Here is a 66,594-nt window from a genome sequence, read left to right on the forward strand (position 1 = left end):
CTATGTATGCACCAAAACAAATAGAATTTGAGAAGCACAGACTGCGCATGATGCCTAATTAGCCCAATGAGTCTAAGTGCCCACCTGAAGGAGGGGCAAGGAATTATAAAAGGACACGAGCCAAAGCCCTGGGTGGTGCCCCTCTGGAACTGGATCCCTAGGCTGGCTGGACCAATGCTGGAACCAGGACTGGTGAAATCTTTCTTTTTTGTCTTTCTTTCTCTCCTTTTCTCTTTCATTCTTTATCCCTGCGTATAAGGCAAGGCTTGTCAGGCCATGTTTAAGGCTTATTGAGGCATGTTACAAGATTTGCTGCTAGTAGGTGTATGTTGTAAGGTTTGAGATTTGTCTGTGTATGTTATGAAATTTGTCGCTTGTTGCAGAGGTTGCAAGGCTTATTGACAAAGTTTCATGCCAATATCTGTTGTGATTGAATAAAAAATGAGTTTTGTGAATTGAAGAATCCCTTGTGTCGTTTCACCTTAATCCTGATGTGGGAATTGGTGAATCTGAGTCACTGTCCCGAGAAACTGGGACATGACACACAGGACACCGTGGATGGTAATAGTTTACATGTGTTCAGCAATAGTTCACATGTGTTCAAGAATTCTAGAAAGGATTGGTCAATTTCATCAAAAATACACTGAGGGCTATTAAACTGAAAAAAAATCACAGCCGTCTGAGGAAGAGTCTGGCTCACAGATCGTGAATACTGGAAGAGTATTCAGGCCTGTTATGCTCTTTTGGACTGCTACTGTTGACTGCTCCAGAGACATGATGCTAGGATAGATGGAGCTTCAATCTGATACAGCATTACTAATCTTGAGTCAGTAAACTCACTTCAGGTGCAGCTTACAGAGAACAGGCTACATGAATTTACCTCTTTGTGAGCACCTCCTGCAGTTCTTTTTAAAGGAAACAGCCTCATCAGAACATTTATTTTAATAGAAATGATTAAAGACAATTTGAGCTACTAAAATTCTGTACTACTACAAAATACAAGAAAAAACAACTATGAAACAAACTCTGTGATGAGGCTATGGACTCCCTTCAAATGTCAGCTTTTAGTAGTCTTCTGACCTACATACACGAGACATTTTAAATAAGTTTCTCTTATTTATGAAATTTTGCTTCACTTTTCACATTGTACTCTGCTATGTCACACAGTGAAATCGGAGTGGGTTTGAATGACTTGACAGGAACACACTTGGTTTGAACAGGTGCTTTTGACTCCTAATACTTCTGAAGTTTAATTGCTTCTAGTATGGTAGAGGCAGAATCCCTGGAAGAAAATGGCAGCACACACACATGGGTTTGCACAGTGAGGCAAAATGAGTGTAATTTTCTACTCAAAGTAAAGCAAAATTATTTTCCAGAATATGTCCATTTAGGTAAATACCAAAGATACCATCCAGAATGTTGAAAGTCGTTAATAAACCCAAAGTTTTGTATATAATATAGTGTCTGAATATCTATATATAATATCTGAAAGGGTCTAAAAACAAGGCATTTTACAAGCTTTGAAAAGTTGAACATGTTTTCTTCAAAGATAGATTTATATATATTTGTTTGTATGTGTAATTAAATGTCTTTTTAACTTGAAGTAAAGATGCAGGTAGTTCTGCTTTTTCATTGCATCTATGAATATAACCTACTTTTTGACAGTCCTTTTTGTGCTATAGGTAGCACGATATATTTGGTACAGAGAACAAAAGATATGTAGCAAATTGTCAATGGCTATTTACTTTCACTTGAAAGAAAGTCTTACTCCAACTGACATTTATATTATCAGTGACAAAATAGGAATTTTATTAACAAAATCCCTAAAATTTGTTCGTACAAAATAATGAATCATGCAAACCCATTACATAGCAGTCTCAAGCCTTTCTCCAATAGGATTTGGGATTTGCACATGTGTCCACCAGAGAATAAAAGTCCATGAAAATTCTAATCGAACTGAATCAAACTTTGCATGTTGCAAAGTTTATGCCTGCCAAATTTTAAAATATTTATAAAACAATTATAAAATATCATACTAATTCGTAAAATTTATAAGAAATCATTCCGGTAAGTAGCTTGAGTTCTATTCTATTAGAATTAATTATAGCAGAAATCTTTACTATTTTGCACACAGAAAAATGTCACGCAAGACTTTTTTCTTCATCCAGGCTACCTGCAATAGTAGAACCTAGTCTTAAGCTTTCCAAACAATGTAGATACTCACTCTGCAACAAACAAAAATAAAAATTAAAAAGGAAAGACAGCCATTGAGAAAGAAGAGAAAAACCCAAGAAAGTCAGTCCCAAGGTTCCACCAGTGAAATGGAAATAAAATGAGTTGCTGTTATATATGGTTTTAGAGTACATACAATGTCCATGAAGAAACTGCCGTTCTCTGCCATCTTCCTCTGTTTGAAAAGTCACCTGCAGCATTCAACTGCAAAATGCAGGCAGATTTTAAAAGCCTTAGTATTGTAAACTCTGGCAGGCAGACATGACTTACTACTAAATGTCTTCAAAATCAATTACATAACACCTTCAGTGAAAAGTAGGAAAAGTGTACTAGGTAGCTTTTTCTAAAATAAAAACAAACCTCCTCTCACCCCAAAACTGACAGCTTCCATCTTTTCTAGCCCAGAGATAAGATGGAGGTTGCTGATCCAGAAAGAGGCAATTTCCCAATTCAGATTTTTTAGTTAGGGCAGAAAGGGAAGGTACCTATGGAAGGCACAAACCTTTCTTCCCCCCGCTTTCCCAGAACTCTAGCTAACTAGTTACCAGACTGTTTTTCAGAACAATATGAAGGGCAGCCAACACAGAGGGAGTAAGCTGTGGTCTTATTCTGCAACCCAAGTTCCAAACTGCCAAACTGTGCGTAGCAAATAGAGAAGGAGAAAAATCAACAGGATGAGGAACAAAAGCTTAGGCTTCATCTTGATGAAAATCAGTCTAAGACTGCTCCTAAATATAGATCTGTAAGCTTTTATCCCCCTTTGAAGTCATAGATATTAAAAAGGCAAATAATATTCATGAATTCTTCTGAGATCTTCCCTTCTAGTTTCTAAAAAAAACCCCCAAAAAACGGCAGACATACAAAAGTTTTAACCTAAGACTGGATCTTCCAAGCAACTAACAGAGATTATGATTTCATATTTTAAACCCCCGCTTCTAAAATCATCACCTTTCATAAAATATGAGCTGCTAGGTAGGCACCCTTTCTTTATGTGTTAAGTCTCAAAAGATACCAAAAACTCAGCTGGTTCTATGAACACTGCAGCAGGCACCTGTGAACTCAGCTGATAATCCAAGGGTTTTATGAGATCAAAAGATGAACCTAAGCCAACATATATTGAATACACTGCATAAAAAAGGAAGATTTATATAATATGTGTATTATTCCCACTCAAAGCACTAATAAGGCCTCCTTTAATATTGTGAGATGTTTTAGCACTATCCTTCCAGATAGACCATTTAAAAGCTAAAGAAAAAAATACAGATCTAGGAAGCATGACTGGTGAAAAAAATGGGTAACTTGTTATAGCTAGACAGAAGATTAAAGAGTGACCTTGTTACAGTTATCAGATATGTAAAAATGCATACAAGGCTATAAAAGAGAGAATAATGAACTGTTCCAACAGATCTATGGCTTTATGACAAAACATGGTGGTCCTGACCAGCAACCAGTGTGACTTAGACTGGTGCCTGGGAAACCCATTTCTAGCCTTACCACATCACTGGAGATTTTAGGCAATATAACAAAAGATTTATTAAGAATGGATGAAGTATGGGTTATCCCACCCTGTACTAGGATGATCAACAAGATGGCCTTCCTTCCAACTCCTATCAAATCATGTGAAATGTAAACCACAAAGAAAAGCAGAAGATATTAAATATTTTCATTCTACTATATTCCAAAAGCTGAGATGCATTAAGTAGGAAGACGTATATATATGTATTGTGACACGGTGTAACAGATATACATATTTTTAAACTACTGGCAAGACAAAGCAGTACAGCAACTTGATTTATTATATGCAGATTCTTCTGCATTGTTGCTAAACAGTACACTGGTCCAAAGTTACTAAAATACTTAAAAAACTATACATTATGTAAACAAAACATAAATAAGACAGCATAATTCTTTGTACATATAGTTTAGTACAGATTGTTAGGAATTCATCAATATGTACAATTCGATACCATAGATTGCATTTTTACAATGCATAAATATTTTTTATTTTACAGAAACAAATCAAAAATAAATTTGACAAATAAAAAGGAGATATATACTGTCATAAACACACTGGCAAACAGTCCATACTCTAAGATGGAACATGTGCAAAAGGCTAGATTTCTCCAAACTAAAATGTTTAATGAATTCATTGGTAATTTCTAACCTTTTTACTAAAGAATTCTCTGAAAACCTCTGACGAACTAAATAATTTTTTCTTCCTCCTAAGCCCCACAGGTAAACAGGAAAGAACTGCAATCTTAAGTAGTTTTGAGTAAATCAACTGTTTCAAACAACGTAAGAAATTATTCAATAGTTACAACTTCTAAAGTCAGAAGAATGCCCCAAAATTTCAAAGTGGCTCAGTTGTGGTAAATTCAGGATGCAGCTTTGTCAGGTTTGTCAAGGCAAGATGACTGAGATGCAGGGAAGACAGTGGCAGGATTTTTGCTTGTGGACACAACAACAGGAGGCAGTGATGAAGACAGGGAAGAAACTTTTGATGCTGGAGTATTTATAGCATTCAGAATGGCTCCCTCTGGACTGACTAACAGTTTTTTCACAGAAGTGTCTAAGTGAAACACTGAAGTGTTGCTTGGTAAATGAGAGTTCAGAAGATGAACAGCAGAAACCACAGATGATGTAGTTACAACATTAACAGGAGATTTTATCACTGAAGACACAGATAGTGTTGCTGCAGACAGTGGAGTACATGAGCTAGCTGGAGCACTAAAGATCTGCTGTGTTGCATGTACGATGGGTAAAGCATCTGCAGAACCAAAAGAGTTCACAGTTTTTGTAGAGCTTTTCAAAGGATGTTTTGATAATTGCCAGTTTAATGAATTACTTGGTGCTAGCACGATTTTTGAGGTTATGGGATTAACAGTTGGTACACCTTGAGCCTCCTGACCATGGTTAATAATTGAAGGAGGAGTCTGTTTTGTATTACAAGAGAGAAGAAGAACATGGCTGCCAGCTCCAAGGCCTTGTGGCGGAACAACAAAACAAGTACCATTAATCATTATCTGAGTTCCAGGTGCCAAAGGCATACAGGTGTTAATGACTATTTTTTGTTGTATGCAAGGTTCATTCAACTGACCTCCTGCCTTGCTTGTTAAAGTTGGTGAAGCTGCAAACGTCTGAATGGTAGAAGCACAAGTGTAAGCATGACTTTGTTTCTCTGTACCAGGAGGCACCTGCTGGCCTCGTAGGGAAGAAGAACTGGGAAAACTAATGACTTTACCTGTACTTGGTGATGAAGGGGGCAACACACTCTGAGGTTTGTGAATACCTGCATTACTTGGCATAGCAGCTGAAACTGCTGGTGATTGAAACTGAAGCAGTGCAGGCAACTGGCTTTTTGGTACTGGAGGAGGAGCTGGAACTGCTGACAACTGAGGAACTGTATGTAACACTTTTTTGGGGGTGGCTGAAGATCCAGAGAAGCTAATGACTGGAAACTGCAAAGCAGACGCTAAGTTTTGAGGCGATACTGTCGGTTGTGTTGTTGAAATCAGCACAGATGAAGCAAGATGTCCTGTTTTTACGGTTGATATTCCCACAGTATTTCCAATATTTGATGTCCACAGTCGATTACTCAGAATTGGCCTTATTCTTGAGGGATCATTTCCACTAATCAAGACAGTGGGCTGTGTCCCAGAAGTCGTCCCACTTGATGTTACTGAAACAGATTCTACACATGCATTTGCTGTTGTTACTGTAAAGGCATTTTCAACTTTTGTTGTAAGACATACAGAGTCGTTAACTGACATGGCACTTTGACTCACAAAACATGGAACAGGAACCAAAGTACTACTACCTGTCAAAGATAGTGCCAAGCCCATGCTCTTTTTGTCTTCTTTAGAAATGGCAGGGTGTGATATATTAACTGGTGGAGCCTGTTGTGCATTGCCTTTAGTATTTACAATTGTCTGACCTATATTTAGTCCAATTTTCACATCCTTTACTTGAGCAATAGTTGGTGATGAATTTATTCTTATTGGTGCTCCTACTGTAGATGGGATCAGAACCAACTGTGGTTGCTCTGTGGCACTAACAAAGGTTTTGCTCATGGAAGACGGAAGTTTATGTTTCAATGACTCTGCAACTAGATTGGTGGTTGATGGGCCATTGGCAATTTGTGTGTTAATGAAAACCAACTTCTGAGCATTAACACCAGTGGATGATGGAGAGGGTATAATACTGACTCCTGGTGTCCCACAGGGTGATAAAATAGGTGGACTTGTGACTAATGTAAGTTTCTGGACTGGAGTACCACTGATTAAATCTCCATTTGTTGCTGAATTAGACTCAGATCGTATAACAGGATTTGTTTTAGTTTTAATATCACCTTGTTGCTGCACAGAAGAATTTGGGGTTATGACAGTGTTATTTTGTCCAATGCCAGTCACACTAACAGGACTGTTTGGAGTTCCTGACATCAAATTGCTAGCTAATGAAATGGAAGATAAAGGAGGAGAGGACACATAGCAGGAGTTCTCTATTACTTGACCCAAAATGCCCCCAACAGCAGGCTGCTGTAACGTGAATTTGATATTTTTCTCCATTGCCTGTGTAAAATCAGTTGGGAAACCTGGAATGTTAACAGAAGAAGCTGTTGAGGGGGCAAATCCAGAAAGAGACAATTGTCCAATGTGTGGGAAACCAGACGTGCCTGTTGCTACAGATGGAAGAGTAGAGCATGATAATGCTGTGGTTTTTGGCACAAGAAAGGCCTGAAGTTGAGGTGCATAAGTGAGAACTGAACCAGAAGATAAACTACTAGGTGAAATCTGGTCTGGGTTTGTTCGCACTTTAACAATTCCTGTGTTTCCACCTCGTGTTGTGACCAGAATAGATTGTGATTCTCTTACACACACTGTCTTCAGCTCTTGCCTAGTTTCAAAGGAGTCAGTTGTCTGCTGCGATGCAAGGCTATGACAGGCAGAAACAGTGTTTGTAGACCCACTTAATGCTGTTGCTGATATCAAAGACTGGCTAGCTGTGGAAAGAGTAGGTAGAGTCAAAGACACAGGCAATGTGGCAGTTGAAATTGTAGTCTTGATTCTGTCAGTTTCAGTTTGGCTCACCTGAAATGTTGATGAGGATAAGTTACCTGCTGAAGTTACAGCAGGCAATGGTTGTGTAGTGTTCATGGGACCAGTCACTTGAGACAAGTGAGTAATATTCTTGTTAAAAATTGTACTAGGTGACTGAGTGGTAGCATTTACAGAGCCTGTTACCAGAACAGGTGTTAAAGAAACACTGACATTTGATACTTCTGGTAAAGTTGTACAGTGCAGCTCAGATGATTTTTGTTGTAGTGACTGAATGTCCTTGGATGCAATTTTTCCTTCCTTCTGCTGAATAAGAAAATTCTTAGGTAAAATAACAACTTGTTGCATGACTTTTTCTCCAGTTTTAGGGTCAATCACAGGTTGTATTTGAATTTTCACAGAGCTGTTGTGAAGGTCTATTGGTACACATTGGCCATTTGGCATTTTGTATACCATTTGTAAAGGAGTCTTTGAACTGGTCTGGCAGGGCAATGCTGGTTTTATCAGTGATGATTCCAAAAGTGATAAAACCGGCTTTTCAGAAGTAGATACAGTTATGCCAGGAGGAGGTGACAGTTGATTTGTTAAGGTCACTTTGTTACCAGTATTCTTGGCAAGCAAGGCCTGGATTGGTTTGGTCCCTTTCAGGAAGTTTGATACCGATGTTGGAGGAGCTGTCAAGGAAAATGATTCAAGAGTTGACCCTTCAAATTGTTTCAGCACAGTCAAACAGCTATCTGGCTGCAGGCTACTTTCTGAACTGTGGACTACAGCCTCATTAGTGCTCAGTTTAGCTTTCTTCCTTGGTGAAAGCTCATTAGTGCTTTGATCCAGACAACTATTTTGCTTGGACTGTCGTTTAACACATTTGGGCAGTGTCTTCTGTATTTCTTTTGAGGTTGATTCTTTTTTCAGAATTCTGTTTTTTCCTGCAGGTAAATTCATCTCTAATAGTTTCATTTCATCTGCAAGGATATTAAAACAGAAACTGTCTTTTACACGTTTGCAATTGATACCTCTATATAACAATTTTACAGTGTCTAGCTAAAGGCAAAATGCTAGTTTGCAAGTGTAAAGATACATGGAAGGAGAGTATCTGCTTCTTTAAGGGCATCTGGTCAAGGACCTTTTACAATGCAAAAAGAGGGTAATAAGGAAAGGAGGAAGTCATAAACAAGAACATACAGAGACACAAACCTGACCAGCATGGGAGACAGTGAGGAAAACCAAACCTGGTCATTCGCACTAATTGATGAAGGAATGTGAGGGTGTGAGAATGTTTATTCCAGAAAGGTTATCTTGAGGGGAAAAAGGGAGAAGCTGGAAGAAAAATATACAGACAGATACCTAACAAATCAAACGTGGAGACAATGACAAGAAACAACCTCACCAATCACACCAATTGATGGGCTATCAAGAAACTGCAGGTGCCCCTTCCAGGAAGATCAACCTGGACTTTGCAACTGATATGACTGTAAACCAGGGGAGATCCTGGACACTGGGCTGCGAGGGGTGAGGGAATCAGTGGAGCTGTATAAACCCATGAAGGGATGTGCAGAAGAAGGGGAGACTGCAAGGACAGAGCAGGAGGTCACAGCCTGTGTGCCTGGTGCTGGCTGCTGGGGGGTGAGTGTCTGTATCTTCCCCAAATCCAGTGTGCATGGGAGCAGTGTGTGTGTATGCACTGGCAAACTTCAAGCTGGACTAGCCAGTGAGCAGGGGAGCCTGGGGTCTGGGCTGGCATATCAGGCTGACTTGTGAGTGTGGAGTGCCTCTGGGACAAGGGTGTGAGTGCCACATGTTTCATACTGAGCACTGAGCTGGACCAGCCAGTGAGCAGGGAACACATGAAGTGGGTAAGAGGGCCCAGGATGCAGGCAGGGGTGACAGGTAGACAGAGAGGCTGTGCGTTGAGGTCCTGGCAAGGTTTTAGCAGTGTGGGGCTGCAGGGCCTGTGTGAGGAAAGGCCAGGAACTGCCCTGTGACAGACACAGCCGGTTTCAAAACAGATCCAGTGCAGGACGTGGCTGAGACCATCAGCCAAGCTAGTGATGCCTTATGGAAAATGCTGCACAAGAAGAGTGTGATAGAGAGGAGTGAGGAAAAAATGTTGGAGAAACAACCCTGTAGATACAAAGGTCAGTGAAGAAGGAGGGGAAGAGGTGCTCCAGGTACTGGAATGGATTGCATACTGGAATGCAACCTGTGAGGACCATGGTGAAGCAGGCTGACCCCCTCCCATGGAGGACCATGCTACCAGGGAGAAGTTATCTACACTGCAGCATGTTGAGGACCCCATTCCACAGCAGGTGAACATGCCCTGAAGGAAGCTGCAGCCCATGGAAAACTCACACTGGAGCAGGTTCCTACAGGAACTGTGGCTTACAGGGGACCCACACAGGAGCAGTCTTATCCTGAAGGACTCAAGCCTGTGGAGAGGAGCCACACTGGAGCAGTTTGTGAAGGACTGTATCACATGAGAGGGACTCCACACTGGAGCAGGGCAAAAGTGTAAGGAAGGAGCATCTGAGACCAAGTGTTATGAACTGACCTCAACTCCCAATCCCCATCCCCCTGTGCTACTTGACAGGGGAAGAGGTCGAAGAAATGGAAATGAAGTTGAGCCTGGGAAGAAGGTGAAGATGGGGCAGGGGGAGGTGTTTTAGTTTTTGTCTTTGTTTCTCACCATCCTACTCTATTTTTAGTTGGCAATAAATCAAATTAATTTTTCCCAAGTGAGTCTGTTTTGCCTGTGACAGTAACTGATGAGTGATCTCCCTGTCTGTATCTTGACCCATAAGCTTTCCCATCTTAATTTCTCTCCCTGTCCGGTTAACAAAGGGAATTGACAGAGTGGCAGGGTCAGCATGTGGCAGACAACCAATGTCAACCCACCCTAAACGTAAATTCTGAGCAGGCCTACTATGTCATCACAGAAATACTTAAGCACAAAAATGGCAAAAACTTGCATTAATCAGAATTTTCATCTTGTCATGCCTGCCCTCTTCTAGTCTACATGCGTTAGACATGCATAACAAACTATTTCAGTATCATCACAGTAGTAGTTAAAGTAAAAAGTAGAACAAACTCACATGGAAAAGTTAAGCTCCTGAATCAACTTGATTCAGCTCCTAAATCAAGTTCAAGCTATCAAATTCCAGTAAATGCTTACCATTGTCTGAGTGATCTTTTTTGGGAACTTCCACATGTTCTGCAGACTCTGAAGATTTACAGCATACCTCTGCAAAAGAGTCTTTGCCAGAATCAACTTCACTTTCATCATTACTCCACAATTCTCCAGCAAATTTATCATGGTCTGGATGTCTTTTAAAGTCATCATAGTCCTTCTTCAATCTAGACCTTGAAAATAACAAAACTAACTTTACTAAAGAACCACACTTTTTTTAACATATTTTTATTTGTGTTTGCTGCCACACAAGAAGTTGATGTAGAGTTAATTGCCTCTGCCCTTCAAAAAATTTCAGGGTAGCTCTGTCTGCAAGTCTCTAAAACCCAGAAAATGTGAAGTGACAGTAACATGCCTTCCCTCACCAAAACTGAATTCTATGTCAGTAAGTCCTGTAACAATAGGGAAAAAGTTTGAGTCAAATATCACCATCACTGTTTTACCGCATCCATCTTCTGTTTCTTTCTTCATCTTGCATTGTGACAGATTTACCTGTATGGACTTGAGTATTAACTGTAACAAGTCTATTCTTTCCTCTGAAGGCAACCCAACTAAAGAATTATGTAAATCTCGTTTTTCTTAAATGCATCATGCTTTTGGCCCAGCTATGGGACTGTAATGTAACTTTCTCCGAGTAAACTTTCTTATCTCTGAGCCATTAGAACAGCTGCCACTATCATTTCCATAGGCTCACACTCCACTAAAGAATGTGCATATGATGGAAATGCATAGCTGCTTTACTCATTTGAACACTGTCCAGAAACACATCCACTTACCTTGATACTCCTGAACTGCTGCATATTTCCATTGTCCCTTCTTCTAACCATTGTTTAGATGAGATCTAGGGGGTATTTTACTGTACACACACAGTGAACTACAGGATTCAGCTGGTGGTAACCAACACAATATTCAGGAAGATTATTTAGCAATTGAATAAATAGATTACAGCAATTAGCACCTTGTGTGGAACAGAATCTAATAGTCTGGATCTAATCCCTATGACACTAGGAGTAAGACTGTAAATTTACCCATTCTTGTGTGTTAAAGTAACAGTGACTGCAGCAATGACCTGATGCTCCCTGAGGGATGGAGAGGGAAGTCAAGCATGATGCCACATATGGTAGGGCATGAGCCTCACCAGCCAGGACACCTGAATGAGGGAGCAGGGCAGGCTTGGGTAACTGAGTTCAACTAAGAGCCCAGATTAATAGGCAAATTTCTGGTGCTGAGACAAGTCTGAGGTCAAGGTGGGAAGTCAGTTGACAAATTCAGTTCAGGATCAGGTCCAGTGATGGCTGCCAGGGTCAGGACCCAGTCAAGTGATTTCTGGGCAGGTCCACAGTGACAACACAGGTCCAAGGTCAGTCTGAGGGTCAGTCCAGGTTAGCAGGGCCCATGGCCAGGCACATGAACTGCTGTAGTTGAACTGGAAACTGGCATTCCTACGGCAGAGATTGAAGACTGCAGAATGACCTGAAATGGGGATCCTGGGCCCATGGGCAGGTGATGTGAATGGAGGCCCAGGTGATACCTAATAGTTTACTCACAGTTTTGACACTCTCACTGAGAAGACAACCATGAAGTCTGTATGAGGATGTGGATGATACTCCAACTCTGTCATTATGTTTTTGAGTTTGAAGTCTAGGTGTGAAAGAACACTAGGGAACCACTACTGTACTAAAGTTTCTGGATGGGAATTCCCTTTTTTCTTCTGAGGAACTTCTGCTGTAGGGCCAAGTGAACAAATGTGATCAGTGGATACAAATAACCTTTCCTTTTAAACCTTGCTGCTATTCAAATGCCATTCACCATCACACTCTGTCACAATTTTGAAAAAACTAGAAAGGGGAAGGAAAAAAAAAAAATAATTTTCATCATAAAGAGTGCTCCTACTAATTTAAAACAACAAAAAAGTAAGTAAGGAAGACTCTTATTTCATACTGAGGTCTTGCACTGAAGGAAGCTCTGCCCAGCCCTTGACAACCTAGAAGGCAAACACTGTCCTTCAATTAGTAGATGTTAGTAGCTGGCTGAGACACCTGATAGACACTGCAACTGCAGCTAGACTTGTGGTGGTGCTGCTGTTTACAGCAACATAAGCAATCTTTACTCAATTGCTTTTTCCCTTTCACATGACACCCTTCTTCATCACTGTCAGTGATGCTATACAGCTGCCTAGCAGATGCATAATGAACCAGAACAAGACATTGATCTAGCCTCCCCCAACCCATCTCTCTTTCCTCCCCATGATTCATAAAGATTGTTTTTCAGCTGGAGCTGTTCCCCGTATACTATGTGTCTGTCCAAACAGTTACATCATGGGAATAACTAGGCTAGCATTGCTGAATAAACTAGGAGAAATATGAGTTAATCTCAGAAATTATCCTCCACTTCAAGTGCATGCTTCTCTAGCTACCAGCACACGTACATCCAAGACCTCAGCTACCCAGCTCCTGACTAAAATTTACTGATATTAGGCACACCGCATATATAGTACTTCTATGCACTTTACATGACAGTTCTACTTCTGTATTCTATAACCACATTTAACAAACAAGAACTAATGCGGGACACCAAACTATTCCATAGCAGAATTTACATAAAAGATAAAACTGGAAACCCCACATACTGGAAACAGAAATGCTTTCTAACTGTATTAGCATCTGCCACATTTCCAAAAAGAGTCTGAATTGCTAGACAGGAAGAAATGAACAGCTAAGGAAAATGAACAGAAACTTGAATAGAAAGGAATAGAAAAAAAGCAAAACTTGTACTTCAGTCCACTATTTAAAGCAAAATATTCGACAACATCCTAAATTTCCAAATATGGATCTTAATTCACACATGATATCCATAAAATGAGCTACTAAGGAACCAACTCTTCGTTCTGTTTACTGTCTTTGCTGTTATGTTGTTGTTTTTTTAAACACAGTACCTTTTACACTTTTCAGAATTAGATCTGCACCACTTAGCTGGGTAATTTGCTTCCTTCACACTCAACATTTAAGCAGCTGCTTAACTTTACCTATCATCTGACACAGCATTCAAGCTTCTAATCATTACTCGCTTATTAAATGTCTAGGTGGCAGAACTAAGGCATGATTATAGCAACAGTTGTATGGCTAACAGACAACAATGGCACCAAGCTTCAAAACACAGTGATGATACAAAGGCAATATCCAATCTCTCCAGGATTTATAATCTGGGTAGCATCTTCATTGCTACTAATACTTGCCCTTACTAGACTTAAATCAGCCACCACTTCACTGGTATTTCTCTGACTCACCTCATTCCAGAAGCATTTCAAATTTACAGGGTTACAAAGACCTCAAAACAATGTTAAGAATGGCTTTGTGGAGAATTCATTAACAACCAATTTAGGTAGCTTTAGACAGTCAGCAGACTGACAAAGTATTTTAAGAAGCCCTGGTCTGGTTTTCCAGATACAGGTTTTCAGCACCTCTTAACCAAATAAACAGCAATATAAATCCTAGCTGAATTGTGATACAACTATTGATAGGCACACTTAAGGATTCTAGAGCATTTTAGAGGAAAAAAATATTAGCGGGTTAAACTCAACTTTTATTTAGAGACAGTAATCCTGGAACATAAAATAATTCTTCCAACTAAAGCATTGTCAGTGCCCCACTCCTCTCCTGAAAGTATTTTAATTGACTTGAGAAGCCAACTTATTTGTTAGTTTTTAAAAGGTAGATTTTGTTCTGTGTTCCATCCCATGCACTATTGTTAATAAAAGAGCAGCTAATTACCTGTTTCTTTGAAACGCTTTCATTAGCTTTGGTTCCCATGGTAACAGTTCATTAAGCAGTCGTATCAAGGTACCATGCAATTCCTTTACTGCTTGCTTCCGGTGGTACCATCTTCCCTGCAAACGTAAATACCATTTATTTATCATTGCATTAGACCTGAATCTTGTTATATTGTATTAGTACTACAGTAATCCTGGTACACTAATACAGTATATGAGGAAAATAACTGGCAGAAAATATTAGTAAGTTTCACAGTTACATCTACACTTAACCTACATTAAGACATGATACTTCTACTTTTTTTTTATACTACTGAAAGATAATGTCCTAGTTAAAAAAGCAATACTGCAAGGATGTTAATTTTTTACAGGTCAAACTTAAAACTGAAGTAGAATCCTATGAACACACCATATGTTTAAAATTACCTAAATTAGTAACCTGCATAGGTAGTAATCTGTTCAGGTCAGGGAGACCATGTACGTACAATTTTAATAGTTAGAGATAAAATTTCTATAGAAAATCTTACCATATTCTCACTTAACATAAGTGATACAATTTATATTATTATTATTATTTGCAAAAACAATTTACTATGATTTTCAGGGATAAAAAACGACACAGTTTTTGCATTACATTTTTCTATTTTATTCAGTTCTATATAAATGTTTTTTAAAAGATAAGTTTTGCAAATTGGTCATTTATGAAGTAACAGACTATGCAGCACGGACAAGTTTTCTGACATAAAAGCTTTAAGCTTTTAACTCAAATGTATAACTAAAAATGTTTTTCTTTTCCAAACTGTTATATGTAAACTTATGATCTCCCATGAAGAATTCATGTTTTAATAAATCTGGAGAGGCTAAATGAACATGAAAGATACTGGGAAATGACAATTAGCATGTATATACATATATGCAGCACAACCATGGTGGCCAGAATGATACAGAACACATCTCTTAACACTCTTAGACATACCTTAAGTATTTTTTCCCAAAACTTTATTCTCTAGTTTATTACATAAAAGACTGAAAAATGCATATATATGTAACAGCTACAAAAAGAGATGTGGTATACTCTAGTACTTCTGCCACTCTCTAATTCTGTGCATTTTATGTAAATGTGGATTTTCTCTCTTGACTTGTCAGAGAGAGTGTAAGACAGTAAAGATACTATGGTTCTGCAAGAAAAAGCAGCCAGGGAACGTATTTATTTCATACACATATTTAGCTTTTGATAGAGCTCATATCCTTCACAGCTTCCTGTGGTCCAGCACACCAAGAAATGTAGGGGAGTAAAAGACGGATAAAGCTTGACATGGCTGCTTTTCAGCAGTCTACAGTAGTAATTTTTCTATGGACTTTGGAATAATTCCTTTCTACACATTTCTCTCCAACGTACAGCAAGATCAGTCAGGCTGAATGCTTGTTTGAAGACCAGGTATGTATTTTTTACGGATAATCATTTACCTGTTACACAGCAACGTGAATAGCTGCTTCTTCATTCTTCAATTAGAATTACAAAAGCAAAGAATTTAAATCAGAAACTATGCCACATTACCACATAACGGTTAGTGTTGCACACACAGACAAGCCAAAAAACTGCATTCTAATTTCCTTCATTTGTGGCCAGTGATATTTGCATATGTAATGCACTGCAGCATAAAACCTGTCACTGAGCACTGCAACAGAAAACAGCCCTTTTGTATACTGTAGCCTACCAAGGCATTTGGTATCACCTCCTGATGTTAGCAGGCAACAGAATTGCTAAACATATGAAAGAATATTATGTGCACAGATTTATCTTTCTTGTAAGATATATAAAACATTTCAGTTTTGAAAGGATGAAGTTATATACTACACAGTATTGGTGGATTGTATCAAAATAAAAATCAAAATGGCAAAAATAAACAATGCCATTACTCTCAGGATATACAAATGCTGTACATGCATTTGATATAGCAAAGAATGGGATGTGTGAAAATGCAGTATTAGATACGAAAATTTACTACAGAGTAAAAACAACAATAAATTATTAATTTCTGAGACTCATTTATCTTTAAATAAGGCTAAGATCTCAGCTTAAATAGGAAAAAAGTGTATTTATGAGCCAGATAAATATCAACTGACCACTGAGTAAACTTTGAAGTGATAACTGTATCATGCATTGAATAGCCAGACACAAACAGAAGGGTTAGTCAAAAGCAGACTTCAAGACTTTACTGCCTTCATTAACACTTCAAAGTAGAACACATGCAAGTCACTTTTCTCCTTGCTTACAGAAATGAACAAAAAATAACCAATCCCCTGCTCCCCAAATTCTAGAGCTAGTTTTTAATAAAAAGAGCTAGTTTTTAAAAAAATAGTGTCCTCTGGATATAATCTCTGGAGAACTCCAAAATTGCTTCCAAATAATTTAAATGCAAACATTACAGCAACATAATTTTAAAAATGTAAATTAATTATTTCCCTGTATTCCAATTACTCATTTCTCTTACTGGTGTTGAGGAGCTGACAATAAACCTGTTAGTGGAAACATTCACAAATTTAAGCCATGAGAAGAATTTTCATTCCTCAGAAACAGTTAGGACAGAACAAATATGGGCCAAAAAAGACTGGGGGGAAAAAAAAAATCCTTATCTTTTCAATTATTGTGGTTCAGTTGGTTTTCTGTGCAAACACATAAGAATTCTGCAAAGTCCAGATGCTACACAAGTGATCTGCTATTTTTCCTTAAATACTAAAAAAGTGAAAAGGAAGGGATATAAAAAAGAGTCTATAACCATAAGACACATCACTACAAAATCTAGCATTACCTTTCCTATGCAATTTCATTCTCTAACAGTTTTGTATTTTTTCCAGGGGAAAAAAAAGGCAAATGAATAATTGATAAAGCTATGACTTAACTCCTTACTTCACCATCACACAGCTGCCTACCAACTTCTATAGATAATAAACTTGACTTTACAAACATCTGTGTTGCAAACTCTTCTCAGCAATACCAAATGATGTAATGCAGGAGAAGAGCTGCAAACTGAAGCTTAGGATGTTTAGGCTGAGCCTTAGAAGGTGTATTTTGATCAGAAACATATGGCATTAGAGCAGGTTACACAGAGAAGCTGTTGAATCTCCATTCTTTCTTTCTTGTCTTCAGGACTTGGCTAGTCAGGTCATGGATGCATGCACTGACAACAGACCTGCTTTGAGGTGGGGAGACCTTCAAATGTCCCTTTCAACCAATGACTGCAGGGTTCCTTACAACGACATAGACCTGATGCGTTAGGGTTTAACAAATAAATGGAATGCAACATCTAATGGCACAGAAGGAACTGACGACAGCAGAACAGCCATGACTGTTCCACTCAAAGTAATCAAAATATAGCTGTTCAGGAAATTCCACAAGGAGTGGTTTAGCAGAACGGCAGGGTTAGTACAAAGGAATAGCTACTACATCCCATAGTTCAGTCCTCTCATCAACAAGGGGTCTGTAGAAATGGAGATCTAAATGTACTGCCTTCCGTTGTTTATGAAATCCATCAGAATTTTATTAGTAGACATGAACTAAAATTACCCAGCTATATCAACCCAGGACAGTAATTTAGAGGTAAAAACAGTCTTTCTCCATCACTGAAGAGCTTTTCTTAATAGATGTGTAAAGAAACTGTTCCCCTTCAATTTACTTGAATTAATTCTAAGTTTCATAAGAGCCTGCATTCCTAACTGATTATTTAAATAGAAATATCCAGTACCTAACTTAGGCACGTACTGAGTTATGTTCACATATGGTAATTCACATTCCCAGCACCACTGCTTCTATACCTTGCATCTGACTTCTAGAATCATAGAATCGTTCAGATTAGTAAAGACCTTTAAGATCAAGTCCAACTGTTAAGCTAACACTGCCAAGTCCATCACTAAACCACGTCCCTAAGCGCCACATCTACACATCTTTTAAAAACCTCCAGGAATGGTGAGGCAACCACTTTCCTGGGCAGCCTGTTCCAATGCTTAACAACCCCTTCCATGAAGAAATTTTTCCTAATATCCAATCTAAACCTTCCCTGACATAACTTGAGGCCGTTTCCTTTTGTCTTATTGCTTGTTACCTGGGAGAAGAGACCAACACCCACCTCGCTACAACCTCCTTTCAGGTAGTTGTAGAGAGCAGTAAGGTCTCCCCTGAGCCCCCTTTTCTCCAGGCTAAACAACTCCAGTTTCCTCAGCCACTCCCCATAAGACCTGTTCTCTAGACCCTTCACCAGCTTTGTTGCTCTTCTCTGGACACACTCCACCACCTCAATGTCTGCCTTGCAGTGAGGGGCCCCAAACTGAACACAGGAATCGAGGTGCGGCCTCACCAGTGCCCAGTACAGGGGTAAGATCACTTCCCTGTCCCTGATGGCCACGCTATTGCTGATACAAGCCAGGATGCCACTGGCCTTCTTGGCCACCTGGGCACACTGCTGGCTCTTATTCAGCTGGCAGTTGACCAACACCCCCAGGTCCTTTTCCACTGGGCAGCTTTCCAGCCACTCTTCCCCAAGCCTGTAGAGTTGTGTGGGGTTGTTTTGACCCAAGTGCAGAACCCGGCATTTGGCCTTGTTGAAACTCATACAGTTGGCCTCGGTCCATCGCTCCAGCCTGTCCAGATCTCTCTGCAGAGCCTCCCTACCCTCAAGCACATCAACACTCCCACCCAACTTGGTGTTGTCTGCAAACTTTCTGAGGGTGCACTCGATCCCCTCATCCAAATCACTGATAAAGACATTAAACAGACCTTAGTTGCCATCTTGTTCCAGGTAGTAACAAACAAACAGTATTTTCTTCTGGAAACACAATGTAAGGTATTAGCAACAAAACAAAAGAGAAAAAAGGCCTAGACAGAGGACAAGTATAAAATGTGACTTTCAGCTTGTCAGGTAAATTTAAAAAATGCAACCAGAATAAAAATACATTTTAGATATGTGCTGAATGCTTCCATATAAACATGGAGAGACATCCAACACATTGTCAACTGAAAACTTACCTTTTAAGATAAGGTTTCTGACATCCAGAGCAGCCAGGAAATGCTCACTCCACTCTCCGTGATGCCCCAACATACTCTATTCTGGCATACTCATCATGGAACCCCAAAGCAGACTGGAGCCAGGATACGGATATATGAGGTAAGGACTGAACTTTATAGGGGAGTTTTTGTTTTGTTTTTAAATAAACACACACACAACCACAATATTATGCAGTTTTATAAGATTTTCTTTAATCTTTACTTTATATCCCAGGGACATAAGATAAAGAAAAGTAGAAATCTTATAAAACCATGCAATATTGTTGAAAGGGGTGGTGGTGGAGGGAGAAAACTTACCTTACCCTTAATAGGCCTGCTCCATTCTGCAGCGGGGTTCTGTGGTATGTGTGACATCACCAGTCTAGCGTTTTCTAGTGATGTCACACAGAGAGGGAGTTGGTGATCTGCAGCTGCTTTGGACATCAGATACCTAAAGAAAAGAGATCGATAACTTTTTCAATTCAGATATGGATTGATGTTGAAGTTCTTATTAACCAATTTATGGACCAAACACTAGAATTTCAGACACTTACTTCAACGGCAATTTCAACTGAATAAGAATGCATGATGAGATTATGTATTCATACTACACAAACTCATCTATAATTGAAAGTGTTTTCATTTTGAAAATGCTTAGAGTTATCTTCTACAATAAAAGTCAATGAAAGTTAGTATCTTATATTTTACCTTCAGCAACATCATTCTTAATATTAAAGATATCTGTCAACAACTTGAAGACTGGGACTGAATATAGTCAGGAAGAACGACCTGAGTGAATTTGTTTTATAATTTACTACATGACATCTCTTAGTTTCATCTTTGAGCATTTACTGGCAACTAATGAAAAGATTTATCAGTCCATCAGCCCTCAAACTTTTTTTTTTTTGAAAAAAGACTTCAGCTCACACTTGCATGACCTAGATATCTGATCACACCAAGTTATACCCTAAAATGGTATCTCATACTCTCTCACTAAACACTGCAAATGAAGTAAAAAAAAAAAAGCAACAAAATTCTTGCTACCGAGAGTGTCTTTATCTCATGATTTAGTTCACTATTATGAAATTACTTTTCATTCAGTCATTTAGCCACATCTTCTAATTTTCTTTAGGCAAAATTACTACACTATCATCACTGCTTTGATTAATCCACATTTATTTTAAAGATATAAAACACAAAAACACAGGAGAGAGTTTATCAGCATGATCTTACTATCATTTTGAATTTAACTCAGAACAGTAAAATTAGCCAGCACTGAACTGTCACATTTTACTCTTCATTAGAAGAACTTCAAGATATTAACTTACACTTCTGTAACTCTTGAAGAAACTGGATGTATGTAGTATCTTAAACTATTTACAAAAACCCTGTGTCTTAAGCTGCTATAGATTCTACTTAACTCCCCTTCATATAGCTGAATTTTGCACCTTCTTAACTCTGGGTATACAAGTATTTCTCTTCAGCTGAACATCTTAAAATCAGCTGTTTTGTTATAACTGTGTGCTGACAGGAATGCTTTGGATAATTTTTTCAAAATAATGTACTAACTGACCAAAATCCAAAGCACTGTGAAATGTTCTGAATATACAGTAGTATTTCTAAGACAAAAACGTTCCAGATTAAATGTATGAGTACATATCCATATCTTTGATGCAGAATCCACACTTTCACATTTGGAACTGTAGAAAGGTACATAATAAAAGAGGCTTAAGGAAAGCTTCTTAGGACACATTTATTGGAGGGTTAGCCACATAAGGAAAGGCATGGAAGATCATGGGAAGCCTAGACAAAATAGTTGTAAAAAAACCAGACAATATAGACAGAAAAAGAGATACTGGAGAAGCTAAGAAAAACTGAAGACTGGGTCAAAAATACTGAAAGCTAATGAGATAAGCAGAAGACAGAAATACCAGAGAAGGAAGAGTAATTACTGTGATGAAGATTTCAAAATCTGAAGCCTAAAATTGGCTTTATTCACTCATATTATACAACTAATAGCTGGTTGGATTTCCAAAAGCTCCATATGCTCAATCTCTCCTCAGAAGCACAGGAAACCGCATGAATGTAAATGTGTATATTTCAGACACAAAATTTAACATTTTGGGCTCCTATCAGTATTTTTAAAAGATGTAGGCAAGCCAGAGAGAAGCAATAACATACTATTTGGAAGTGACTAAAGTACAAATCAAGTTTTTGGGATAAAGAATGAAAAAAAGAGTATGTTAGATACATTAAAGATGAAGATGCATAGTAACACAGAACTTAATCTGAAATTAAAATAAAATGTTTCAGCTTCAAGCAGGTCTATTAAAATTCTGTTATCCTAAATATTTATTGGAATAAGGATCCCTTCATCTGCCATTTAAACCTTCAAATGTGTGTGCAAACACAGATTTCTCACACTATAATAGTACCATTTGCATGTATATTTATGTAAATATAGTAATACAGATGAAAACAAGTATAACTGAAAACTTTTTACATGTCAAAATCTCAAGCATGGTACATATTTCACTGCGGAGCTGGGGAAGAGACCAGGAGGAGGCAGGAATGAGGAGAAGAAAGTCCACCTCCCGCTAAAACATGAAGAAGATTTAACCCAGTAATAATTGTGTTTCCACAAGGCCAAAATGTGAAGACACAGTAAGCTTTTCCACTTCATTGTTTGTAAAGTTGATGTCTGATTCACTAAAATCTAGTGCCCTAATTAAAGTCCTAATCTATTTTTGATGGTTACATGAATTTCTGCTGACCATTCCTGGGAAATCCCTGTACAGTCTTGTCTAAACACAGTTTCCCTACCGAACATTTTCAAATGTATGGCAATACTTTCCATTTCTTTACCATACACAGAGGAAATATTTTATAAACTTCTATTTAGTAAAGCAGTCATTTTGCATTATTTTTGCCATATATTAGCTGTGAAGTGTAGCAAGTCAACAAAAAACCCAGAAAACAGTCTCTTCTCTTAGTTCAGATACTTCCATTTCCTATGAACAAATTTAACAGCAGCCTGTTCAGAATTTCAAAATAACCAGACACAGCAAATACTATGTTCCTGGCCCAATGTATTCCTTTGGATAACCTCAGTATCCTACAAATTAATTTAGTCAGAGGTTCTAAATATTTCTGACCTGAAACCATGCGTTTTTAAATCTGAATTTTCAGGTGCACTTTGAAATATGTATTTCTACAGGTGACACAGCCCTAGTGCTGCAGAAAACCTCAGTTTGCTTTCCGCCCTTGACTCACCTGTTTAAAAGATATATCCAGTCTCAAGATAGACAAAGACATTCACCTGTCTTGGGAAGTACAACTGTCTAATTGAAACTTTCAGGAACAACATTAGAAGATGGCAGAAACCAAAACCTTTAATAAGGAAGTTTTTCCTTTTTTACTAAGTCAAGAACATCAGTGTGTTACACACATTTGCAAAATAATAAAACTTTCAATGCATTTTCTCCAAACCCTAATTAGTTGTGAACTTGGCTGGTGTCCTTTGACTAAGTAATTCTCCTTCCCCTCACCTTTGTCTGACTTTTCTCTCCCTGTAGGGAGAGTTTGGTCTCCTTCTCAGGAAGGTACTGCCCTTTATTCATTTCAACCTTGTCAACTCAACTGTGGGAATCCTGGGCTCCAGCCTCCCTTCTCACTCCTCCAACAGCTATGCACTTACCAATCAGACTTGCAGGGAATGATTCAAATCCAATGGCACTAGCAAAATAAAGTCTTGCATTCCAGTAAACAAGGAATCTTCCATGTTTATGTTCTCTCCAAGACAATCTATGCTTTAACATAATCAGGACAGGGTCTAGAATTAACTGTCCTTGTGAAAACCCTCTTCATTTTACAATAAACATGCTTATTACAAAGACAGCTTGCAAAATGACATCTGCAAAAAAGCCCAGAGTTCGTTATCTGATACACGTATCTGCAATCCTGTCAGTTTCATACTACACGATGGCAAGAAGAGATTTAAAAAAAAAAAATCAAGTTCTGCTGTGATATGCAACAGTTAAATACATACAACTGATCTACAGAATACCTTAATTAACAGTTTCACACAAAAAACCAATTACTTCAGATCACAAGAGAAGCCGATTATCTGAAAGTCAGTGAAGAGATTTCCATTCACTCTGCAACTTCCACTGATTTTACCTGACACAGAAGACAACAGGGAAAAATGAGATCCAAAATGTCAGAAACTGATAGTTGTTATCTTGCATACTGATTAGGATAGAAGGTGCTACTTTGCCATCTCTTCTCATAAAATAAATTTCATATAGTAGACAGATCCTTTATGTTATGCTAAATATACTGGCAAAATGCTTCACCACCACGTATGTTTGTCATAATTATTTTCTCATCAATACTGCTGCAAGCAGATTTTTAAGTGGAATTAGGCTACTTTGCATGTCTTGATCAATTTGCTAGTTACAGAAAATTGGTAAGAGCTCACATTCAACTGAACTGTCATGCTCACATATACAATCTAAATTCTGAAACATGAGGTAAAAATGCAATAAAATCTCAATAGAGTTTTCAGCCAATATGTTCTACTTCAGATTTATAATTGTCTGCTGACTGCATGTAACTTCCCCCATGTCAGTATTAGCAACAAACCAAATATTTTTACTAGAATCAAATTCTTGTTACTGTGAATTTTTTCTATTAATTCCATTTTTGCTCTTATTTTTAGTCATCCTTTCAAAATGAAAGGATGTCACGTCATATGTCCTAAGGAACATATCAAAGCTAGGAGACATTCTAACTTAGATATTCCTTAGGGAGCCACCCTCCATCCTTTCACTAGACACTGCGCAGAGAATTAAGACTCAAGTCCTTCAAGTTCCCTTTCTGCACCTCCCACTTTCTGATTTCCAGTCAGGCACTCAAAGAAATAGTAAATCTGACTAACTTATTATCTCCTCTTCCTCTTGCAATGTAGTAGGTGGTAAGGAAAGGAACTGCTTGTTAGCTGAAGGGATAGACTTTTTAGAGCACCCCTGATTGTAATATCACATACAACTTCACCTGCCACAAAATGTCACTTTCCCTGTCAAAAGCAGTCCCACTTTCTTTTGCCCCCAGATGCTCATTCCTGTCCTTACAATGACCCCTCAAACTGTGGCATAACACAAGTACAGGTATTTGTGCAACTGCATGATAAATTGCTCTAGAAAACTGATCTGGGTTACACACACCTCAGCAGCAGTAAAAATACAGTTAGGTTTATCAAAGACTAACTCTCTCACCATGCAGCTGAACAGAGAATTTTGCCACACTGTCTCATGGGGTGGCACAGAAAATATAAGCTGCCAGAGACACAGACAGTAGGAACGATTTATTTGGCAGCAGTTTTGGCTTATGTCTGTTGAAAACATATGCGAAATTGAAGTCTCACTTCAGAACTGTGGCTAGAGTTCCAAGAGTGAAGCAGTCCAGGAAGAGGTAATACTGAGTTGAACTTCTGTTTAAAATTAAAGAACTGAGGTTAAATTTCATTTTTCTCTCTAAACATTTATGACAAACTGGCACTAAGGCAAATCTCGTAATTGTTAAAACAAATTCACCAGTAATCAAGAAAAAGTGCATGACTTTTAAAATGGAAAAGTATTACTCATAGCTAATTCAAAAGACAATACAGGTGTACAAAAGAGCACAGAACCAAACTGTTTTAATCAACTAAACAGTGAAAATCCTTTCTATCAGGTTTAGTACTTCATCATTGTAGAAGAAACTGGTAGCAATGCCTACACTTAAAACTACCCGTGGCCTTCCATTACATAACCCTGTTCGAATTTGCTTTTAAATTGCCAAACAAAACTTGTGTGGACTGAAAATCTCTCATGTCATTTGTTGGCTCGAGCTGATGTTCTGAAAAGTGTCAGATACAACTTGTCCAACTACAAAAAATGTGGGAAAACAGTAAGTTTACTCATGTTATAGAAGTCTTACAGCTCAGCTTTCATTACAGACTCCAGTACTTCCAAGTTCTGGAGAAGGAATTCCTTTTACATACTCTAGAATGGTCTCCTAGGAAACAAACGGAAGTTAGGACTAAGAAAAAGATTATACTTATAATATGTGTTAGTATTTAACATAAATTTAAAGGTTGCCTTGAGGGTTTCTCCCAGTAGTATGTGCTAACAACCACTAAAACTGGAATTACTGAGCAGGTTAGTCACAAAGAAGAAAGATTCCTATGGTTTCACCTAGGCCACTATTGCAAACAAAAATCAATAAAGTTACCATGAAGTAGTAAGAATACCACCATCTTTAGGTCAAAACAAGAAAGAAGTCCATGAACAGCATCAAAATAATACCATCATATTAAAATAAGCTTTCACATTGGGTCAAATTTCCATCATCAAATTAGAACAACGTTTTACTTAACAGACTAGGCACTTCAGAAAAGCAGAAACATACTTTATTCAGTATGCTTCTGAAACTGCTTCTGTCATTTGTGCCAGAGCTGAAGAATGAAAATCTTAATTTCCTCCAGTTTTTAAGGTATCTAACCTAATTACACATGGTGGTAGACATCAGAAATCAAATTCTAATGACTTTTCTTGCAAAGTGAAACCTCATTTCAGCAAGTCAAGTTTATGGACTATTCATCTGATTTAAGATCTTTCCATTTGTATTTTTTAAAAGTGAGTATGAAATTTGCCTGATAATTATTTTTCAAAAATCAATACTTCACATTACTGTTTCCTTATAATGACTTCTTCAGCAGTTAATCCTAGCCTTTTTTCTTTACATAAAGTTTCTAACACAAGTGTTTAGAGACCCAGAATCATGATCCAACAGATCTATATAAGCACACAGATTGTCCTTACCTCACAACTTCTGAATGCTGAATGAGTTGTATCTTAACTCCCCTGTACTTAAGTGTTTGTTTTAAGACGGTGCGACTAGAACTAAACATAGTATTCCTGCTGAAGTCATGCAACTTATTTACATAATGACATTATCAGATTTCAGTTCAAAGAGCAATTATGACATATTTAGCATTTGTCTACCCTTGAAGAAGTCTTGTGGTACGGTTTTACTAGTAGACCAAAAGTCTTACCTACACTAAGATCACTGAAATGCTGATGTGTACTCTCATTTTGGCTTTTTCTTCTATTGTTGACCTAGCCTTTCTGATAACCTCTCGACAATCTTACCATAAAACCAATTTGCAAGTTAGCAACTACAACATAATTTCAAATTAACTCTGTTTTTATTCCTTTGGTTATTTTAACAACCATTATGCTAAGTGTCTGCACTGAAATTTGTCTTCCAGAATCCTAATTTATATTGCCCCTCACATATCTCTCTCCCCTATTTAAATAATTTAAGAGTAAATTGTTTCTGCATCAGATTAAAGACATTCACAGAAATTATCAGCCTAACTTCTAAGGTATAGAAAAAGCAACATTTTTAAATACTACTATTCATAGAAATGCCAACCAAAGGTTTAATAAACAAAACTGCAATGAAAAAGAGTAATAAGAAAAGCTGGCTATAGAAGGCCATTTAAATGAGTACTATTCATGTATTTAAAACCATACACCATCTTGATGAGGATCACTGCCTCCTACAAAATGCCAAACGTTGGGATTCTCTTGTCCAACCGTTATACTTTTGAAGTTTTCAGCTGCACAGACTGAGTGATCCAGTGTACACCAGTAAAATTCGTATCTCAATCTGGTATCAAAAGCCAGACAGCATGCTTTCCTGTACAACCTACTTGAATAAAAATGAAACAAAGCCAATTTTAATAACGTACTTGCAAACAAAAGGAGTTAGGAATCCTGATATGCAACATAAGAGTCAGCTCACAAGAAGATCTGATCAGCACTGCATAGGCAGATATAAGAACTCTATCCTGTAACTGCTTGTTGTGCAAGAGTTTGTCCTCAGGGAAGAATGGTCACATGTTTAATAGAAATTAACTACTCCTAAGGTATTACCACTATCCACATTTTATTTTGGCAGTGAAAAGTGTTAACACAGTTATTGAATTTACTTATCATAAAACCACTGTGAACAGAGCACTATATACAGAAAAGATTACAGTCTCCAGGTATGAACCTTATAAGGCTTCATGCAGTTACTGAACAGGCATTAAATCTTCAGTTGACAGGCCTCAGCAAATAATTGGCACCGTTTTATACAAGAGAAAGCTTTTAATGTCACATACCGATTTCTTTTTAATGTCCTCCAGATCTTTGAGTTCATTCTCAATCTTTGTGATTAATTCCCTGAGTTCATCAAGATTAGTGCAAATAAGCTAAAAAACAAATGAACAAACACTTGGTAATGTGGGACTTGGAAAATGTACAATGAAGTTAAGTAAAATCTATAAGCACGTGGTATTACTTAGTGCCACCATTTAATTTTTATTTTCTTATAGCATTTTTAGATGTAAAAAAAAAAAAAAGGACCTTTTGAAAAGAAGAAAATCTAATAAAATACTTCACTCTTCAGACATAAACCATACCTCTGCCTGTAAGCTTCCATTTCAAAATGTAGGTATTTTCTTAAAAATTCTGTGAATAACAACTACCAACTTTGTCTCAAGTATAGTAATGAGTTGGAACAGGTTTGAGTGTCAAACAACTCTTTGGTGACTTTAAGTGTACTACCTCTGGACTATGCTGTCGATATAACATAATTACACTTTTTCTGTTAAAACTTTTTCCTGAACATAACTTTATACATTTATACAGAGTATTCCTGAAAGATAACCTAGCCATGTACTAAATCTACCTACATCTATGTTTTGAAAAAGTATTATATTCTTCCTATTCCTGTTTTTAGAAAACAGCTTTTTACACTTTTCCTTTCAGAATATGGATGCTATTTTCTTGAAAAAAATCGAACAAAAGTAATCTGTATGTTTAACCTTACCATCGTTTAGGACAATTAAAGACTTAATGAACTGGAATATGTCAGGTTCTTTCAGGTTATCATAATGTTAAGACTTCCTTCTTTCTGAACAACCTTAGATGGAAATGTTTTCATTACTACTGAAAACATGTTGAAATAATTTAAGAAAATCAAATCCGCACAGAAAAAAACCCACAAAGATGCTTCTATCATACAACTGCAAATTTTTATTTTTTTTCCCAAATCAGCAATTCATAACTATATTTTTACTTCACTTACACATGAAGTTCTAGATTTGCAGCAAAATCATATAAAAACCCCTTTGTTTCACTATTAAAATATAGAACTGATACTTTCAGCAAAATACATAAATTTCAGAAACCTCTAACACATAGATGCCATTATTTGCATAACACTTGTGTACATCTGAGAGCACTGGATAATCAGAGTGACTAAAACTGAAGTTTACAGTGTTCACATTTATCAAATTTAAAATAGCAAATGAATAAACAAATTAGCACTGTCTTGCTGTAGACAATGTATGTAAAATTAACTTGCAAACGGTTTCTCTCTTAACCCAGAAAATAGTATTACTACCATTATATTGGCTTTTCTTTTCCCATCTGGCCTGCAAAGAAATTTATGATACTATATTATTATACAAAAAGGTGCAAGTTTGTCACATCAACCCTTGACAGAAGTCCGTAAAAGCATGGATAAAGACTTTCCCTACACAATTATAATCCACTCCTTTGATTATATACCTGACAATTCAGTTTTAAAATGTTATCACTGCTTTTTATTTTCTCCTACGAGACATGTTTAATTCAGCGTACCATGGATCAAAGATAAAGCAGAACTATGAACCAAAGAAAGATACTGTCTTCATTTGCTAGAAGTGGGTGAATTTCTCTCTAGGAACTCACTTCTAGAAAGATAAGAGTTTGCAAGGAGGATGATTTCACTATTGTTAGTTGAATGGTGTCCTGGAAATATCAACTCTATCTTTCACTCTAAAAAGCTCGTACATGTCATCAGACAATTCATGCAGACAAACTTTTCACAGGTCCCAGTCCTGTTCCACATTTTCAGAACAGTCACTTGAGACACAAGGATCTGATTTGATGAACTGTTAGTGTGTACCAATCCAAACTATGTCAATGGAAAAAACAATGCAAATATATAAAGTTTAGTTGTCTTGGGGTTGGAGGTGACAGGGAAGAGTAATCAAAACTCTAAGTACCAATTTTCATCAGAAGAGGTGTACATTTGAGGCTAATATCTATCTGTGTGTCAGTTATCAACTGGCAAACAAGGAAGGTAACAGCGGCTCAGTTTAGAGGATTTACTGTCAAAATGAGTTTAGTATGTAAAATACTCCTATACTGTACTGAAAACCACTACAAAAAGGTTCAAGAAGAAATTTATATTTCTTCATTTCACCACAGGATTTAAGATGAGGTACTAAAGATGCACACTGATTGGGAAGAAGCTATTTCTGAAACTTGTCTCACCTGGTTAACATGTCCCATCTCATAGAATGAACCCAGCATTTCAAAGGAAAGATGAAAAGATAAAAAGTGTAGTGTATTTTGTATGGTCATTTTGATATGGAATCTAGCTGCTATTTCTCATAATGAGACTCTAATGTATGTTTCAGTGTTCTTTGTTCATGGTTGTTAACTGACTGAACTTATCAATTCAATTTTCTGTAAACAGTACTGCCTTTCTAGATTGTTTTGTATGTTCTAACAGGTAAGTTAATGTGAAGGCAAAAAGAAAGGTATTAATGTTACATCTAATCATTCTGTCACATTCCAATAGTTTACTGGTAGCTTCACATACTGCTCTTGAAGAACATGCCTTCTAGTCACCTGTCATGAGAAAAAGAATCTGAAGAGAAAAAAAAATGTCTCCTTTACGACTTTTCGAAGTGGAATATTAGTCCCTACTCTCTAGAACACTACATGGTGGCTTAAAGATTCAGGTTGTAAATATTTCCATTAACGTCCAAGTCATGTAATTAGTTATGTACATGCTAACTACCACACAGACATTTCCACATCAGGCACAGTACTTCCTACATATCGTCTTAATTTTCATAGGCGATAAGCATCCTGTTTTTCAGTTGAATACAATGGAGGCCTCAGGTACTCAGTATTCCAGTAAATTTTCAAGTTTGGTGTTCAACTTTCCCATTAGGATGCAATCTCAGATCTCAGTAATCTCTCAAAGACCCTCACTGACTGCTAGAACTTCAAGGAGGAAAGACAGGAAATCTCCTCTGAGTTCTGCAAAGAAAGACAGGGGGACCAAGATCTATTCCGGCTTGGGACTCTCCTGTGATCCTTTTCTCAGAATTTATAAATGAACTGTTTATCGTTACAAAAAGACTACCTCATCTGTGGATCTATTCATAACTACAAACCTAGTGTACTCCCCAGATCACTGATGCCCCCCTCCTGGCCCCGCTTAACTTCAGCCAATCTTTTACGTAATATTTACTCACTTCAGTGGGGTCTTGTGCTTAAACTTCAGGTTATCCATGTAATGATTATAAATTATACTTTTATTTCCTATGAACCTGCTCTTTTACTGATGCTATCTCCATGTGGAAAATGTCCTGATAGCCCCCTTTCAAGATCTGTATTTAATATAGACCATAGCTGATTAAATTGAAACTGTTAAGACACAGTTAAACAGAAAAGCTGAAGTTAGCCCAGTTCCTTAAAATGTGTGCGTTCCTTTTTAGCTTAGTTATAGTACATGTAGGTCTATATAGCTACATGTGTATGTATGTGAGGGGAAAGGAGGAAAGGCTGAGACAAAGCACTTGTTACCAAACCTAAACGTACTTTGTAACTGGAAAAGAAACCCCAGAAAACCACATTAGTGTCCCTTCTGTACAGCAATATAATTACTGTCATTTCTTTAAAATATTAATGAGCAACAGTAATAATAACCCTGGAACCCAGAATTTCTTTTAAAAGGAAATACGCAACAGACAACTAACTCATGATCTATGAACCTGTAAACTCACTCCTCAAATAATTTTCAAAATATTAAAAACAGGACATGTTTTTTATGTCTTTTTGTTTGGTAAAGAGAATTAAATTCGCATCTGCTTTTGTTTTGAGTTTGTTTTGTTTTGTTGCTTGTGGGTTTGTTTTTTTGTTGTTGTTTTTGTTTTGTGGTTTTTTGGGTGGTTTTTTTTTGTTTTGCTTTGTTTTTTTTTTTTTAAAGTAGCCTTGAGCTAAGAAATCAATATAAGGTCTGAAATGACATATAAGGAAGGAGTGACATTCACCAACCTATGCTTTTACTGCTTTGTCCATGACATTCAATCTATGATAGAGAGCAGAAAATCTGTGCAGTATGTTTCCTCAAAAGGTTGTTTAAAAATGGCATAAATGTTAGGATTAAGTAGTACAATTATCTCCTGAATTTTTTTGTTAATAATTGATTTTAATGTATAATTTGGGTCACTGCACATACTAGAAGATTTATTAATACTCATTTTCTCAGTTCTAATGCCGTTATGATTTTCAGGTAAAGCATCTATACGTAAGTACAGGATCTAGTCTTATGAAATAAAGTGCCTTATGGCTTTTTTTTTTTTTTAAATTTGTAGGCTGCAGGCACATAAAACATCTTAATTTTCATTTATTTACTTTCTTCCAAAAGAACTGATGCTTAGATATGAATAACAATATCCCTATTTATACCCTCCCTGGCATACCTCACAGGACCTGTATACACTCAAGCTACCTTACCAAATACTTGAAAAATATACTCTCACCTTCAAACAGTTAAATAATGTCATTAAGCTTAGTCATTCATGTATGTGGAGCAGAGTACCTTGAAGCATACTCTACTAGGCTCTAAACATTTTAGCAGCATTCTAAATATGAATGTTTTAATATTTATTTGCAAATACTTCTAGCAGTCATACCAGTCCTGCCTGTCCTCTTGAAAAAGGCAGGTTACATTGTTAAAAAGACCGCTAATAAGATTAAACTGCCAGTACTAACTGATCTTAGCTTCACCTAAAACAGAGATAAAGCCTAGGTTTGATCAAAAGAGTCAGAATTGTTTTGTTACATTTTAATTAAGATTCTACATAGGTAATCGTAATAATGTTAATTTTACGCTTAGATAGATATGTCAACATACGGTTTGCCTTGGTTAGATAAAAAGTTGGGCTAAATTTTAGATAATGTTTTAGACAGACTACTTAAAATGCAGTAGTTTAATACTGTAAAAAATTGATTTCTAACCTAACTCTGTGCATCCATGGCATGCAGGTAATGTGCTGGGAAAACATAAAATTTTTAGACACTGTACTTATTTTTTGGAGCAGCTAGGAAACATTTTAGCCACTGCCATTAGAATATAGACAGAAGTCAGTGTACACTTAAATATCAGTCTTTTCTCAATATCAACTGTTTCTAACCCATTTTATCACTAGAAATTCTACTCGCTCCACCTGAAATACATCATCATCATGGAATAAATTGATTCAGTGTGAGGGTTTTAGAGAGCAGTCATGATTTAATGTGGGTCTACTGCTCAGAATAGCACAGATAATTTTCTAAAAAAAATAATTTATGGGCAAAGGAGAACAATCCAAGCAAGCATGCATATATAAATTGTTATTTAGAACTGAAGTACTGTAAAACTTCTATTACAGTACCATAAAAACACATTATCATAATTAGCATTCTTTTCTTAGTACTCTCTGTTCTAAAGGTCATGTGCAGATAAGGGGTAAAAACAAGATGAGCACAGGAACCTACAAATTTTTTGCAAGTCCTTCAGTAAACCAAGCTACATTTCAATTCAAGGACCACAGTATCATACCTCATACAAAATCCAAGTAATTTTGTCCCAGACAATTATATCTACCTTAAAATTCCATGAACAACAACTCATTTTTACAGGTTTTGTCCTGTAATAGGTTTATCTGGGATATTAAACAGTCTGTGAAACATTGTGTATGCTGCACATAATAAAAAACGCTAAAACATCCTCTATCAAGGAAAGGTGAAACGCACTGTTAAAAGTACTATCAAATTAAACCTTCTGAACTAGAAGGAAATTCACCTTTGATTAGGATTTCCAAGGTCTATCAGAAACTAAAGGATTTATTTTACAAACATTCAGATTTCAAGTGCTTAAAACAAAAAATAAAATAATTTACCTGAAATTCTGGTATGGTAGACTTTGTGACACCTTTCCTCTTCCTTGTGATTGCTTTTTTAGATACCGATTTTTTTCCTTGTAAGATTAAAAGAGAAAAGCTTCATAATGCTGTTTGTCGTACTTCATTAGTAAAACCAAATTACATACAGACTTGAAAGTTAAACTGTAACTAACAGATGGCTGACAGTAAGTCACATAAACATGATGAATCAGAACTAGATTCAGCAAAAGCAAACATTAAACAAGTATCTGTGGTGTATGGCAGTCTTGGGGGGTGGGCAGAGGGGAGGAAGAAGGGAAAGAAAAACCCACTATAATATACCACCCAAAAATTTAAGTCATAAAAGAAACATTCACACCACTGTTCTGAAAGGAGTGAAATCCAAAACTCACACCACAAACTTAAGAAATACAGCATCTTACCTGCAAGACTTGTTCTCTGATACTGTAAAGTGAACCACACATTAGGGTCTGGGACCTTATCTGTATCTTATATAAAAAAGGCCCTCAAAGCACAAGCAATATCTGGAAATCCCCAAATGAACATGCTGAAGTTACCAATGAAATCACACTACTAATTTATTTTTTCTGGCCGGGGCAAAACCTAACATTTTAGAAGAAAGCAAACACCTTCCTGTAACACCCTTCACACTTAACTGTGCTATATAAGAACACAGATGTAACTGAAAACCTCCTTGAAGTAAGGCAAGTGGCTCTACTGCCTACAGTATCAGGGTTCAAAAAATCACATACATTTCTCAAATCAAGTAGTTATGGCACCAAGCCAAATATGCAAGATAATGGAGTTCTTATATGGTTATTTCTACATTCACATGGTAAATTGAAACAAGCTCACTCTGACCTGGTCATTCAGACCAAAACCGTCACTCTAAGATTATCGCTGTGCTCACATTCAGCAGTCCTAGACCATAATTAAAAACCTTAAAAAAAATTTTAATTTAAAAAATTATACAAAGTATGTGGAATTTGTTGTCAAGCAGAATCATTACAGGCACTTAGTAATAACACAAATACAGGCAGATTTGATATTAATGAAAATACTGGCAGGAATTGCATTTATGTGTTTTTCCTAATAGCTTCTTGCTTGTGTGTGCAAATGCCTATATACATATACATACACCTATTCTTAGATGCCTAAGCTTCTATATTTTCAGTTTATTACACTATCTTATTTTCAGTTTGTTACACTGTGAGTTTCCTGAACATCTTACCTGAATGTGAAATAAAACACACTTAAGGGACCATGCACAGGGATCAAAGGATCAAGATTTGAAACTCCACATAAAATCAAACCATATAAAAATCAATAAATCAACTTAGATTTGAAACTCCACATATTGAACCCATAACAAAAAAGCCCTCAACTACCTAAAATAAACACTCACAGATTTCACATTAGAGAGCAAATGACAAAAGAGAAGCATGTTTATTAGAACAATGACCCAAACACTTTGACAATTGGGAAACAAATCAGCATTTTTGTTATATAGTTTATGAATCCAGCTGCATTTAAAACATAATTGCTACTGCTGAGAACAGTGTCGTCCATTTAATGAACTAAAGCAGACATCTAATACCAGCTTTCTTGACAAACTGACTCAAAAAGGAGTCTGGTCATAGGTTGGTTCCTTGTTATAGCCCTGTAAAATAATGCTATCTGGCAAGAACATGAAGGGATAAAAACATGCAGCAGCTAGACTGTCTTGCTTCTTTACAAAAAGAAATTTTTGAATATGAGTAAAACTAAAATTTTCATTTTTTTTTTGAGTATTTTCAGCATACTTTTCAGCAAATATTTACTTGAATATTTCCAGCTTCAGGTGCTGCATGATGCAGCATACTTCAAAAAATAACAGTTAACAGAAATATACTCTCTTCTCCCCATTACTTCCTTCTGAAAAGGGGGAAAAAATTGTTAGGAAGAATTATAATTAATTACCCCAAAAAGGGAGTACGTATTTCTTCCTTCACAGTAGCATCTGAAAAGCGTGCAGTAGGGAAGATATGGGGTAACACAGAACAAGAAACAAGAATTAGAAAAACAGACTAGAAGCACAAGGAAAATGAGCCTCACCTGTGTAAACTGAATCAGGGAAAAAAAAAAAACCTTTGAAAATAGAGTATGACATATGGGTTATCATAAAGCAAGACTTAACACAGTTCCCAGGCTGACATCTGCCATGAACTAAGAACATTTCTGTACAAAGCAGCATCACAGTCTGTTTCCCACTTTGTGAATATACACACCAGCTACTCTATGGTGCAGGCACATATCACATACCAAAACCCAAGAAAACTCTACAGATACTTACACAATGGGAGAGAATTAATATATACAGCAAACTAATCTTCTGTCTTAATAACATCCTTATAAAATACCAAATTAAAATTCAAAAGAAGTTATAGCAATAGTACCGATAATCTCTCTTTTAAAAAGTTATCTCTGGTTTTGCAAAAGTAGTATTTCTTGTTTGTCAAGTTTCAAAAGAAAAATGTTCTTTAACAGTTTTTCAAGGAAAAAAAAAACAAAGATGATAAAGGAAAACTTCTATTTAGTGTTCCTGAGACAATTTAGCTGTACCTTTGTCCAGTTTCCAAACTGACTTCAGTATCTAAAAATATTCCAATTCACTTACCTTTAAGTGGAAAAATCTTTGCATAAAATTAACCAAGGATCAGATTTTCACAATAAAAATCTATCAAGATCTGCTACTTTAGATTCTCAGACCACAGGCTGATACATTCAGCAAAAGCAGCAGCAATGGTAAGGAATGTCAGCCTCTACCAGGTAGCCTGCTACTGGCGCTGTCTCACGTAGCATAACCATGTGAACACTTCAGCCATGCCACCACAGAGCAGTCACTTAGCTTCAACTGCCAGGCTGAAGTGGGCATAGATTCTGTATGGAGAGTAAAATCACTAAGGGGTTGAACAGGCATCAACTGTGAGTTCCAACTTCTCAAACCACTCCACTGAGGTCTGCTGGAGCTCCTTTCCCATAATTCTAGGTAAAGAGCCTATTTAAAATAGCTTAAATTATTTCAGCTGATGAAGTAATGTTTCTGACAGCAGCTAGATGCATTTTTCAATCAGCACACTATACCTTTCAGAGCATACTCAACGTACCAGTACATTTAATTGCTAACTGAAAGGAATCACAGTTAGAAAAATGCATCTAAGAAATAATGAAGGAAAAAATAAATCTTTCTAATAAGGAGGCTCATATGCATTATCTCTTCAGGTCACCTATTCCAATTCAACACACTCTGCTTGCTTCCCACCTCTCAGTCCCCAGCTTTTACTAGTCATAATTTATCAATCACTTAAGAAGATGTGCTAGGTTTATCCGGCAGGATTTTTGGTAGCAGGGGAGGGGGCTACAGTGGTGGCCCCTATGAAAAGCTCCTTGAAGCTCCCCCAGCTCCAAGTCGGACCCACCTCTGGCCAAGGCCGAGCCAAGTAGTGATGGTGGTCACACCTTTGTAATAACATATTTAAGAAGGGGAACCTGGGAGGAGGAGTTGGAGTCGTGATCAGGAGTTGCAAGAAAGACACCTCTGTGAACGCTGAGGTCAGTGGAAGGAACAAGGAAGAAGGGGGGATGTGCGCCAGAGCAGAGACCACCCTACAGCCCTGGTGAGATGGCAGGGCCGCCCGCCCTGCCACCCATAGGGGTCCACGGTAGAGCAGATTCCAACCTGGTACCTGTGGACCCCACACCAGAGCAAGTGGCTGCACTTAAAGGAGGATGGGAGTCTGAAGGGAGAAGCAGCCCCCACTGTTGTAGTTCAGTGCTGGGAAGACTGCAACATGTGGGGGTGACCCATGATGGAGCAGCATGGGAGCAGCTGCAGCCTGTGGGAAGAACTCACACCAGAGAAAATTCGTGGAGGACTGTCTCCTGTGACAGGGAACCACATGGAGCTGGTGAAGAATGCAAGGAGTGTTCCCCCTCCCCCCAAAGGAGGGAGAAAGGGACTGACCATAACCCCCATTCCCTGTCCCCTGCGCAGCTGGGGAGGAGGAAGTAGAGATATCAGGAACAAAAACTGAGCCTGTGAAGAAGGGAGGGGTGGGGGGAGGTGTTTTTAAGATGTGGTAAGGCTTCTCACTGGCCCACTCTGTTAAGTATTGTTGCTGTTAGTGTTTGAATTGAAGTGGTGTTCTTTTTCTTCCCCTAACAAGTCTTTTGCCCATAACTGTAATGGGAGAGTGACCCCTCTCTGTCCTTATCTCCCTTCCTGAGCCTTTTGATTCATTTTTCTCCTTCCCATTCCTGAGGGGAAAGGGGTGAGCGAATGGCTGTGTGGTGCTCAGTTGCCCTCTGGGTTCAAACCACAACACAAGAGTTCTACACATACACAATAAAGTAATTTCAGTGCAAAAATTCTCAGAGGGGAAAGGAGGAACAGTGGCTCAATAAACAGAAGTCCATCTTTAGAGGTCTTCAAGTCACAGCTGATCTGATCTGGTACCTGTGACAGTCCTGCTTCAAACAAGGAATGAGACTAGGTGACCTCCAGATATTCCTTCCAACCAGCTTTTCTATGGCTCTGTGACTCTAAGACTGCCTTGCACAGTATAGATATATTAGTAACAAATACACAGGAATCAATAATGCAGGACTGCACTGCACAAAAGGAAGATAATGCTTTTGTCCAAACAATTTCTTTACAATTCTCCCTAATCAAATAAGAATGAAATGAGAAAAACATGCTTCATCAAAACAAATTTAAGTTTCTCAAACTGAAACAAGAAGTTCAAAGAAAATAACGATCTTGAAATAGCTGAAGAGGCCTTCTCCTTCAACAGCTGCAATGACATAAAAGCTATTGCTAGGCCTCTCATCTTGAGGCACTAACAGTGGCCTCCCTATCCAGCATCACTACATTATTTTTTGCTGAGAGAAATACTTACTTGGACAAGTACTTGATAAATGTTTTATAAATATTGATTTATTCTCATTCCTGTTCCCACTATAGGACAATAGTTGTAATAAAGATTAAGGTTTAACCTTGTTTTGATATAAAGTTTTATTTCAAATATAGTCACCACTTCTTTGGAAAAAGAGCAAGTTTTATTCCCCCTTGACAGAATTATAAAATAACATTATTGCATTAAAAAAATGGTTTGTATTCGAATATATACACATCAAAACTATATTAAAAAAACTCTACTTTGCTGCAAATGGAACTGTTCTAAAGCTAGGAAATATCAGCCTATATTATTCCTGTGCAATGTTACATTCACCCACTAACATGACTTTACTGTGCTACAATTACTAATTTTGTCTCCACACTGACTTTTCCAACAGGTTCCATATCTCAGTTGGGTTTCAGTTCAGAGGGTAAGAGACTACAAAACATCGTACCTTGGACAGAAGTTGTAACTATGCCATGGTTTGAGCTCAGAGGGCAATGGAGTACCACGCAGAAACTCACTCCCCGCTTCCCCCAGAGCACTGAGAAGGGGAAGATAAGCAAAGATGCTGCTCACTTCCCCCTTTTCTCCCCAGCGCTGAGAATGAGGGAAGAAGGAGATCCAGGAACATGAGATAAGGACAAGGAGGGATGATCTCATCCTTTAAGGTGCAGGCAAAAGACAGACTCATTAGAGGAAGAAAAAAAGAACATAAAATTTAATACAGACGCTGACAACAATAACAACATGTAACAGACAGAGTAGGACTGTGAGAAGCATTACCACATCTTGAAAACACCTTCCCCCACCCCTGCCTTCTTCCCAGGCTCAGCTTTGCTCCCTGTATCTCTACCTCCTTCCCCCCAGCAGTGCAGGGGGCAGGGAATGGGGGGTGCAGTCAGTCCTGCCGCTTCTTCCACCTCCGGGGAGGGAAACTTCTGTCATTCCTCCCCTGTTCCAGCACAGTCCCCCTCTCACAGGAGTCAGTCCTCCACAAGCTCTCTCCAACATGCGTCACTCCCATGGGCGTGTGGGTCACCCCCGCATGTTGCAGTTCTCCCTGTGCTGAACTACAACAGTGGGGGCTTCTTGCCATGGGGTCCCGGCCTCCTTTGGGCACAGTCACCTGTCCCGGTGTGGGGCCCACCACAGGACACAAATCGGCATCTGCTCCACCCATGGGTGGCAGCGGGGGCAGCCGTGCCATCTCACCAGGGATACAGGGGAGTCTCTGCTTCGGTGTACCTCCCCCACTTCCTCCTCCTTCCTCACACTGACCTCAGTGTTCACACAGATGTTCTCCTCACAACTTCTCACAATTCCCCTAACTCCTTCCAGGTTGCCCTTCTTAAATACCTTATTGCAGCAGTGCAGCTAATTGGCCTGGCCTTGGTGCAAAGGTGGGTTCAGCTTGGAGCTGGGGGAGTTTCAAGAAGCTTCTCACAGCAGGCCACCACTGTAGCCCCCTCCCCTGCTACCAAAAAAACCCCGCCACTCACTCAAACCAGAACAAACTATCATCCCTTTTGCCCCTCTCATGCTGCAGGATAGGATAAGCTCTTTTATATCACCTCCAACATTGACAGAGAACTACGCCGTTACTGAGATTACAGAGGGGACAACTACAGACACCTAAGGCAAGAGCCCTTCCATACTCAGTAGACAAGTCCGGATGTGCGACAAGTAAGAGTCCTTCTCATTCTCTACCAGTGAATAAAGAGAAAATACACAATCACTTTATTCTTCAAGCAAACTACAACAAATCTTATCCTAAATTAAACTATAATTCAGTTATCTGGGGATATAAAACAAACCTCTTTCTTGATTTAATATTTCTCTCCAGTAACATGCTACCAACCTACACCTGGATGCTGGTAGCATCAGAACCCAAAAGCTCAATTTGCACATTTCCTGACTTTACCTGCCAAAACAAACCACTTGGATATTAAACTGAAACAAGAACACTGTCAAAATGCATGCAACCTGCAGTAAAGGACAGTGCAGTTTGTAACATTTTAGCTCTCACACCATTGTTTTTTCTGAATCAAAACAAACTCCATCTTGCAGCAGGAACGCAGTAAAATACAGGTTCTCTACAGTAATCTTAATTGAGCAAGCCCTTACTCATCTGCCAAAAAAGCTGAAAACTATTAAGCAGACACAAGTAACATTAACTTGGATACTGCCCTGTCCACCCAGACAGTGTTCGATGCTTGAAGAAAGATGAGGACGGAAACCTGTATAGTGAGTATTAGTATAAGCCAATAACTGAGGTTAGTGAAAGCACTAAAGTGAATGTGAAACAATGCTGTTCTGAGAAAAGCTGATTTCAAAGTAAGTGAACATCATATTGGAAACTACTGAAATATCTGTACTGCTTGAAATAGTGTATTTCAGGTTTCATGTATGACTCAGTCTCAGAGTAAAGACAGTATATGTAACAAACCAAACCTAACCCAAAATAAATAAAATTCAAAGGTGAAAAATTTTTACATTACTGCTTTTAAATTTTTAATGCTAAATTAATGTCGATCACAGTAGGTGGAGCCAAATTAATACTGTTTTAAGTTATCATCTGTTCTCAATTCCAAGAAATTCGATTATTTTATACTTTCAACTGATAGTTAAGAGCTGTTTTTTATCCATGTTCCTTCTATGTATTTGTAATTGCCATCAAGTAATTTGTTAAACAAACTCACTGCTGAAAGTAAAAAACAAATCCAGATCTACAGATCTTTCACATTTATTCCTTTTAAACAACACGACTGTTGGAACACTTCTGTCCTAAGATTCACTGGAAATCAACATTTCACTAGCCAAGAGACCCTTAGCCAGCTCTGAGAAAATTCTTAGATGTTATTTAAGTTCAATAGGTCCAGGTGTCTGGCTGCCCACAGGTTTTCCTTTCAAGCCAAAACAAATTCCACACATGTTATCACAGGCGTGCAGGCAATTAACAAAGTAACATAAAAACTAGGGCCTGGACCCTAGTTACCAGCATCCAAAAAACCCACTAGGGAGATTAGATTCAACTAAAAGAGAAGCCATCTCAAGTTGGTCTTGCCATTTAAGGGTGAAGAGGAGGAAATAAATAAATGATATTTCAGATCTCTTCTAGTCCTGTTTTGTTTTAGAGGCATAGAAATGTAGACAAATAAAACACTAAGCCACAGAAATGCTCTTGACATTTGTAAATTACCAGCAAGGACAGTACAGCCCATTTTTAAGTTATCATAACAAATAATTTTGACTTGAAAACAGGAACATTTTTGTATGTCTAGTAAAACTTTTTGTATGAACTATGGTATGAGTCCTTGTGGTTTCTCCTAGAAGAACAAAAGTAATGTCAATCTGTGCTTCCAATTATAAAGTGACAACATAGAGCAATTTTAAATAAAAATGTATATTAATAATAATTTTTAATAAAAACGCAATTTTTACCTCATATGCAGCAGAGCCTCATTCCCCCAGATGGGGAAACAGATGTTTTTGACATCAAACACTGTCAGTAGTACTTGCCATGGTAAAATAAAGTTAGCCCCCTCCCAACTGCAAGAATTCCTGTTTTCTCATTACGTTCTATTAGTATCGCCACTGTTCTCAAGTTGAAAAAAATGGCCCTATTATTTTCCTGTTCACAAATTTGCAAGTAACATTTCATGTCTTTCAAAGAGTTGGCAACTACTGAGAATGCTCTGTTTATTCTTTATTCTCCTATCTACCTTGCTCCCAGCAGCTCCTCTTTTAGAAAATATAAAGTCCAATAACCTGGAAGATGAAGCATTACCATAGACTTTTGAAGTTTCCACACTGACACAGTGTATGCTTTTATATAGTCAAAACAGCAAAGCAGGTCTGAACAAGTGCATAAATAATGTTGATTTACAGAACAATAGAAATAAACCCAATAAAACCTCAGTGGTATATATTTCTGAAGATATGACACTGCAGCTGAACACATTGAGTACATTGTTACAACTTGGTAGAATACCTCATTTAATGTTTTCAACATGGTTAACAGGCTGTTCCACATCTAGAGGCTAGACAACATTACAGAGAAGTTTTTACAACTCTGAAGACAAACGTGAAGTTTAAACTGCCAGGGACAGTACACCAGACATTACAAAACTGCTGCCAGACTACTAAATTAATTTCTTCACATTCCAGCAATGGTTGATTTTATACAGAAAATGTAATGGTACTCTAAAGAAATAAAATATACTGTGAAACAGACTTGAAGACGGTGGACTGCTTATATACATATATATAGTTTTATATATATATGTATAGGGCATAGAAATTTACATCAAGGTTCTTCTAAAGGTGTATCCTATATTGGTACTTGGAATAAAAGAGATTTAACTTACACTTATTTCAACCTCTGCTTCAGGCTCACAATAGTTATTTAAAGAAGCCTCTGGTCCCTTCTATTTTCTCAACCCTGTAGATGTTCTGAATTTCATCCAATCCCTGTTTCAAGCACACAATCACAGAATTCTCATGCTTTTGTACTGTGCCTTGTACTGCAACCTTTGTTGGTATCTACTTCAGCATAGTTTAGTCCAGATCCAACAAGCCTACCACCATTGTTGCAGTCTAATTCAAGGGTTTATAGCCTAATTTATTTAACTGGAGTAACAACATTTAAAATCAAAGTGTAGCATGCAAGGTGTTTACAATCTCCGATTCTGTCTTTCCACCATATTCAGTACCACTCTGTCAATAATACTGACACAGAACACTGCCACAATAATAACTAATAACCATCACCTTGTTTCAAAGACACAGATTCAATAAGATGGTTACATCTTGTACATACTTGTAAGAAAACCTCATAACTATGGCAATACTCATGACATGGCTATGTTCTTCAACAAGTTCTGCTCACAATAGTTATGGGAAGTTTTCAGCTAAAAAAACTGCACAACTAGTCTATACTCACGAACAGTATCCTTTGGGTACCACTGCTACAGCAAGCCAGGAATGTACAAATCATCTCAATATAAACATAAACTGTAACTCAGTTACATTTAGCTGCCTCAGAGAACCAAGAGCAGGAAAAAAAAAAACAACACCCTGTTAAAAAATAAGGAAGGGTACTAACTTTTACTTTCCTGATGCTCTTTTCTACCTCCTGTACTTTTAAACATTGTAAAGAGTGACTATGGCTATGATCAGTTTTAAAGTAAGTGGTTTTGTGAATTCAGAAAGTTTTACTAAATCTCACTTTTCTATGTTGTAAGGGTATCTTTGAAGAGAAAATAAAATTTCAGAAGAGCTTTGAGAAATACTACTTAGCCTTAAACATTATGAAACATTACAAAACAATAAGGCATTAGCATGAATGGCATCCTGGCTTGTATCAGCAATAGCGTGGCCAGCAGGAACAGTGAAGGGATCTTACCCCTGTACTCACCACTGGTGAGGCCACACCTCGATTCCTGTGTTCAGTTTTGGCCCCTCACTACAAAAAGGACATTGAATTACTCGAGCGTGTCCAGAGAAGGGCAACGAAGCTGGTGCAGGGTCTGGAGCACATGTCGTACGAGGAGCGGCTGAGGGAACTGGGGTTGTTTAGTCTGCAGAAGACGAGGCTCAGGGGAGACCTCAACGCCCTCTACAACTCCCTGAAAAGAGGTTGCAGAGGGGTGGGCATGAGTCTCTTTAACCAAGTAACAAGCGATAGGACAAGAGGGAATGGCCTCAAGTTGTGCCAGGGAAGGTTTAGACTGGATATTAGGAAGCATTTCTTTCCAGAACGGGTTGTTAGGGGTTGGAATGGGCTGCCCAGGGCAGTGGTGGAGTCTCCATCCCTGGAGGTGTTTAGGAGTCGGGTTGACATAGTGCTGAGGGATCTGGTGTAGTTGAGAACTGTCAGTGTTAGGTTAGTGGTTGGACTAGATGATCTTCAAGGTCTTTTCCAACCTTGATCATTCTGTGATTCTGTGATTCAATTCAATCCAATCCTACTCATTCCAGCCTAACAGCTACAGGACTAATGGACACTTAACAAGTATAGGAAGAAAAGCTCTTTCTCGTAATACTGTAACCTTTTAGGAAAACCTTCTCCAGCAAGATCAAAATTTTCAGTGAAGTAGTAGTCAGAATAAGAAGGGCAATGCCTCAGTGTATTAAGAGATAAAGAACAAGAGACTACCAGAAGAAATAGGACCCTCCCAGGTCAATCAATTGCCCAGGACAATCAACGTCTGTCACCTGCAGATGAAAAAGAATGTTTTATGCCCTCTATCTGAAGGGAGACAAACATGTCATCGAAGTGTGACTTAAACTATCAGATCCAGCAGATCAAGTAGTTAGATACATGGGAAAAATAAATGGAGAAGAGTAATTTCCATCACTTCTCATTGAACAGACACACATGACATCACCATGTGCAGTCACAGTTACAAAACTGTGCAAACACCAATTGAATTCACAACAGAACACTGTTACTCTTTTCTGGATTTCCACCTGCACTAACAGATCTCCTTCCTGTCTGAAACAGACAGTGAAAGGGAGTAATACTACACCTGCAGTGTTCTCTAATGATGAAGATACGTATAATTAAAATGTAAATTCATATGGTTAATGGCATCTGGTAATCATCTACAGTTACAGATACAAATCCTTACAAAACTATATACTAATTATTTTCTATATTAAATTGCCTCTGGCAATGTTAAGCTCCTTATGACACAATATGGAACTGGAAAAAAATGAGGTAAATGGCATTCTACCACTGAATTTACTATTCAGTCATTTAATACCACAAATTAAAACTGAAAGAACAACTGGTTTAACTCTCAGGTTTTTAGTGGTATGGAATCCTAGTTTGTTTTACAATAAGTTTCTGAAACATATTTGAGTCCCAAAATACATTCTAACAAAGCTCATCATAAAACACAAAGGATGATAACTTGATAAATAATCTCCATTATAATCCCACATCAGATCAGCATTAGATAAGCCTTGATATTAAGATATTCCAAAACCCAAACTTTTTTTAGCACTTCGGAAAACAAAACAAACTTATTGCAAGGAACAGAGGTCACATAATAGCTATACAGGTCAATATATGTAAGGTAACTGGGATAATGAAAAGCCAGGGATTTCTGTTTTCACTTTAGCATCTGTGCACCATATGCAAGATACAAAAGGGAAACTGAAGGGAAGCTCTCTCCTGATTCCAGATTTATTAATAAGCTTTATTTCCACTGTGTCAATTAAAAGGTATTTTGAATCAAAAGAACTGCCTGCATTTAGGTATTTGGATTAAGCATATTACAGTAAGCACTACAGTTTCCACTGACAGTGGAGGATTTAGTCTGGGACCTACTCAAGACCAAAATTAGAAATTAAAAATATAAGAATTTTCACTGAGATTACATTATAGAATATATTTTTACCATAAATACATTCATTCTGTGATAGCTGTTCATGATGCATTTCTTTAAAAAAAAGTTTAAACTCACATGCCAGTATTTACAGTTCTTCTAACAGCACTTCAAAATTTGTCTCTTTTCATCTTTAAAAACAAAACTTGTAACTAAAAATACTTAATAGCATGTTAGCAGAACTTTATCAAGTATCAAGATGAAGGCAATTGGGCAGCTTTTTAAAATTTTTGTAATTTTATGACACATATAAGAAAAGCAGTTATTACAATAAACTCTATCAATTAACTTCAAAGCTACTTTCAAATATTGCCAGTCTGTTTTGCTAACAGTAGTTGTCTTTCAAAACAATGATCTATTAAAAAATGACACATGCTGTTCTATGAGCATTGCTTAATTCACAGAAAGTAGATTTTTTTAAGCATCTGTTGTAAAATGAGGGTTACAATGAAGATGGCGACCTACTTTAAATACTTTCACTGAAAAATAAAGGACACTCGGTCCCCAATCTTTTATCCAATAGTTCTCTAAATTAAAGAGCCCATATTTGCTATTTGGGTTATTATTCATTTTGATGATGTTTGGTTTTAATAAGAATGAAAACACTGATAAATTTGGAGAGCTAACAGTCACAAAAGTGGATGTAAAATACAGTACTTCTGCTGAATATTACATGTATGAACTTCAACTGTAACTCTTAACATTTATGTTTAGATACGGGCATTGAAATATTTTGGAGGGAGAAGTTTGTGATTTACATGTTAAGACAGTTCTTTGGGTATTCTGCACAAATATTTGGAATCTAAACACTACTTGTTTTCTTAGCTTTAAATTTCCACTCAACTTCTAGCTAAAATGCATTGGTGTCAGATCTCTGAATTCTCTTACCCTTTAGAAGATGTTTTATTACACAGATTTTTTGGTTTTGGCTTTCTGCTTTTCAGCTGAAATCCAGTATTTAACTGTCAATCTACACTGTTCTGAAAATAAGCCCATCACTTCAAAAAATGTAATGTTTGAAGCAGTCTGCTAAAATCTAGTACATACAGCTTAGCCCGTGACTCAACAGGATAGCAGATCAAGCTTTATATGATGCTTCATATGACATCAAAAATACTACAACTACCTGATAATTTGAACTGACCTAAGGACTTTGTAACTTAACTGTTTTAAAATTGTTTTAAAATTTTTAAGTGAGTTAACTGAAATCTGGATCATCTATCACCTACCTGAAACTCTTACTTAGATGGCTGCCCACATCTGTAATAAAAATGTCATCTGCTTAAATTCTGCATCTCAATTGTCGGACTAAGCAGAAATGTGACCAGGCCCACAGTCAAAGCGGTACTGTTTGGTGACCTAAAACTGCCACTTCCAGTAGGAATGATTTTAGACTCATGATCTCATGTAATTACTTTGTGTTTCTTTGTAATTTGGATAAGGTAATATTATCAGAAAAGGGAGAAATATTTCTGCAATTGCTATGACCTAAGACAGCATAAAACAACTTCAAGCTACACTCTCTGATGCTAACTAGTCAGACTCATTCTCCTAACTATTTTTTGTAACAAACTCTTCCAATGAATAATGCTCTCTAAAGATACATTCTGCAAATTAATCATAGTTTAAACAGCTGATGAGCCTGTCTTATATGCTTGTGTTATTGAAGGGGAAGCTTTCACACTAAAATTAATATCATAAAAGTCTAATGCAGTTAGGCCGTCCTGTTTCACAAAATAAAATGTAGATTAATCAGGTAAGAAAACAATTAAAAGAAAAAAAAAAATCTGTATCCTTCTAAGTTTTACTACAGATAAAAATGTCAACTTACCAGATTTGTGCTTCTTGTGTTTTGCTTTCTTTTTAATTATAAACAACTTGCTCTGGATCTCAGATTTGTAAGATTTGAATGGATGAAGATGAATCTCACGCTTTCTTTGCAAGTCATCAAGTTTTCTCTGTAGATTTTCATTTAGAATATCCTTCAACTTCTTTTTTTTCTTTTTCTTCTTTTTTGCCCGCAACTTATTTAGTTTCTTAACATTTCGTAGCGAGTTCTCTAGCACTGTTTCTTTAGCAGATTCGTGGTAATTTATGTCTTGGCTGTCATGAGTGCCATTGACATGCATTTGGCAAGCTTTCAGCGTGTTCTCTTTGAATGGACTGATCTCAGCTTTTACTCTGGCCATTTCAGCACAACCTTGTCCATTCTCCACAGCCCTTATTTCTCCTGAACTGGGGTGACCACCCATACTAACAATCTCTCCTGAACTAATCAAATTCCTCAAGTTCTCTTTATAACAACCAGTTTTTTTAATGTCACAGACTCTTGAGGTCTTGATTTCACAGTTAATCTTAATCTCCTCTGTAGTGACTCTAAAGCTACCTAAATGTGTGTTTTTCTCTGAACAGGTAACAGTGGAGTCCGTACTTTTCTCCACTTCTGTCTCGGAATGATGTAGCAGCTCTTCTCTACCACCAGAACTGACCTCTCCATTGCTTTTGCTTACATATCCATGTTTTACTTTCTCCAATTTGATACGTGACACTTTTTTAACTTTGATGGGAGGAGATGGGAATTCAGGAGCCTGAAAAGGTTTTTGTTTGTAAATCCGAACATCCGCACCACAGAACTGTGGAAAATGAACATACGCATTTTCCAAGTAGTCGTAACCAAGAATTACTTCTCTGCATTCATGGATAGGCTGACCTAGCACTGCATCCTGAACATCCTTTTGTGTTTCATACACGAAATCACAGAGACCTTTTAGCAGCCACACTTTTTGGTAGAATGGTAGCTCATGAAATGGTTTTTCCTCCAAGGGATTAACTTCTCCGAGGACTTTGAAAAACTGGGGACACAATCCAAGTTTTTCTGCAGAGCTGTTAGGATTGTCAGTCTGCCCTACAACAGTATACCAGTGTTGTACTTTCTGTCTGAGTGCGGCTTCCCAAGTCCTGTAAGAAAGGGTAGGCCTGCGATGTAATGTAGATCTGCGATGAGGAGGACTTAACAAAGAAGTCATTATTTTTGATAAAAAAGCATTACACTGAGGCATCAGAAGACAACGTTCCAATTCATAGAATACTATTTCAGGTAAATTTAAAATCTGTTGTGCTAAACAAAGAAAATGACCAATAGCTGGAATCTCCCACATTGTCTCCATCCTTGTAGGTGCTGCTTGAGCTAAAAGTGACTTTTCCCATTCTTCTATTTCTTTCTGACTAGCTTCTTCTGCTTCTTTTCTTTCTTGCTCTCTCAGCCTATTAAAAGAAAGTTCATGAAAATTCAGGTATCAGGGGAACAAAAAGAAACCAGGGAGAAATCAGAACTACAGCATGACAAACATACTTATCTTGAAGTAATAAAGAACACAGTACATAAAGTTTTAATTCAGTTTGTCTTACTTTGGATTACACAACGCATCACTGCACCAAAATGGGAAACTATAGTCTTTTATCTCTATCAGCACTGGTTTAAAAAAGGGGAAAATGTAAGAAAAATCCTGGCAGATATCAATACTTTGTGTGGTTTAGATTTTTTAAAAAAAATGTATTCCCTTCCCCAATCCCTTTTTAGCAGGATTAAGTATTTCCAACAAACTACCCATGTAAAAATCTCTGAAAACAAATTCCAGATAAATCTTGCTTTCAAATGGTTGCCCTGTGGCTTGTGTCACCTGCCTTGTAATTCCCTTCCTCAGTACACAAGTATACATGCCTAACTGTTGAGTGCTTCATTCACATACAAAAGCCATTTTCCCTCCCACCCATAGGCATGTTACTAGTTGGTTTGCAATGGTGGTCAAAAAAGAAACAAATATCAGGATGCATGAAGAATGTGATGGAAAATAACACCAGAAATAAAATGTCATTACATTAATAAATGGTTTGCCCTCACCTGAAAAATTGTATTCAGTTCTGGTCCCCCTATCTAAAAAAAGGATAGAGCAGAAATAGTGGGTATTCAGAGAAAGAGGTTATCAGTAATCAGAGGCCTGTAAAAACTTCTGAAAAATCTGGGACTCTACACAAAACACTAGCAAGAGGACACATGACAGCAATATACAAAACTAATATTATAGACTAGGAACTTCTATTTGCAAATTCATCATGAAATTTAAAGACAACAAGAGGAAGAAATGCTTCCACTTCAGATAATCAATCATGCATAACTTATCTAACTTACTAGAACACAGGATATGTTAATTTAGTTCCAAAGCGAAAAATAGGACATCTGCATGAATCACAAGAATATCAAGGGTTACCAGTAACAGCAGGGATTTTTATTTAATGTTGCAATAGTAAACTAACATTTTTGCCTCAAGGCATGACCAGATTCCAAAAGATAGGATTAGGATACATCTGTACTTACAGAAAAATTTTTCTAGAGCTCATTCAAAGCTTCTCACATCTTTTTCTCTGAAGCTTCTATCACTGACCACTGCTAGAAACAATCACCTACATATATCACTAAAGTGACCTGTTACTGGAATTTACATGTCTTTATTGCCAGATTGCTACCCTCCAATCATATTTCTTTATATACAAGTAGCAGATAAATCCCAGGTATTCATTCAAAGCATCAATGCTTTCCAAATTCAGCCAAAGAGTAACAGTACATTAAAATCTTTCTTTTGACAATATGAAGCTAACTGTGGCTTCTAGCATGAAAAATGTGTATTTAAAGCATTAATTATTGACTGTACCTCTCAATAACGTAAAAAATGCGACAAACCTAGCTTAGCCCACATTTTAGTATCAATGCAGGAGAAATATGCCATGACCACAAACTTAAAATTTGTATCCTGTGTATGCAAAATGACATATAATACAGTAAGATTCCACTGAATGCTTTATCTTATATAATTAAATTTCAAGTGACTTGTTACCATAATTTGAACAGAAATTTTTAATACCACATACATGCATCCTTGTTATTTATGCACCTATCAAATGCAGAAAGACAGATTTATGTAAAACATAAAATGTAAAAGAAATCAGGTCAGTAAATTCTCAACTTCATTCTCCCAATGCAGCATTTAGCGTATAATGGATGGGATTGAAAGACAAAAATCCCACTTTGCAGCACTGATTTAAACATATAATGACTGTGGTCTAACGACAAAATCCCATTTGCCGTTCTAGGTGAATAAACCAGTAAATTCAAGAATACTACTTGCATAGGTAAAGTGAGCATTTTTTTTATTCTGACTTTTGTTCTATTACCATGCATTAATATTGTATTAATAATAACTAAAAATAATAAAGTCGGGCAGAGGAAGAAACAATAGTAAGTAAAAAGTGTTCTCAAAAATAATAAATTTCAACGCACTCCTGAATCTCATTCCCTCCTCCCTCCTAACTGTAAAACATACTTCCAAATAGCCTGCTGCCTCCAAAACGTGTGAACTCTATTAAAATACTATGGAAATAAGCTTAAATATGAATAGATAGAGAGTGAGATAGAACATCTGTAGAAACAATCACACTTCAGTATCGTTTAATAAAGCCCACAGGCTGTACGTGATCTAAAAAGATTGTCTTTGCAAGCAATTTCAACTTATCAATTAATAATTTTAATTAAGGTAGAATTCTCAAAATAAATACCATTCCCTAGATTCACCTCTGTCTTGCACTTCATAAAATTACCATCATTATACTATTTTAAAGATCTTTTTAAAAAGAAAAACATGCATTGTTTCAGTTGCAAAAAGTTTGCCTTTTTTTTCAGAGCTATCATTTTATCCCAGTATCTGTAGTCATTCCCTTCTCAGTAAACATTCAAAAAGAAAATGTAAATAATAGCACACTTTCATATCTTCATTATTGAGGTCTTCCTACTAGCTGCCCGTCTTTTGAAGGGCATAGCTTTTCCCCAGGGTGTTTTTTTGAGAGGGAGGAGAGGGATGAAGAGGGGTGAGAAGGTGGTGTGAGGGAGCTGGGGTGGAGGGGCAGGGGGAGAGAGAGAGAGAGAAACATTTGATGTTTAGCAGGACAAATATCCTTACACTGAGAAATTCTCTGGACAAACATACTTGGCTTTTATGCTGACAGCAACTGTAAAAAACCTGTTGTTTGATACGTCTATTAACATTTTGCAGGAATATGTTTGCAGACATTTATTGTGTTTACAATAATAACACAACACTATTCTAAGGATCAGCTGACATTTCCAGACTACAGAGGACAAACTTATTCCTCGAACATGTCTGCAGCAGTTTTTTGCAGCTCTTGAGTAAATAAAACCATGACACCTGACCTTAAAACTCAGCAGACATGCTCCCCAAGTAGAGATAGCAGCTAAATCAGTACAGACATAACTCCCTTCTTTTCTTGCAACAAGAGATTTCACTTGGAGGGGAGAGGAGACAAAGACTAAATTGTACTTTTTCCCCCTCAATTACCACTTCTAACCCACCTGTGGATTAATTTTTCACAGGTAAAAGGTGGAACTATGGAATTATGATGACAAGGAACAGAGAATTGTTTTAATTCTAGACTAACTTGTTTTCCTCAAACTTTCTTTTAAAAAACAAACTAGAAAGCTACGTACAAAATAGCAATATTATGCATTATTCTAAATTAAATCAAGATTTAATAGTCAGAAGAAACTAAATTTGGAGATGCCCCTGTGACCTTGATTTAAAATTAAAACTTGGAGATGCTCATGTGACCTTAATTATGTATCCGCAATGTCTTACATCATATTAGGACATACTCTATATTCTTCCATAGGACCTTGTTCATTTCATGCTTACATCCTTATAAAAGGCAAAATTGACTGTATAAGCATACCTCATTCCATAATTTGCTAATCTAAATTACTAAATTGCAACCAGAATTGAATTCTTTAAATGTTTGAATGAACGTGTCTGAAACTTATCCCAGGATCAAATTCTGAGCTGCCTAGCACAATTTTCAACAAAGTCACTAATTCCCATTGAAATCAACCAGTTAATTAGCTGTCATTCACTGGTAGTTTTAAAATTTTAAAAATTTCAGTAGCAATCTACCTCTGTTTCGGTATCTAAATGCCTCTAAATAGGCAAGTATTTCCAATTATATAGTAATTCCACAATTATTTATTGTTAACCAATATGTAAGTTAGCATGTATATTGATGTTAATTAGCATATAAGCAAGCAGCTGAGTAGAACCTCATGGAAATGTAACTAATAATCCAAAGAAGATATTCAATATTTTGATAATTATAACAATTGAACAAAAGGAAAGCTTATAAACCAGACTGACAAGAAAAGTACATTAGATGTTCTATATATACTTGCAGGGGAAAAAGTGCTTTTGCTGCTGTACAGAAACTATTAGCTGCAAAATAGTGAAATCAGCTTTGTAAAGACGTCTCAGTTTTCATATGTTGATTCTACCATGATGAATATATCACTTGGGGGAGGTTATATAACATTAAAGAAAAAGTGAAATAGATTGTGCAAGAAATGAATAAACTACAAGAAAGAAAAAGAGAACTCTCTACAAAGGATAGCTAAATAACAAAAATAACAAAAGGATTTGGAATAGGATTTCCATGAAGTTAACTACAGAAAAAAATATAAAAAACACACTTCAGGATATTCTTCCGAAATATGCACTTGAAAAAAAGCTTGTAAAATCAATTTCAAGGATTTTGGAAAAGAAAAAAATCAGGAACTATTTTAAAGATTTCATTTACTGCCGTTCTTTTGACTCATCATAAGATGCCTGTGCCTTAAAAGAGTATCTAAATATCTAAAGCAAAGGATTAGATATTAATTTGGACTTCAGTTGGCAATTTCTTTAGGTATGAGGTTAAGTTTTTTTAGAAAGTCACTTGCATTTGCAACCTTACTTATCTGGGGCTGAAAGTTTGTTAACAAACAGCGAGGCGGCTAAACTGTCTAAAGTAAGATAATTACTAGCTAGAAAGTACATGTATGCTGAGTGGTCAGACGGATGGCCATAAAGTGAGCACTTTTTTATGTTTCTGATAACTTATCTGAAAAAGGACAGCACTGTGCACTCCAATGAATCTACCCAAGTCTGCAATATTGCATACAGTTTTGAAAGTATTCAGTGCCAACCTCAGTGTGTCAGATATCTAAAAAAAGAAGCTGAATAACAATTTTCTCTTAATGGATAACAATATATTCAACGTAAGTTATATTTTAGCAATAATCCAAAGTAAGTTTACTAAATTGTAATACATTTTTGAATAAGAAGTGTCCCATCTTAGTGTTGCAAGTATGTACATTTATATATAAAATAATTTGAAAAAGCATATATGCTGTATCACATGATCTTCACTGGTAATGTATTATTAATTTTATACACCTTCCAATTTCCAAAGCTTTTTCATAAAATACCTCTATAATGTACTTTTGGAACATTAGCATTTTGGTGAGTTGGGAAACAATTGGTATAGAGAAGTCACAGTTACTTTAAAGACACAGTGGATCTGTTAGCAAATAAGTTAAGAAGATACCTGAAGCATGATTATTTGAGAAGATCAATAGCTTCCTAGTAAGTGACACAGTTCAAAATTTTAGGGCATAAAGAAGCAAGCTAGTTGTGATCTTTTTCTGTTACTGTAGAACATTCTGTAGAGTCAACCACCGTGTAGTAGTATCCTTTGACCAGGATCTGGGACTTCTCAGTATATCCAGGTATACGGATTTAACTGTTAATTACTATAGTTTTGCAGGAACGTGTTTTAAAACAGGTGTAAGAAGCAAAATTTTTATTTCATCGGGCAATACGTTCTACTGACTCTATGGATGAATTAAAATCCAATCAAAATGTCCTTTTTCATAACAGCACTATCAAGTTCAGATCTAGAACACAGAGTTGAACACAAATCAAGAGAATTTTACCAGAGAAACAATAACCCTAGTGATCTTTGCTTTTTTGCAAAGTATGAGGGGGATTAGAAGAAGAAAGATCCACTCATTTCTAGAGAAAAAGTACCGGCTAACACTCAAGTCAGCCAATACTGTATGACTTCAGATCTGTTGAAAATGAAGATTACCTGCAAAATGAGAGTGAACTGGTTATATATTGGAAAAATATCCAAAAACTGTAAACTTAGAGAAAATCTGGAAATACTTTGCTTCCTAAAGCTAATACTGTCTTATCATCATGCTCCATGTTCAGACAGTCTCCCAGGTTACTGCTAAAGTATACAAGCTTATAAGCTTCATTCTCCTCAAAGTTAAACATACCACAATCAACACTAAACACTGTCTGGAATTATGCATCTCTTAAATTTATGAAAACCACAAAATCCCACAGAGTTAATTACACACACATTCTAAATTTGTTATCTAACTGACAAGCTGAAATGCCACATCAGTGAGATAACAGGAGTGGCACTGGCAGAGATAATTGCTTCTGACTATCAGTGAGGGAAGCAGTGACAAGATCACAGAATTAGACTGTAGATTAAAAACTACCAGAATGCTTAACTAATTGTTGCATGGAAAACAGTCCACGGAGCTCATGACTGAGCTAACAGGAAATTGCTGTGGATGCTTTCAGTTACTGTTAAACGTTTCACAATCCTAAAATAACAGCAGCCTTTATTTATTTTAAAGCTTGTATGACTTTGGGAATTTTTCAAGAAGGTGGTAAATCAAAGCCAATTTCTTGCTTTGTGGATGCACTGTACTGATGCCCTAAGTCCATTCATGAACCTAAGACGAAGAGCACCACAACGTTTGTTTACCTACAAAAGTTTCTATGAGCTAGCTCCTGTAAAGAACTAGGAAGACAATTATTTAAAATCAAACCAAAACAGTTTTTCTTATTACCTCTTTTCCTCTTTAGCTCTCAGCTGTTCCTCTTGCCTTAGAACCTGAACCATCACAGACTCAAACATGCCTGTTGACAAGCCTACTAAATTGCGAGGCGTGGAACGACGTCTTGTTGAAATGCATGCTGTTCCTTTCTCATCTTCCAGCCCATAGCATCCTCTAGATGTTACAGCTATTGATGTTTTCTCTCTTAAATGCCTAGAAGAAAAAAATCAAGCCAATCCACAATTACAATTTCCCTTAGCAACGGCACTTCAATGCCTATGCTACCAACCACAGATCAAGCATATTTACTCAGAAAAAAAGTTATTTTCCACCTGCCATTTTTATCACTTTGAAAGTTCCTTTATGAAATTTTAAACTTAAAACCAAAACATGAGCTACGTTTTCACATCTGTTAAAAACGGTGGATATTAATCTCAAGTAATGAAATCTTATTTGGAGATTGAATTTCCTACATTAATCCATAAATATTTGGAAAGAAAGTACTTCCACAAGACCTGAGATAAGAAACTATAATTTTTAGAAGACACTTAAAAATTGGTTTGGGGGGTGTGTGTGTGTGTGTGTGTCTGTGTTAAACAGCAGCTTAATTTGGTTAAAAATTAAAAAATATGAAAAGCAAGACACTGCAAATTTGGTTGTAATGTTACATTTCAGCTTATACTGTTTCAAAGTACTCCAGCAACACTGGTATGAGAAGTAACACTAGCACATAACCTCTGAAAACCCATGAGAGAAGGGAAGAAAATCCAACCTCCATTCAAAAGCGACCTCCATTCTAAGGTAATTTTTTGTGGTTTGTAATATCTGAGAATCATACAACCAACACTGATTGCTTCCCTTGAGTCACTTGATGGTGATCATTGAGCTAAATACTGCCCTGTAATGAAGCAAGAAAGATTATTCCAAGTGGTTGTTCTTGAATTTCATTTTACTAATAAAATTAGTTCTGTTAAACAGTTCAATCTGTCTGATCAAAAACTGTAAAAGAACTTTGAGGCTTCTAGATTCCATAATCCTTTCTATATATAGTTCTTAGAAACTTTTACCAAGCTAGTGTACACAGACATATTGAAAAAAATCTTCACAAATCTCTGAGCAGTTAACGTAAAAGAAATTCACTATATACTGAAGTAGGATTATTTTTAGCCAGGTTAATACTTCTTAATATTTATTTGAACAAAGACTGCAGTTGTGAAAGAATGACAACAGCGATTGAATTTTTGCAGTAAATTCATATATCGCTACTTGATGACACAGTACACAAACTGACTTCACTTTCTTATGGAGTTTCTAATAAAAAGGCATTGAGCATTCTTAGGCCCTATCAAATCCAATGAGTAGTCACATAATTCAACAAAGAGTCTTCAGTGAAACACCCTTCAGTTCAGTAAAGTCGAGATGCTAGTGTCACACAACATACAGAAATAAACTTGGCACAGATCTTCCCAGCTGCATTTGGTTAGCGATTTATTTGCCAGCAGTAACTCTTTTAAGCCAGGAATTCTGATTTTTTTTTTAAAAATCAAGTTTTACTCAAGCAAAGTAGCAACATTCATGTATTAAGTTCAGCTCCTTCCCTTCTACTCCCAAACTGTCCCAAAACTGCCATTACGCAAAACCAGTTTCAAATACAGTGTTGCTACACCAACACGGAATACATTGACTCTGGCTTATTCAGTCGAGTTCTGCACCACGCTCCTCAAGTGTTCCTACTGCACGAGCTACTGGCAGCTAATGCTGTGTGTCACTAGCAAGTTTAAGGTTGATAGACATGCACAGCTTTATGCGTTTCCTAATACTGTTCCTTCTTCACCTTCACCCTTTGCCAAAAAAACCCTCTTGGTTTTTACATGCAAAATACTATCTCACTCAGAAGACTGGTGGACCTTTCCTTGTAGGAAGCCACCAGAGTTTTCTGAGTATGACTAAACTAAGCCTATGTCAAACTTATGAGAAAACATGTATTTCAGTTGTGATTTAAACAGGGCTTTCTACTATACAGCTTGACAGCTTTCTATGCTTCAGCTGCTTTGGCTGATAAACAAGTTCCTGCCAGGGACTTATATTTAAACATATCACAACTTCCATTTTGCCATTTAAGACTGTAACATGCCAAGCACTATCTTTCATTTTATGATTATCAAAAAATACGCCATTTCAAAGCAGGTACTTTGGCTCAAGATTTTATTCCTACTTGTTTTAAAGACTGTAAAAATTTCAGCCTGTAAAAATCACAATTTTAAACACCCAGATGTTCATGCAGAGTTTGGGTAGTTTCACTTGCTTTTGACAGCATAAAATAAAGGAGCATTTGACATCTTGTCTAAACAAGTGTGCCTCCATGTTCATAAAAGGTTTCTTTCAGAAGGAAAATCTTAGCCAGGAAATGATGTGCCCTATTTTGCATTTTGGTATTTTCGGGTTTGGAATCTCCAAAGCATTTTGAATTAAGAGCTGAATAGTTCCCAGTAGGAAACCTTCTTCTTTGTGGAAGTATTGAGAGTTTGAGTGGTTTATTGTGAGTTTTCTAAAAAACCCTGCAAATGGTAATTTTTACACAAAGAAACGCACCTTCCTGTTCTACTTTATGTAAACAGCATCTGGCAGGGCCCCTACAGAGTTTTCTACACCTACCGGGACAGCAGCGCCAGCTTCTGTTCCAGCATCATCTCCAGCTTCTGGGCCTGTTTGGAGAGCCAGTGATCTACACCATGGAGCCGGTAACATGTCTCCAGCATCAGGCGGAAGTCCCCCACAAAATCTGCTATCCCTGTGTACTGCCCACTAGAAAATTTCTCTTCCATCTTCAACAGCCCCATTCCAGCTGGCGACTGCTGAAAGGAGTGACTGCTGCTACGACCCGAGAGGCAGCCTTCTTCCCTGACGGATGCCTGATCCACGAGGGGCTTCAAAAACGGTGCTGTCAGAGGTCGGTACTTCTCCAGGAGAAACTCTTGCAAGATGCGGTATCCCTGCTGCAGCTCGGGATTCAGGCTCTGCTCTCGGGAGCTGCCGCCGCTCTTCCCTCCCGCATCATCTCCCTCCTTGTCCGGCTCCTCCTCCCCGCACCGAAGGCTGCTAGTCGCGGGCCGATCCGCCGAAAGGTCTCCGCCCGCAGCGCCCGCGGGCTCTGCGGAGTCCATGTCTCCCACCCCGCGCACGCACAGGGCCTTGCCGGCTCCGGGGGGGCTGCCGGCCCGAGGCCAGCTCTTCAGCATCAGCCGCACTCCCCCTCGCCCAGCCGGCGAATCGACATCGGGCTCACCTACGCACAGAGACACGACTCAGTCCCCCGCCACGCTCCCCCGCGACGGCCTCAGCCCTGCCCCCGGCTGCAGGGGGCGGGCCGCGGCTGCCGGGGAGGAGGCAGCGGCCGGCCGTCGGCTGGGCCCGCCTCTCCCCGGCGCCAGCCTCCCCCAGCCTCCGGCCAGCGCGGCCGGGCCTGCGTCGGGCCCCGCCCGCCGGGGGACCGCGCCCTCTCCTTCAGGGGCCGCCCCCGGCGGCGGACACCAGCGCATTCCTCCTCCCGCCCCCCGGCGGCCTCGCTCCCCGCCCGTGCCGGGACGGGGCCTCCCGCCTCCGCTCGCCCGCGGCCCCCTCCTGGAGAGAGGGAGAGGGAGAGGGAGAGGGAGAGGGAGAGGGAGAGGGAGAGGGAGAAAGAGTGAGGGCGGGTGGGTGGGCAGCGGGTGCCGTTCCCGCGCTGGCTGCCACCAGCCAGCCCGTGTCTGCGCGGCCAGAGCTTGGCCGCCTCGGCTCGGCTCAGCTCGGCTCGGCTCGGCTCGCAGCCGGGCGCGACGGGACGGGGCGGGGCGGGGCCGGCCTAGCGGCGGCGGCGGCGGGAGGCGGCCGCGCCGGACAGCGGTATCGGTTAACGGCCAGGGAGGGGAGGGGAGGGGAGGGGAGGGGGCCCAGCGCCCCAGCAGAAGGGCGAGAGAAAGGAACGCGCCGCCTCACCTGGCGCGCATGCGCCCGAGGGGCGGGGGCCGTGCGCTGGTCGCTTCGGACACCAGGTGAGGTGGCGTCATCAGAGGGCGCCTGCCGCGGGGCGGGGCGCCGGGGCTGAGGGCAGCTGCGCCGCGCACGCGCAGCGGGGAGCTGTGCGGGCGGGAACGGGGGGTGGGGAGGGTCGGCAGGGTCGGCGGCGGCGGCGGAACTGCTGCCCGTAGCAAGTTCGATGAGGCCCTGCTCTCGTCACGGCGGTGAAGGCCCCTGGTCTTCCTCGCAGTTTTCACCCGGAGCGGTTGTCGATACGGGGGCATAGTAACGTCCACCAGCCTCACCAAAGCATGAGGAGACCTTAGCTCTTGTGCTATGGGTAAGATTTTCTCCAAGGACACCCCCGTCACGGATTCCTTGAATGTTATAGGTGTTCGATTAAAGACACTCAGCGGTTAGAGTGCGGAAGTTTGTGAAAGCATTCGGTTCTACCTATTGAACGACTTACCCGAGGAGTTTGTGTTTTGTAAGTGGAAGCTACTAGACAGCCATGTTGAACCATCCTGGGGTGCACTTGCCATCCTTTCAGATTTGCTCCGAAGCGGCCTCCAGTTCTGCTCACCCCTATAACATACTGAGGAACGTGGCTCAGGCACCAGGGGACTCCACAGTAGTAGTATGAAGCACCTAGGAGACAATTGCTGAGCTTGTCCCTTCCAACACATACAACTCAAGAGCTCAGGGTACCTTGCTAAGAGAAAATGAACATGAAGGGGGCAGGGGGGGAAATCTATGTTTTCTTTGACCAAGCCTCAGCTTTAATAGGGGCATTCTTGTCTGTTCTGCAAGGTAACTTTCTGCAGAGATTACTCCAGAGACCTTGCTCATGACACCATCTTGATGGGAATAACATAAAGCAGTGTAGAACCACTCCCCTGTTGTTATTGCACTTTCTTATTCTAAGGACACCAGGAAATTTCCATCCCCTTCATCCCTATTTGGTCACAGCCAGCTTTCAGTAATGCTTCTGTCAAGCTGTTTTTGCAAAAAATGCCTGAGCAGAGGCCTCAGGCATGGTAGCCCACTCACAGTGCTGTGCTTCCCATGCAGGCTGTGCCTACTGGATGGAAGTTTGGGACTCACAAGGTTAGCAAAATTCCCTTCTAGCCCTGTTGTCCAACCTCGGTCTACAAAGCCTTGGTACAGTGTAATGCATCAAGGTTGATGCCTGAGGTCCTGCCATCTCTCCTGATGACTTACTGATGTTACAGCTACCTGGTTTTATCCTCCAAAACCTCCTCTTGAATTGCAGACTCCAAAGAAATGAGGTCAGACACCTCAACATGCTGGGAGTGGTTGGTTTGGAGCAGAAGCTGCAGAGTACCTCCACGTTGGAGGCAGATAATCCTGCCTGGAGGACTGTTGCGCATGTGATCCATGCAACAGCTGACCTGAAGGTAGCCAGGTACAACATGACCCTTAGGCTTGTGTTGTGCCATGCCTTTCCCATGGCCACAGGATAAACTCAGCCGGCTCACTGTTAGAGGATGGAAGCTCCCATGTTTTATTGGGGATTACACCACCTCCATGACTTTGCTTCTAGCTAAAAGTGCAGCAAGAAGTTTTCATGTGAATATCATTTCTGTTTGACAGCAGAAATGATGAATAGAGTTGTTTTCTTGTAAGAAAATCCTCTAATAGATTGAATGACCGCAGTGTGGTAGCCCTGCCACAGACAGGGTCTTCACAGTGTGCCCTGATCAGAGGCCCATTTGATGCTGCTCTACTCATCTGAAATGCTCTAAGATAACAGTTGTCTATTTCTTTACGGTGTTAACTCTAATAAATTGCATTTGAAATTATATTTTGCAGAGTCTGAATGCCTTTCTTATGGGGACCATAAGGAACCAGCATATCCTGGTGCAATGGGATATTGCAGTGGGAATGCTGTCTTGTGTTTTCTTTGGTAACTTATCTCAGGAGGAGTGTTCAGCTTATCTAATTCCCACTCCAAGTTGCAAGTGGAGGGTCATCATCAGGGCTAGAAGTGGTGGAGGGCTTCCTGCAACACATATGTGAAGATTAAATCAGCTGTAGAAAAGGCACGATTGAAGATGATGGAAAGCAGCCAGGCAAGTTACAGTGGGAATTTCTAGTTTTTCCCACAGGACACTCAAGCAGAAGCTTCCCTCCTCCCTTCAATTCTTGGCCTAACAACATGTAAGGCCACGAGTCTTCACAAGTCTTGAGATCAGGCCTGCCCTGGATTAATGAGGATCAGCTCTCCAGTAATCTTCAGAATAAGGCTTTTCTTTCTTCAGGACTGTGAATGTCCTCCTGTATTCCAGCCCCACTGAGATGTGTGTTGCTTGCAACCTCCCTCCTGTGGGACCTGCTGGCAGCCAGACACTTTGCAAGAAATCTGTTAGCCATGGGAAATGGCAGAGTGAAGGAGGGCTTAGCAAGGCTATAGACAGTCCAGCTATTTCAGCTGGACCTAACAGGTACCGTTGGAGAAGAGAGGGAATTTTAAGTCCTGTTCTCTGACTGGGTACTGTGGTACTACAGCTTTTGTTAGTGAGCTCTCTGCCCTGTGTGCCTTGCTGTGTTTCTCTGCTCCTGGCTAACCTTCCTCTCCCTGACACTTACCTTATACTGATCTACTTGTGATTGCCCAACATGTGGGAGGTGTGCTCCAACGGGCTTCTTTCTTCCTGAAATACAACTTCACAAAGACTAGAAATGGAAACAGTAAAGTTGATTTGACTTGTGTCGGCTAACCAGTTACCATCTCTCTAGCTGCCTGAAAGCTCTCGGTGTACAGGTGCCCATTATGATTTCTTTGAGGTGGCTGTCTTCTTAATGAAGGAAAAAGAATTTGTAGCCTCTGGAATATACAACTTGGTGATGGTGAGAGAGACCATAATGAACTACAAAGCCAGTATCTGTTTTCCACCTTTTTTGTATTCCAGAAAGTTAGAATATTAGTTTAATGTTCCTCCTTTGAAAGTATTTTGTAGGTCTCCCATGTGAGTTGGAGCTGAGATTACATGGATGGTTATATCATATGCTGTATATCTAAATAAATAAGAGTAACTGTTTTCAATGTATGTTTAGCTTTCAACTCCACTTCTTTTTTTTTTTTTTTTTTTCTTTGAAGAAGAAGGGCTTGTTTGCCTGCAAGGTCATTTATACTTTCTTCAGCAGTACCAGGTAGCTTAATAAAAGTCATTACTTCTTGCTATACATCTTTGCCTCGAGGCTATGAGAACTTGAAGTCAGAATTCATAGACTAGTACCTGAGAAGCCAAAAAATGTGATGTCTGTAGATTTTGGTGTGATAACATTTCAGCTGTACTCAGGTCTGCTGTAGAAAACAGATCTTTTGGTCCATGGTGATGAAAGAAATACAGATACCAAGATTACACTCTGATATTAAATTTACAGTGAAGAATGGGGCCACATATGGCAAAACAGGATAATACCCTTTATTGGGAGCTGTGACTTGGATCACCAGAATATTTGAAAGAGGATATTTTTTCTAAGTATGCAGTCAAAGTAGGATACAAGAATTAAAAAAAAAAAAAAAAAGGTAGCCAAAATTATAGTGGTGAACAGATCATTGTATCTATCTATGACAACTTTTATGTGTTATTTTGTCTTCTGTAATTAAAACATACATTGCATTTAACTAATCCTGTAATACATTATCCATGTATTTTCTAAGTCTTGCCACACGAGCGCACTGTTGAATAAAAACCGTACCCCATTCCTGCTTTAAGTTAGAGGTACTACTCCATTTCGATGTAACCAGGAAACAACTGCTGGAGCAAAAGCAAATAAACTATAGAAAATATGTAACAGTGATAAAATGGAGTTGTGTTTTACCACATGCAGTATTAATAATAGGAGCTATGACCCAGATATCAGAAAAAATATTGTTCAGAATAAATAGAGCTGATAAATTTGACACTTCAGTGAGGGTTATTCTAATTTGTCTCCATACATCTGGATTTGATAATACAATTTCTGTAAAATGTCATGATACAGATTTACATCTTTTTTGACCATAGAATATAACTGCAAATGTGGATCTGCATGATCTTCTCTATGACAGAATGTTACACTAAATGAGCCCCTCTGCCTTCATGTTATCATAAAGATGGCAAGAAATTTTGCAATTACAGTGTTATCCACAGTGTCGGAGGTGGTTAGGGAAAAGTGCAAATGTCAAGTGGATACCATGAGGGAGAAATGTGATATATGCTTGGGAAAGAATAATCTTCCATATGCAGTTCACAAAGGACAGGGTGATATTGTAAAGGAATAGAGACAACTACCCGACATGACCTCTGATACAATTGTTGGGTGAGGAAACCTTGGCAGGTCATGGAGGTCAAATTCAGACATCTAAACTTAAGAGTATTTTAGGCTGACCATGAAAGCGTCCATGATTTCTACAGACACCCATTGGCAATGTAATTATTTAGTCTCTTCCTGAAACTTGATTTGGGTATTATTGTAATGTTTTTATAGTGTTCCCTAACCTGATACTTTGCCTTTACATTTGGTCTCAAACTGAAATCAGTGTTATTAGACCATAAAGGAGCAGCTAGTGGCCACAAATGTTATATAGACTAAGATAAGATCTACTAGACAAAACCCAAAAGTTTTAACTCCCTGAATTACTTGTGGCCATTGTCTATATTTAACATCAGATTATAAGTGCATTCACAGAGATTTATACATAATTCTCAGAAAATGTGTAAAATATTTTACAAAAACTACTCTAAACCTCTTAAATCCAAAGGCCCTTTAGCTCCGGTTGCTGTCTATTCTAACCTTTTCAAGGGGACTATACCATTTTTGTAAAGGAATATAACACTGTTCCACCACCCTCAAAGAATAAGTTAGGCTGGCAGAATAATAATATGCGTATTAGGACACTGTAAGGTTGTGTCCTAACAGGTCAGAAGCTGCCTGTTTCGGCGTGTGGGATGAAGAAAGAAGGACGAGCTCTGCAGCAGCAGTACAGAAACAGTGTTTAGGAAGAAGAGTAAAATTGTCTGTTTCTTTCTGTGAAGCCCTGGACTTTTCTGAACCTTGAAATAGTGTTATCTGTTTGCTTCTGGAGCAGTAAAGAGGGATCAAAGAGTACCCTCCACCTTCAACTTTAGGTTATGTGCCACATAATCAGAAAAAAATGTTCTTTCTATAACACACATCCACTCAGTGTATCATTTTCTTCTTCTCCTGCCAGTATCATAGATAGTGACTGATTAGCTTACTATTGCTTTTATTCTGCTCCTTTTAGTTCATACATTAAACCCAGAGGTCCAAAATTCAGTTTTCTGCTACTGATGACCCCCACTGTGACATACAAGACAGCCCACATGAAGGGTTCTTGGAGCTTTTCTGTCATGTGACTGAATTAACACTGCCAGCAGAAACAGTTGAACTGTGTGCTTGAATAACTGCATGCTCCTTTTGCTAACATAAACTAACGGTAAATAAAGCCAACACCAAACTCCAGAAAATAGTACCAAAGGTATTTTCTTCTGAGGATCTGCCACCTGAAGTTTCCTTTTTATCAGCTGCAGAAAAATTCTTGGGGATCAGGGTCTCTAGCATGTGAAGAAAATCTTTGAAATGTTCCAGATGAGTTATTCTGCTGATCTCTTCATCCTCTCACATGTCTCTCACTTAAAAGTAAAGCAGAAGTAAAATTTTACAGTATGTTGCAATGCATCAAAAATTCATTCTCTTACAAAGACTATGAATAAATATTTTTTATTAATATGACATGTTAGCATTCAAAATTCTGTTATGATGTCTTTTTAGAACTAGAGAAAGAATATAGCAATTTAACAAATTCAGATTTTTTTCTTGATTCCAGGTTGCCTGTGAGGTCCATTTCATGATCTAGTTACTTCTGATTAGACTGCTAAACTGGGCCCCTACTGAAGAGCAGTGTGGTGGAACCTGTCATCTTTATTCTATTCTAAAAGTGTAAAATTGTATATTCTTTCCCATTTCTATGTTTTGTAACTAACTTACCTAGTGCCAGCTACTTTTTCTCCATAACACTGCACTGAAATTACCTTTTGTCACCTAAATACGTGGCACGCAGAACAGAGATATAGCTCTAATACTGTCTTCTGAACAGCAAAACTAGTCACAGCTGGTTCTATGTGAACTGATGTGTACTGATATGAAGTCACTCTGCTGCAGTATCTTCACATCCTTAAACCTTCCCTCACTCCCTCCCCTACCTTTCACTAACAGTAAGGCAAGAGCGTCACAGCCCAGTGCTATGACTGGTTCAGCTACATATGTGCTTGCTGGTGTTACAGATGAAGAAATAAAATTTGAATGCTAAAGGTGGTAGAATAATGGCTGCATGTTGAGATGGTGATGAAACTGATCTTAGAAACTCTGAAGCACAAGCCTGCTACCTGCTAGCTGTGATTGTTATGGGCTGGCTGTAAATTTTGGTAATATCTGTAGAAAATAAAAGTGACATGTCCTGAACCTTCCAATTAATAAAGAGACAAAACTGCCAGTCAGGAGGCAGATCATGCATTGTGTTTTTGCGCGTAGACTATCTGGATTTAGAAAACTGAGGGCTTGGGGCCCTGGAAAGAAGTGCTGGCTCCAAAAAAGAAGGGTCCCTGAATAGAAGTGGTCTCAGAAAGTGGCAAGGGACCTAGAAGGAGGAAGGTGCAATCCTGGTTGGAGGAAAGATCCTGGAAGTGGGGAAGATCCTGGAGATCAGTGAGCTGTGTGGAGAGGAACGTGTGGGATGCCCAGGGACCTTGGCCAGTAATGCTCGAGACTGAAGGCTGCAGGAGGCAGCACAGCAGGAATCGACATGATTTTCTGCCCTACCATCCCAGACCAGCAGGGACCTTCCTGCAGAGAAGGCAAGTTGAGACCTGGGAACATGATGTGAGTGAGTGATTGTGCCAGATAATCAAGTAGGGTAAAAGCTCTAATCTCTCTGGTTCTGAAATAAACTCCAGTGTTCAGATCTACTGATAACTAGGTCCTTAGCCAAAGAGAAAGGGTAACAGTTGAGATTAGTCTGTAGTTTTTCACTCAGCAATGTATATCAGTCTGTCTGCTA

At 38.4% G+C, this 66,594-nt stretch overlaps 1 protein-coding gene across 3 annotated transcripts; it reads right to left on the reverse strand.

Moving 5' to 3' along the window:
• Positions 1-3,878: 3,878 nt before the first annotated feature.
• On the reverse strand, positions 3,879-59,551 carry BRD10 (bromodomain containing 10). 3 transcript variants are annotated; one of them, XM_074812555.1, is made up of 9 exons: positions 59,487-59,551; positions 58,167-58,797; positions 55,524-55,724; positions 47,553-48,985; positions 33,385-33,461; positions 27,496-27,585; positions 14,244-14,359; positions 10,459-10,646; positions 3,879-8,251 (listed from the first exon to the last, which is right to left on the reverse strand). In XM_074812555.1, the coding sequence occupies exons 2-9, from the start codon at positions 58,748-58,750 to the stop codon at positions 4,608-4,610; spliced, it is 6,333 nt and encodes a 2,110-aa protein (XP_074668656.1). In that variant the 5' UTR covers positions 58,751-58,797; positions 59,487-59,551; the 3' UTR covers positions 3,879-4,607. The 3 variants fall into 3 exon arrangements, with proteins under 3 accessions (XP_074668656.1, XP_074668657.1, XP_074668658.1); XM_074812556.1 differs by lacking the exons at positions 58,167-58,797; positions 59,487-59,551 and adding an exon at positions 56,284-56,332; XM_074812557.1 differs by lacking the exons at positions 55,524-55,724; positions 58,167-58,797; positions 59,487-59,551 and adding an exon at positions 49,623-49,657.
• Between the last annotated feature and the right edge of the window lie 7,043 nt (positions 59,552-66,594).

This window comes from Strix aluco, chromosome Z (genome assembly GCF_031877795.1).
Source record: "Strix aluco isolate bStrAlu1 chromosome Z, bStrAlu1.hap1, whole genome shotgun sequence".
In the NCBI taxonomy this organism is placed as follows: Eukaryota; Metazoa; Chordata; class Aves; order Strigiformes; family Strigidae; genus Strix; species Strix aluco.

Coding starts and splice junctions, on each gene's coding strand:
- BRD10 (XM_074812555.1), bottom strand. CDS start 58,750: ATGCTGAAGAGCTGGCCTCGGGCCGGCAGCCCCCCCGGAGCCGGCAAG. Junction 48,986..55,523: donor AGAGCTAAAGAGGAAAAGAG/GTAATAAGAAAA, acceptor TTCTTTTAATAG/GCTGAGAGAGCAAGAAAGAA. Junction 10,647..14,243: donor AAAGCGTTTCAAAGAAACAG/GTAATTAGCTGC, acceptor GTTATTTTCAAG/GTCTAGATTGAAGAAGGACT.